Source organism: Schistocerca nitens, chromosome 3 (assembly GCF_023898315.1).
Source record: "Schistocerca nitens isolate TAMUIC-IGC-003100 chromosome 3, iqSchNite1.1, whole genome shotgun sequence".
NCBI classification, from domain to species: domain Eukaryota; kingdom Metazoa; phylum Arthropoda; class Insecta; order Orthoptera; family Acrididae; genus Schistocerca; species Schistocerca nitens.
The window spans coordinates 583,653,606-583,725,694 of NC_064616.1; the positions used below are offsets into that span (position 1 = coordinate 583,653,606).

Sequence of the window (72,089 nt, forward strand, 5' to 3'; positions counted from 1 at the left end):
TATTCGTAATATTTGTTTTATACGCATTATGCTGTGGTTCAAAACATAATTCTCCATCTAATGTTTCATCATGCAGTTCTGGAGACATCATCATGGGCTTTAACGACTCAGAAATATGGATAAATTAGCTGTAGCAGATCATGTGCTGTGACCAAGGAACCACCAAATTTGTTTCCCTGTTACTGTGGTTTTATCAAGATCTAATCATTGCAGTGCTAGGAATTACAGAGACACCATAGAAATTCAAAAGCACAAAGACAGCCTTAAGGAAAAAAAAGGAGGATTGAAATCAGACAAGTCATGGGCCTTGGTGCTAAAAAAAACAGCACCAACCCTTCCACAGTATAAGCTCCATAACATACATTGGTACAACCCTGTGAACTTAGACAGCAGTCTGATGACATTTCCAACACCGTTGAGTGGATATGTTTAAACAGTTTGGCTTGCTGAGCATGTTTCAGAATTTAATTTGTTACAGCTTTGAGTCATTAAAGCCATTGATGATGTCTCCACCATTAGAAGACGAAAAATTACACAGAAAATTGTGCTTTGGACCACAGTCTAAAGCCCATAAAACAAGTACTGACCATGAAAGCTTTTATTCTATAATCACAAAGCTATTTTATTCAAGCTATTACTCTACTTTTCAGGCTTCTATATTCTCGTTACTGGAGTATAATCAACAAAAATGAGCCCAGTGTCTGCACATAAAACATGAATCTTAAGCTTTTACAATGACTGTTTAACATACTGGTGATGACTTCAACAGGTATAATGGTGCACATTTTGTGAGTCCACATTCCTGATAAGACTGAAACAGGATTCCTTTGATGATATGAAAAACTGGGGATCCAGCTGTCCTAATACCAAGTCATTCAAAGTCATTGACAGAATTTAAAATTCAGAGGTTGGTCAGGTTTTTAATTGTGCATAACAGAAAATTTGTAAGGGTGAATATGCAGGTCATGTTCTGACATGACTGAATTTCATTTTAACTTTCACTGCCCATAGCTAACCAGTGTTGCAATTTTTTCAGACTTTCCTGTGTGCAATTGTCAATTGAGAAATATTTTCTGGTGTTTGTTCTCATTTCTAATGACCTGTTTCCTGTTTACATCACACTGCCACAAACACATTTGTGCCATTTTATTCTGTCTGATCTATAATAAGGTTCTAATATCAGACTGTTGCTAAAATGCCAGTTCACATAAAGTTCTGCTAAATTAATTATGTTTGTTGTAAATTATACATCTATATCTACATCTACATGTCTACTGTGCAATTCACATTTAAGTGCTTGGCAGAGGGTTCATCGAACCACAATCATACTATCTCTCTACCATCCCACTCCCGAACAGCGCGCGGGAAAAACGAACACCTAAACCTTCTGTTCGAGCTCTGATTTCTCTTATTTTATTTTGATGATGATTCCTACCTATGTAGGTTGGGCTCAACAAAATATTTTCGCATTCGGAAGAGAAAGTTGGTGACTGAAATTTCGTAAATAGATCTCGCCGCGACGAAAAACGTCTTTGCTTTAATGACTCCCATCCCAACTCGCGTATCATATCTGACACTCTCTCCCATATTACGTGATAATACAAAACGAGCTGCCCGTTTTTGCACCCTTTCGATGTCCTCCGTCAGTCCCACCTGGTAAGGATCCCACATCGCGCAGCAATATTCTAACAGAGGACGAACGAGTGTAGTGTAAGCTGTCTCTTTAGTGGACTTGTTGGATCTTCTAAGTGTCCTGCCAATGAAACGCAACCTTTGGCTCGCCTTCCCCACAATATTATCTATGTGGTCTTTCCAACTGAATTTGTTCGTAATTTTAACACCCAGGTACTTAGTTGAATTGACAGCCTTGAGAATTGTACTATTTATCGAGTAATCGAATTCCAACGGATTTCTTTTGGAACTCATGTGGATCACCTCACACTTTTCGTTATTTAGCGTCAACTGCTACCTGCCACACCATACAGCAATCTTTTCTAAATCGCTTTGCAACTGATACTGGTCTTCGGATGACCTTACTAGACGGTAAATTACAGCATCATCTGCGAACAACCTACGAGAACTGCTCAGATTGTCACCCAGGTCATTTATATAGATCAGGAACAGCAGAGGTCCCAGGACGCTTCCCTGGGGAACACCTGATATCACTTCAGTTTTACTCGATGATTTGCCGTCTATTACTACGAACTGCGACCTTCCTGACAGGAAATCACGAATCCAGTCGCACAACTGAGACGATACCCCATAGGCCCGCAGCTTGATTAGAAGTCGCTTGTGAGGAACGGTGTCAAAAGCTTTCCGGAAATCTAGAAATACGGAATCAACTTGAGATCCCCTGTCGATAGCGGCCATTACTTCGTGCGAATAAAGAGCTAGCTGTGTTGCACAAGAACGATGTTTTCTGAAACCATGTTGATTACGTATCAATAGATCGTTCCCTTTGAGGTGATTCATAATGTTTGAATACAGTATATGCTCCAAAACCCTACTGCAAAACCGACGTCAATGATATAGGTCTGTAGTTCGATGGATTACTACTACTACCCTTCTTAAACACTGGTGCGACCTGCGCAATTTTCCATTCTGTAGGTACAGATCTATCGGTGAGCGAGCGGTTGTATATGATTGCTAAGTAGGGAGCTATTGTATCAGCGTAATCTGAAAGGAACCTAATCGGTATACAATCTGGACCTGAAGACTTGCCCGTATCAAGCGATTTGAGTTGCTTCGCAACCCCTAAGGTATCTACTCCTAAGAAACTCATGCTAGCAACTGTTCGTGTTTCAAATTCTGGAATATTCCATTCGTCTTCCCTGGTGAAGGAATTTCGGAAAACTGCGTTCAATAACTCCGCTTTAGCGGCACAGTCGTCGGTAACAGTACCATCGGCACTGCGCAGCGAAGGTATTGACTGCGTCTTGCCGCTTGTGTACTTTACATATGACCAGAATTTCTTCGGATTTTCTACCAAATTTCGAGACAATGTTTCGTTGTGGAACCTATTAAAGGCATCTCGCATTGAGGTCCGTGCCAAATTTCGCGCGTCTGTAAATTTTAGCAAATCTTCGGGATTTCGCGTTCTTCTGAACTTCGCATGCTTTTTCCGTTGTCTCTGCAACAGCGTTCGGACCTGTTTTGTGTACCACGGGGGATCAGTTCCATCTCTTACCAATTTATGAGGTATGAATCTTTCAATTGCTGTTGCTACTATATCTTTGAATTTGAGCCACATCTCGTCTACATTTGCATAGTCAGTTCTGAAGGAATGGAGATTGTCTCTTAGGAAGGCTTCTAGTGACACTTTATCCGCTTTTTTAAATAAAATTATTTTGCGTTTGTCTCTGGTGGATTTTGAAGAAACGGTATTGAGCCTAGCTACAACGACCTTGTGATCACTAATCCCTGTATCAGTCATGATGCTCTCTATCAGCTCTGGATTGTTTGTGGCTAAGAGGTCAAGTGTGTTTTCGCAACCATTTACAATTCGCGTGGGTTCGTGGACTAACTGCTCAAAATAATTTTCGGAGAAAGCATTTTGGACAATCTCGGAAGATGTTTTTGTGGTGTCACCGCCAGACACCACACTTGCTAGGTGGTAGCCTTTAAATCGACCGCGGTCCGTTAGTATACGTCGGACCCGTGTGTCGCCACTGTCAGTGATTGCAGACCGAGCGCCACCACACGGCAGGTCTAGAGAGACTTCCTAGCACTCGCCCCAGTTGTACTGCCGACTTTGCTAGCGATGCTACACTGACAAATACGCTCTCATTTGCCGAGACGATAGTTAGCATAGCCTTCAGCTACGTCATTTGCTACGACCTAGCAAGGCGCCATTACCAATTTATATTGAGCTTCTTATTACTGTACCGTCAGACCGATGTTCTACAATTATGGATTAAAGTTAAGTATTACATCAACTACGTACTTTATTTGCTACTAAAAATTCCCTTAACTGTTCCAGACCTCACGCCAGTCTGCGTGTAATTAAACGCGTGCATTTCGGCCTCCTCTAGCAACACGGTGTTGGCTCTTCTGCCAACACAGCAGTTTTCTGCCTACCACCGGTTTTGAACAAGTATTTTTGCCAACATATCGAGGGAAGGTTGACGTCCCCACCAACTACAATCGTATGAGTTGGGTATTTATTTGTTACGGGACTCAAATTTTCTCTGAACTGTTCAGCAACTATATCATCGGAGTCTGGGGATCGGTAGAAGGAGCCAGTTATTAACTTAGTTCGGCTGTTAAGTATAACCTCCACCCATACCAATTCGCACGGAGTATCTACTTCGACTTCACTACAAGATAAACCACTACTGACAGACACAAACACTCCACACCAATTCTGCCTAATCTATCTTTCCTGAACACCGTCTGAGACTTCGTAAGAATTTCTGCAGAACTTATTTCAGGCTTTAACCAGCTTTCTGTACCTATAACAATTTCAGCTTCTGTGCTTTCTATTAGCGCTTGAAGCTCAGGGAATTTCCCAGCACAACGACAACAATTTACAACTACAATTCCGACTGTTCCTTGATCCAAGCACGTCCTGTATTTGCCATGCACCCTTTGAGATTGCAGCCCACCCCGTACTTTCCCGAGGCCTTCTAACCTAATCATTTCAACTTTGTTATTGCCTTTCTTTACATTATGAATTTATTTCCAATGACCATTAAATAGATTTAGTATCTCCATTAGGGAAACAAGTGATATAAGAAATTCTTGTCGCCCATTTCACTCATGTTTCATGTAAAATCAATATCAAAGTCCTTGCACAATATAGGAGGCATGCAATCAGGCACTGAAGACCACACAATAATTGACCAACTGCCATATCATTCTCAGTCATTCATCAGTGGATGTGCTATGTAAGGAGATGAGGTCAGCACACTACACTCTTGGTCTTTGTTGACGTTCCGACCTTGGAGCCACTACCTCTCAATCAGATAGCTCCTCAATTGGCCTCATGAGGCTGATTGCACCCCAGACCAGTCATCCCACCAAGGAAAAATCCCTGGCAACATCGAGAATTGAAGTCGGGTCCCCTGCATGATCTGTGATGCATATATGCAGATTGAAGTGATGAATGAAAATCTATATCAAGGGCAGGATTATAACCCGGGTCTTCTGCTCAGTAAGCAGATGTGCTAACCAATATGCCACCCTGGCACAATGGCTTCACACATCTGCATGAACTATCATAGCATGCCTCCGTCTTCAGCCGAAATCCTCATTCATGCCTCAGCCCACTTGGTATTACCCCTAAACTTGCACAGCATTTTCATTTGATTAAAGCACCTATGCCCGGCTTTTAGGCAGGATCCCCCAGGTAGTTTGATGCTGAGGTGTTATTCCAATATAGTTGGAGAGCCTCTACAATGCTGTGTGAGTTTAGGGGGAATACCAAATGGGCTGGGGGGAATAGGAATTTAGATTGACATGGGAGGCATGCTAGGGTAGTCAGTGCAGATGCGCAAAGCTACCTTGCTAGGGTAGCGTAGGGACTAGTGCATCTGCCTCGAGAGCAGGAGACCCAAGTTTGCATCCCAGCCTTGGTACAAATTTTCATTCATCGCTTCAGTCTGAAACAAAATAGATGTTGGAGACTTGAAAAGGTCTCTGGACCCATATAGTTTCATTTGATAGCTGCCTTTATTAAATTTCATTGGAACTAATTACTGCCACTGTACATGTTTTATTTACTTATGTTTACATTTCCTGTTAGTACCCTAGAGACATCAGTTTACAGAAACGGGATTTATTAATCCACTTGTGCAGCACTAATTATTTCATTTTAGATTTGTAGTAGTAAGACTGCATGTTCTGTCTGCTCAGAATAATCTTAGCTGAGATAAAAAACTAAACTCTGCCTGAACAGACCATGAAGGAGCATTGTACTGACTGGCCGCCATGTCACCCTCAGCCCACAAGCATCACTGGCTGCTGATATGGAGGGGCTTGTGGTCACTCTTTTGGCCGTATGGCAGTTTGAGACTTCAGTCAAGTAGCTCCTCATTTTGTCTCAAGGTCTGAGTGCACCCTACCCTGCTCGGCAGACCGAATGGCCAAGTTCTAGCCCAGCCCAACAGTGCTGAACTTTGGTAATCTGCGGGGAACCAGTGTTACCACTGTGGCAAGGCAGTTGGGCAACAATAGCCGAGATCCAAAATCTTATTCCTTGTATAGCAATAACTTTGTATTGCTTCTTACTTTTATTGGTCTTCAGTCTTGTGATTATTTCATTATAAGTCAGATGCACAAGTGATCCTCGAGACTGATGATACCTGCATCTTTTATACTCGCTACATAACATGGCAAATATAGGCATACATAATGTGAGTGAATGAGGAGAATGTCTCAAACAAAATTTGTTCAAATGTGTTACCTAAACTCTTTGGTCGAACACTTACCAGCAAGCTTTACTCACAAACTTTCAGAAACAACATTGTTCTTCACATACAAAACTTTCTCTCACCAACAATCAAAATACGCTTATCAGCCAGAACAACACGAACACCTATCTAATAGCCAGTACATCCACCTTCGGCATTGATAATAGTCACTTAATCCCCACAAATTCTAGGCAGGGGGAGTGATGAGCTCCGACACCATGCTTGATCACGTCTCTGATGTGTTCAATCGGGTTCATATCTGGCAAGATGTGTTGGCGGGGAAGGGTGTGGGGGGGGGGGGGTGAGCACTCAATTTAAACTTGGCACTGTGTTCAATGAACCATTCCATCACACTCTTGTCCTTGTGACATGGCCCATTATCGTGTTGAAAAATGACGCTGCCATTGGGAAACAATCATTAAGGGGTGTATGGAGTCTGCAACCAGTGCATGATACTTTTTGGCCATCATGGTGCTTTGCACAAGCTCCACTGGACCCATGGGTGTTCCCCAGAGCATAATGCAGCCACTGCCAGATTTTCTCCGTCCCACAGTACAGGTGTCAAGCTATTCCCCTGGCCTACCCAGTGACATGGTGAACAAGGTATCTGGATCCATCAGACCAAGCAACACCCTGCCGATGGTCATGTGCCCATTTCACCCTGCTATGGTTTCACCAGGTGTTGAAACACTCTCCACAACACCCGTCCAGTCATCGAGTTTCCAAAGTGCTTGTGCGAAACCTCTGCGTCATCACAATTTGTCCTTGGTCACACTTGTATAGATTGCACACCTTCCCCATTCTACACATGGACAGCACACTCACCGATACATTCACTGTGTCTCGCAAGCAGTCATATACCATAGTCGATGCTCAGTCATTCCTCAGCTGGTGACACTTCTATTGCCTGGACGGGTTTGTACCGATAGTCCATCTGGCATAAATGTTCTGGCTGATCAGTATATTGCCTCAGACCTACAGGAGCAGCTCTAATTTAAATTGACTTTTCCCACAAAGCCGACAGTACAGGTTACTTTGTAGCACATTGCAAATAAAGAATACTGTTGAGGCCTTGTTCGTATTTATAGGTCTTAAGTACCCTAGATCATTAACACAAGGCTCACAAAGTGCTAAAAACTTTTTGTACCTGTCTGAAGATTCACATGATTACTGCAACCATACATCAGCAGATTACGTCTCCAGATCAATCAGAATAAATAAAATTCTTCACACATTATTACATTGGTTCTGTACTCTCCACATTAAGAATATGCAATAGCTGTTCAGATTTTTTGGAAAGTGGGGAACGGGAAACCACTATAAACACACCAATTGCTGCCAAAATGACCAATAACAAAAATCATTTGTTTTATACTGATGTAGTTAAAAGCTGGAAAATGAATTTTCTGTAATTGTCAGGAACCACATGTGTCACCAAGATACTATTAGCTACAGAAGGTAGTAACTGCAGTATTTACACGTGCATTCTAGAATAGTATTCCAGAAAATGTCCTTATGGGTTCTGCTGATCACTACTGTGAAGACCCACACTATATTGGGTACCTACAAAGGTAAATGTAACTGTCCAACTATGTGCGCACACACAAAATTCTGTGTAAAAGGTTAGTGTCTAAGATGAGGCAAACCTATACATACCACTGATGTACTCCCTACATTGGAGAGGAAGATTGGTGTTAATGTTACATTAATTCAATTTGGGTGCTCATTTCCACTGTATCAGTTTGTAGTGGCTAGGTATGTCAATTTTCCTTCCCACCTCAGAAGTTTTGTTGATAAGTTATATTATTCTACAAGGCGTACCTGAAAGTTCAGTGACAGGGTACACATTTAAATGTCTTAAATTTGTGTATGCATGTAGATACACATTGAAAATACCACTTACCACCATATGTTTTAAGGTGAAAATTTGTCTCCTGGTGTCAGGTTTATGTAGTATCAGCACATGTGAGTGCAATGGATTAATGTGTAAAGTTTAAATTAAATTTGTGGAAATGAAGTTTCCAGAAGTTCTTATCCATGTGATCTTGTCTCAGCTTTGTTTTTTTAAATTAAATCAGTTTCTTTCCTCAACCAACTCTTGGTGAAAGGTGGCATTAATGCTCTTTGTGAATCTAATTCCTATGGTACCATTCTGAGACATGCCACAATGCATCTCACACACAGCTTGGTATGTTTGTCAAGCTAGATGAGGAAAAGTTTCCATTCTGGCTCGTGTTTTACATATTTTCTTCTCCCTTTTTATGTTCCATACTCACATTTCATACATGAAGCATTTACAAGTGTATGTAGATATTTCAATTGATCAGATACCCAGAGCCTGTCCAAAATCCTGGTAAAATGGTGTTTTTAAATGCTTAGATTCTCTCAATACCATGAGGTAGGTGCCATTGTATTGAAGCCATTACTAAATATCTCAAATTTCATAGCCCCTACACACTGTTCATTACACATGTGCACATTCATGTGATATCAGACATCTGAAGTTCCCTTGCTCAACAATCATTAGCAAAACTGTCAAACTTATGATACAAAGCATCCATAGAATTTGTTGCAGTGCTGCATTCTAGTACAAAGGCCAATCACAATGTATTTATTTTAATTCAGTTGAAGTGTGCAATTCACATTGCATCAAAACATTAAGTAGAGTTACACTGTTATTAACAATCCGAACAAATTCAAAAGTAATAGTGTACATGGCTACAACACTAGAAGAAATAATCTTCACTACTCAAGGTTAAATCTAACTTGGCTCATAAGTGGGTAAATTATGCTGCCACAAGTCTTCTTTAGTCACTTACCTAATAGCATGACAAGTGACAGCCATATATCATTTCAAAGGAAATTAAAAGAATTTCTTAATGGCAACTCCTACTCATTAGGTGAATTTTTGGATGTAGTAAGTGGGCAATTTCCCCACCCCCACCCAAAAAAGAAATTAATATTAAGTGTCATGTAATATTTTGTGTAATATCTTGTATAGACACCTTTTATTAACCTGGCACATTCCACATTACGAAGTGTGTTATTAATGATCTATGGAACAAGTACTAATCTAATCTGATCATGGCACTTGCAAAACATGTACTTTTGATCTCTACAAACCACAAAAATCTTTCTTTACATCTCATCTGTTTTTGAAGACTGGTGTTTGACTAAACTGCATTCTATTGAACATCCTACATTTTACACCATTAATGTTTATTAGTGCTAAAACTTCACAACTACGTAGGGGAACAATATTTTAATACATCGAGTGCTGCACACTGATGTTTCACTGCCAGGCAGAGTACATGGCATCTGGTGAGTATTTTGCTGTAACTGACCATAGGACAGTTAACATTTGAGTTTTCCATGATATGAAGAATGCATTTAAATTTGTTACAACATTGCAGTTTATTTCCTCAAAGGTACTTTGAAAGCTCAACTTTTTCCTCATCATTCCTGACAGCAGATAATCCTTTGCCCTAATGACATTATATGACCACCACCTCAGACTTTCCTGTTTCAAAAACTGAAGGGTAACAAGAACTTTTGCAACAGTGACCATTTATGCTCACTTGTCTGACAATGAGCTAATGAGACTTCATACTAACATCAACTGCATAATAGCCATTTATTCTTCAAGGGTTATTTACCATTTACTTAGCACACTGCTTGCATACTGTCAAATGGATTTTAGTCAAAACCTTTAACAGCTTGTGGATGTGCTGGACAAAGTTTGTTACACAGAACAGGCTTCAGCTCAAGGCATACTTTCAGCAAACATTTCTCCAACTTGGAAACATTGACTTATTTCCAGGTTTTCATCATCATTGTCCCACTAGCTCAACAATTAAGTCTGCTCTGCCCATCTAATTTTTATTCAAGATCACTGAAAGCAAATCACTGTTCCACTAAAAAGTTTCATAGTTTGTGAGATTAAGCAGTGCTGAAACCCACTAGTAAAAAAGTCTTTACCCATGTATGCTATGTACCACTTTAGTCCACCCAAATTGGCATTCTACATTTAGCTTAGCTAATGATCAACAAAAATTCTTCCAAAAACACTTATACAAACTTTCAGTAACTTGCTTCTATCCAGAGTTTCTTCCAAATTTAATTTCACTAGCTACATCATGTACACAGTAGTTGTCAGGACAATGCAATCATAGAATTTCTTACATTACCTTCAACATATTCTTCACAATTTATTATATGTAGCCTTAAATATTTCAGAGACAAACATAACTACTAATCTCTGTTTTACTGCCTGATGCACAACTTTGTAGTTCAGTTATGCTGCATATATAAAACCATTTTCATTTCAATAAAGCACTGATGTACTAGAGAGGACATCCCTTTTTACATTCTGTCAGTTTTTCCAGAAGTTTCAAAACTGCCCATTTCTGGCATTTTTTTGAACAAGAATGTGTCAACTACAGCAACACCATATCAAGTTGTCAAACTCTCTTCAATTGTGTTTATGTGCTGCCTATTACAGGAAGCCATCAGTTTCAATCAGCCCACACTTCAGAAGTTACTTAGGGACAGCATGTGTAGGAATGACTTTAGTCTCCTTTTACCTCTGTTAGAATCAAGCCCTACACAATAATGTCATACTTTGTGTTTAAAGTGAGTTCACTTCATACCAGTTGATTGGGAGGCCACCTGAACATATTCAATCTAACTTTTCAAATGCCAGGTTTATGTAATATACTACATACACTAAAAGGTCGCCACTTTGTGCAGATTTGAAGCTAGTAACTGATATGGATTAAAATTCTCCTAATGAATGAAAATTGCAGGACAGGCTTCGTACCAGCAGATTTATCATATTAGAGCAACTTTATGTACTTCAGCATCTTATTTAATAAGAATTCAGATTTTTAGTGAGTGAGTTACCATTTAATTTTAAACCTTCCACATTTATAATAAGCATCTTAGACACTTTCCACCCATCCCTAGCTGCACATGGTTTACATCGCATGTGAGATTCTCTTTCCTACTTGCTCTTGTAATGTGAGTGTTAGAAAGCATCTAAGAGAAGCAGATTTTCCATATGTAACAAAGAGGACTTACAAGTTATGAAGCATATTGATTCAAGATTTTGTAAAAGTTGACATTCCAGACTGCTACTTACATTTGAATGTTACATTCTTCCTACTAAAATAGTTTACTGTCCCGAAACTGTTTACAAAATCATCTGTAGGATTATCCACAGCAATGAGAAACAGATGTAAATTGGAAACAAGACAAATCTGGTGCACAATTATTTACTTGTTCTAAAAAATTTTCTATTTTTTACATAAATTTAAGATTTACAATGAACAATTAACTGCCAACTTATTTTTGTCCAATAAACAATTCATGCTGAACTGCATGAAGGATACTGTGCAGATGCTGTAACAGACATGTAATGCTGAAGTAGTTTATTAATTTATAATCTTTAACAACATTTCTTTAATAAAGAGCAAGGGCAAGTGAATATTGCACAGGCTTGGTACTAAGTAAAAATTAACCGTCAGGATCAAGTTTACAGGTACTGTACCTGTTTAAACAGCATATGCAGTTTAAGGAACCAGTGTGTGCTGATCTGGAGCAGTATACAAACTTAACATAAAATTACCGAAACAGTTTCAATGTTTGTGGATGGGATGTTGATTTCAGTTTCTTAACATGCAAACTTTATGTACCATTCACAGCAATCTATTTGTAAAGCAGTTTGACATCTTACACCATAGAGTGCATAACTTTCCAATACAATGGTCTTTTACAATAACCACTGAAATTTATCAGACTCAATACTTGAAAGACATGACAAGGCAGAAAGATTGTAAACTTTTTATTGTATTTAATTGAATAAGATAAATTACATTTATTTGTTAAGAAATTTAAGGGCTAATATTCTACATATTGTAATAAAATATTCCATCTACACAGAAATATTAGTTAATTAACAGACTGTTAAAAATAGACATTTTAACTGTTTTAAGTTACAGAACACATGCTGTAATAAGACAGTAACAGAACAAGCCATTTAACTATTCTAAATAGTTTTCCAAGTAGGAGGAATGTGCTTCAGTTTATAATTGATTGTGGAAATGAATCTTATCCCTCCCCCATTTATGGAAGCAATTCAATTTATGTGCAGTTTAGACTGCTTCTAAAATTCACTTAGTCTCTTGCAAAGAATTTGGCTCTGCAAACTGCTTCCACTTTTACAGTCTCTAAAATTAGGCAGCAATAGTAGCCACCATTCAGGACAGTTGAGGAAGATCTGTCGAAGGCACCACCATGGGCACAGTTTCACAACCTACATGTGTCTAGTGTTGCCAAAGTTGATCCCATGTTGGTTCGCACCCTTGTTGCTGCCATATTGCAGGCTTATCACACTGTGACTAGCACGCAGCTGCTCCTCCGTGAAGTTCCGTACATTCTTCTCAGCTTCTTTTGGACCAATGCCTGGTTTACCAAATTTCTCTGCCTACAAAGTAAAGGAGTAACTTCAGCACTAAAATTTCACAGCACACACTGCATCAAATAGTCTAAAATACAAACTTATCAAGACGTTTAATTAAGAATTTTTTATATTACAATATATTTATTGCTTTCACTATGTATGACATTTAGGTACCTTTCTTCCCAATGACTGTATGCAAATGACTACAGAATTAAGGTTCTGTCGCTCCCACAAGTCTACTGTCTGGAATGTTTCCTGGGCAGGCACACCCATTTGGCGAGCAACTTCAAGGAACTGGTTTATATTCTCCATGCATTTGAATGCCATTGTGCTTTGATTTATCTTTTTCACAGATCCTGGCTGAATATGGTTAACAAGCCTGCAAATTTTGAACAATTAGTTCAGACGAAATTTGACACACATATGGTATGTCTTACTGTTACAGTTGTGGCACATTCACAGTAACATACCTGCACAGTACAGTTCCATCCTTCAATGTGTCATAGAAGTTGTCCATATCACCTGCCACATTTATGTCCTCTCCAGTGATGACCCTGATCCATTCTAGGCATTCTTGCGCAAGCTCTTCGCTGTACTTGCTGTTGATCTGGAAGAAAATACAGCGAGATTAGTCTCACTAATTACAGTAAAGTACTACAGTTTATATTTCATGTGAAGGCATCTATCCGTTTCCTTTTGAAGTGCATTGACTATCTCAAACATGTACACTGGGTATCAACAGCTGTTTAACTTTTATCCAGCATCTGAAAATTTATTCTGCACTGAGTTACTGTGCACAAGAAAAACCAAGTGCAAGAAATCTGACAGTTTCAGTTCCACTTGTCCTATGAATGTTAAATAGCTTGTTTTGCAGTATGATAGTCTAGATACAGCAGAACACACCAGCCATGTTTTAAGTAGAGCACACACACGAGCATGAAACTATTAGTTACCTCTGGCCACAGTAGTTTGGGTACTGTATGGTCTGACAACACACGCAATTATTTCATGAACAGCTTAATGTACTGGCACAAGATGTTCAGTATATGATCGTCTGCAAATTGAGGGGGGGGGGGCAAATCTGGTGATGGCGCTACTGTAAGCAACTGAACACCTTTAATAGAGTGTGGCATGAGAAACTTTTACTGTAAGAATGGCAAAAACAGTTCAGGAACTATGAAGCCCATATACCGCTCAGTTATCCGAAGAACAATAAGAAGACCCGTTGGCGACTCATTAGAAACTAAGCACAAGCTCAGGATGTGAAATTTTATCTGCCGTGCACTTTGCAAAGAACCATCCTGCCATCAATCTTTAACGGTGTAACGAAATTATGGAAATTTGGTTGGCCGGACAGTGAATCTCCGTACTCCCGAATTAAAGTCTAGTGTTCGTCACATCGCACGCTAAGTAACCCTCGATTACGTCGCTTCGCTGACGAAAGCATACTTTCCTAGTTAGAGCGCTTCCGACCGAGAGCATTCGTAAGTCTATAGTTGCCGTTCTTCCCTATTCGAAAGCGATCTATCTCAATGAAATCTGCCTCACTGCTTTAGTATTTAGACAGGAAAGAAAGGAAGAGAAAGTACTACTTCCGTACAATGCACAATCAGTAGGCCTACCGTTATGCTACTGTAACAGGTTTCCAAATGCTAGTGCGATATACGACATTATGTTGACTGTCTTTACAACTTACCACGTTTCCAGTCTGAAAACTATGTTCCTGAGGCTTAATTTCCGTTTCGTGTACTTTGATCCATTGTTTTAGAAATATTACTTCTTTTGGAGAAAAATACTCCGCAGTAGCGGAATTTGGGTATTGTTAAAAGAACTACGTTCCAATTTAGAACGAAACTGGGGGAAGGTGTCCCGCGTTTTATGTATCTTTAATGTCAGTAGAACAATGAATTGAGCTTACAACCCATTAGCGCGTATGAACAAAAAATAGTTCAAAGTTCGTGGAAAAACCGGTGTGGCGTGAGCAGCTGCAGACGTTGCGACGCTGCCAAAGGTGGCGACAGCGAAAGTGCGCGCCAGCGTGTGAAAGTATGCAACGCCGCCGCTGGCTTCGCACCTGAAGATTCCTGCAGTCCCCACCGAAATGGCTCGAGCGGCAAACGTTGGGAAACCGTTGTGAAGTCATTGCCATTAAGAAAATGCTGTATCTTACGACCCTGTTAGTACCTTAGAGCCTTGTCGCAAGAGCTTGAAGTGCTTGGCGCGGTGACTACCACGTTTTACGATTCAGATGGTATGCGTTTATCTAAGCTATGGTAAGAAGCAATTTGTTGTGGCGGTTAAACTGCATCACTAGTACCAGCAGCGATTTAGCAACAGAAAAACGACTATCGCCTCTGTAACGCATGAGCTATAATTCACCCGCATTAACCTCAGTCACCAACTTTAACGTGTTGCATGGGCAGCACTACACTAACGGTATATTTTATTTATAAATTAAAACATGGGTATGGTTTATTATAGGCGACACGAAATGTGTAATGTGTAATCTGTAATTCAGCTGCACAATTAACTCCTTATCCAAACGAATAATTTTGAACCTTGCATCCATTACCCACCAAATTACATAGCCAATCCGTGTAGTATGCCAAATAATGGCAAGACCGCTTATCAGTCATGCAGCAGTATTATAGAAAGATACTATGGGTAAACTTATTCGGTGGCTGCTCTTGAACTACACAATACATTCGTGACTGATCTGTAGCCCAAACGCCTCAGTTCATTTCAAAGTGAAAATCACTAAGTCAAAATACAAAACCATTGACAAAACGTGGCAACCCTATTACCGAGCCGGAATGGCGTTTCCCTACAGAGGGTGCGCTGCAACGAAATTTCCTGTCTTAACTACATTTAGGACAAGGGCTTATCACGACATTCTTTTCAGGGGCACTGATTTCTTTAAAGCTAAGACTGTCTTCGAAATATCCGATCTCCCACGGATGTTACTTCAGAATGCCGTCTGTAAGAGATCAAAGTTTTGTCTGGGTTAAGATGGCTACGTATACCTGAAGTTCATTTTCATTACCTTCCTGTGAATCATTTACATGATATAGGAATTTTCGTAAGTGTAATCAACACGCAAAATCCGTGTAATACAAACAAACCTACTCAAATGCATTGAAAACAGTTATTTGATATTTTGTCATCAACATGTACATAAATGTTAAGACAATTTTACACACATTCGAAGTATTCATCTATGCCAAAGAAACTTTTGGTTAAACAGTAATTTTTAAGCTCAGTCAAATTTTACTTCGTCTGTTATTTCCTTTATGTACACTGTCAGCAGTATTTCAGCTGTGACGAGCATTTCGATTAAGTGGACATTCAAATCCATACACACATTAAGTGTAACGAAAATAGTTTTAACTACTTTGAACCGTTAACTGATCAACAGCGACATCACTCGGCCACGCCCAACAAGGAATGAATAAAGTCTCGTCCACGACGTTATCAAAGACTTAGCACAAACTTTGATGAAGTAAGGACCAGGTGGAGGGGGACGCAAGGAACCATGTCAACAGTTACCTTAATCCATAAAAACAAACTTCGGGACACTTAGATCAGGATGTACAGACAAGAATCAGCTTCAGTTATCCTTAATGGGTGTCCCAGTATTCCACACTGAAGCAAGTCGCCCGTTTCCATTCAAGAAGCAGAATACTAGGGAACTACTACAACCACCTCCTCATCCTAACTTATGCACTTTAATCCATTTATGGGGTGAAATCTCCAAACACTGAAGTGCTGTAGCAATCGAGGTCTAAATTTGATGCGTGAGTTACGGCATCGTTTCTATCATACTTCAGCCTGCCACCATTGCCAGCAACCATTTTTATGTACCAATTGTGAACTTCCAGGTAACGTTTCCGTATCCCAGCAATATAGTTACAGTGTGAGGAGTAGACACATGGGCAATTAATTTTCATATGGAACTGCCCTGAAATTTTGTTGCTGTGAAGGCTCAATTACAGTAACAATATGCCACGTACTGGGCTCCACTGAAGTCCAGATGTGTAACCTCTGCACCACAAATCAGCAAGAACATTTTAAGATCGTTTGAAGGTACTGGCAAAGGAGATTGGAATATCCTTACTTCGGCGACATATCAGCGAATCACCACTCAACATGCCTGTAGTTAAATCTATCAAATGAGGCAACTGCAGCTTTGTTTAGTACAAATAAATGAATACGGATATGTCATGTTTAAACATAACTCTCTCCAGCTTTTCAGAATATTGAGAAACTTTTGATCCTCATTTACGAGGCTGTTGGGGGTGAGGTGGTATAGTTGGTAGGCTTGAGGCCGGCCAGCATACCGATGCCACGAATGAGTCAGCGAGTGCGTCATACACCATATACAGCCCAGCAGCATTGTGGGGACCGCGACCGTCTAGTTCCGCGTATGGCTCTTATCAAGAGACGTCACACGCTAGAGTCATGTCCATATTTAGGCGTGTGGCAAGACTGCTCCACGTGCCTCCGTCTGGGAAGCGGTACTGTTAGGCCTTTCGTCCGCGGGCCGTTTGCTAACAAGGGAGCAAAACACACAGCTGTCAATGATATACATCCTTTGCTCGATTATAGGACGTACCTCATTGCAGTGTTGCTTTTATGAGGGAACGCTTACCCCTAAACTTTACAGTCTGCAAAGTAACTTCTTTATGTTATTTGAGAACTTACAAGATTGCCAGCGACTTCACGGAAGTATTTGATTTCATTGTTTCATGTTTATAGTATCACTATGAACGATGTCAGTGCAGTCTGTGGAGCGAGGAACTAGTTTAACTGTTTCGAACGATTCGAAGCACTAGGCAGCCATTCTCGACAGCTGAATTACTGGCAACCAGTGAGTGATCTGCTCTGCGAGTGAGGACGCACTGGACGCGGCACACTTTGTTATTCACTTACTGTTCCTTGTTCGTTGTATGCGTTATTGTACCGCGTGCAGGCCTTTCGTTGCAAGTTAGCTTTGAGGTTCAGGTAAGATGAGCCTGGAAACTAATTTACTTGTTCTCAAACAGCAGAAACTTTCTCACCTGACACCTTCAGAAGAAGATATAAGCACGAAGCCAAGTTTGTCAATTTACAGATGCATGTAAGACGGTTTACTGAAGTGCGTCACTAAAGTTTAGTTATTTAAAAGAGTTTCATTCCTGTCCCGCCACTACAGCTGATTCAACCTAGGGACTGCGTACGCTCCTTTTGTATTATTTCCATTATAGCTGACATTCGTAGACAAATGTAGCTTTATAAAAAATTTAAGAATTTCTATAGCTTTTAAATTTCAGTTGCATATTTTTACTGGGCGACTAGTTTTGGTCTACCTGGTCGTACCTTTATCTCTACTACCCATCATAATACATAGCCGTCACTCTGAAGACCAGTGTTACCTGTCTGGCCTTGGGAGTGACGCTTTACGCTATCTCCATTGGAACAGTAATTCTATTTCGGTTATTACAAGAACAATCGAAGTCAAACGCATGGGACCTGTTGCAGTCAGAAAGTAGCTGTAATAATGAAAATAATACAAATAATTTAGAGACAAAGCGTTAATCGCAAGACCAGTGACGGAAACTCCATCTTCTGATGTCTAGTCCTCAGACACGATGGGTTGCTGACTACTACAAGGATCTGAAGATCATCCAGGGAGATTTAAACTAGTTACACTATCATAGCTAAAACTGGAAAATTAACGATATACAAAATTTTTGAAATTTAAATGAATACTCATTCACATATCGCTGTGACGTGTCACCGGACTATACCGGCTTTGTATATGCACTTTTTGCGAAACGTGCACCAATATCAATATTCATATCCCGCGATTCCTTATTACACGTTACTACGAATACAGCACAATGATTATTCTTTTACTTTCCTTAGAAAACACAACTCGTAGAGTAACAAGTGTGTGGTCGAAAAATGGATGGAAATAATTGACGGCACGACTAATGCAGAACATGTAGACTCATCTGGTGCTTTAGCCATTTGTACATATTTAAGGGGCATTTACCCTCTTTTTCGTAAATGCGTTAGACAACCGTCTTACTACGCAGTATTTGTTACTTCGTAAGTACGTGCTACAATGGTAAGGAACATTAGCAGAATCAGTTACCTGTTGGGCCTATGCTTTTTTAGGATGAAGTGACTGGTAACCAATGACTAGGAAAGTTTACGAGTTTGAAACAGTGCAGAGTACTGGAAATCTACCAGATTCCAATTCAGACGATCAAATGCTCACAAAACTGCCACGAATTTAAGAATGTATAAATCTTCGCAGTCAGAAGCACTTTTAGAGCATTTAGCACCATTTCATATGAAATTTACTGAAATTCAGTAGTTACAAACATTTTCTTTTACTGACTCAGCCAGTGGAAGTCACGCATTGAAATTAACCTTCAGCCGAAACGACACGATTGCAACAGCCACACGCAGCTAAAGGGTTGTGTTAAGACGTTTTTGCAGTACTTGAAAACCGTGACTTATCTTTGAAAGTCTTTCGAAGTCTAACAATGAATTCATATAGAGGGACTTAATTAAACTTTCACTGTTTCAACCACTGTAGATGGTCAATTTATGGTATCGGTATCCAACTTTGTAGGCATGGTGTTCATACTGCGATGCAGGATTTGCAGCGTTTGTAATGTCCTGCCGTTAGCTATGCGCCGGTACTGGTACTGCGACGAAGGATTGAAACAAGCGTTAATGTGCGTGTTATTCAAGATTCGTCTTGACAAGGCGAGCCGGGCTTTACTCTTACAGCTGTTTCATCCGAACAGCAGTCGTGCTGGTGCTCTGAGTATCGCACTGGAGGAATACCGAGAGGTCCTCCTTCCACAGCGAGGTTGAACATGATTCTGAAGCTCGAATTATATGTGTATTTCGCAGTTTCTTCTTCTGGTATGCCTTGGGTCAACTGCGCCACAAATTGTCGAGGTTACTGTTATCACGGCTGATAATGCTGGATGCAATGGACGCTATCTTTAAGCAATGCAAGCTCTGTCACGACAGCTGAACGTTCCATGGCCTAGCGTTCGAAAACTGCTACCAACAATGATTTGTTTGATGGTATTTAGTGCAATTCAGGCTATTTTTGATGCAGACGGGCGTCACATTGAGCAACGTAAACATGGTACGCAATTAACATGTTACCCTCACGTGGAAATTTAAATAGTTTGTTCATTTCTCTTCCGCCTATCCTTACCAATGTCTCCACGAAGTTTCATTGTTCTATGAGCTCTTGTTTTTCGGTGCCCTTAGAATTATAACCACCCTGTGCCGGCCGTGGTGGCCGAGCGGTTCTAGGCGCTAGTCTGGAACCGCTACGGTCGCAGGTTCGAATCCTGCCCCAGGCATTGATGTGTGTGTGTGATGTCCTTAGGTTAGTTAGGTTTGAGTAGTTCTAAGTTCTAGTGGACTGATGACCTTCGCAGTTAAGTCCCATAGTGCTCAGAGCCATTTTGAACCACCCTGCACTTTCGATTACACCTTTCATACCGCAAATCTTCAGACATACGTCAATGTAGATCTAGCTCAGAAATAACATTCTGCCGGTGGTTAGAAAGTACTGTTAAAATGCTTTCAGTATTGTTATTAAGTCGCGTTTTCATATAAGATTGACAAATTACTGTGATGCAAGTTTTCATCAGCCTTTGTATTTGCTCCGCCACATACGATTTCAGATGCTGGACGTTTTAGATTTAAATTATGAGTTAAATACTTAGTGAATTTTGTACGCATCTTACAAAAACTGGTCGTGGCTTACACGTGAATTCATTTGGAGCGGAGTGCGGTAGACATCACGGGAACTCCAGGTATGCAAGATACAAGAGACCCTACTCAGACGATGCGTTCATGTCTTCCCGGTATTGTAGCGGTGGAACCAGCGGAAGAAATGCATTCCGAGGCCCCGTCGGGTCCGCATTCCACAACAGCTCAGCCGCCTCCGTACACTGGAAACCAGGTGGGGCACCTTTTTCTGCTTCGTTTCCAGAGTTCGAATCTTAATTACTGGTGTATTCTGACATTTAGCGATCTTGCAAGACTGTACTCTGAAGAGGTTTGCAATCCGGAACAAGAACACGTTACCCTGCTTTATATGTATTGACTGCAGAATATAAACGGGTTAGTAGACTTGCGTTTGGAAAATTTTACGTAATGAATTTTAAACTGCTCATGCAATGTCACATTCAAACGCCCACCGCAAGTTTTTCTGAGTCCTGCCTCCCAGTCACCACGTGAACGATATGTGGTTTCAGGTATAAATTCGTTCATTCGCTTCCATTTCTCTACATTCACTTGAAGACTTGGCGCAATTTTTTGGGCCGTGGATTTGTCCCAAATTATTTCATTTCGTAATTTACATGGGGTGAGGCGTTTTGAACAATATTAATGAGTTATAGTACTATGTAAGTTGAAGGGATAAAGCATCAGAGTAAATTTATGTCATGGGAGGAACACTGATGACTAACAAAACTGCAAACTTCTACGTCAGCATCTGTCTTCTATACGTTATACAACGTGACTTCAGTTACTATCTTTATGTCTTCCCAAAATACGAACGGCGAATTTTTAGCAAAGACGGTGCATGTTCCTCGTTTCCTGCAGACATTTCTGCGGCGGTACACGTTACACCTACATTAAATCCGCGCGCGAACTGAACGCCAAGTTTCAAGTACGCTTGACAGTATGGCTATTGTGGGCACAACTAGATTGGAATGATTCACGGTAAAATACTGGCGGTAGATGGACGAAGCAGTATCACGTGCAGCCGCAATGAACTGATCCCAGCAGTTTGACCAAAGTAGCAGAGACGAGGCTGATAATCGGGAAGCAATTCTGTCTATATGGACCACAGACGACAAAGCCCGTGCCACGAGGAAATTATTCACAGCAATCTATTATCCGATGAGGACGTTCACATAACTGTTCTCGAATGAGTCCGTGACCATGAAGCGGATTCTATAGTTAAGCATTTTTACGAATGGCAGAACGTTCTGGCGGTTTACAGAGTGACTGTCGACAAAATGGTATCACCTATATGTCACTTTGAAGTGAACTGCAGTATTCAAGAAAGTTACTTTGCATGCCAAAAGACTCGTACATACATCAAATCTAACATTGTTAAGTGTCAAAACGCACTTTGTGTGTTAAGTATTGCAGACTTCACAATATCAAATTGTTTGCTCATTGACAAATTTACAAGGAATTTGCTACACAATGTTTTCGCTTTGTGACCGAAGCAAATTAACGTTTAACCTTTCAAAAGAAATGCATGATACATTCCTTGCTCGAGTATTCGCAAAAATTAGTCACCGATTCCCACGAGTATCTTATTTTTAAGATTCCTTTTGCCAGAGCGTCTAAGCTCTGAAAATCAGTGGCACTACACTGATTGAATTATTTCAGTCTACGCGATGTTGGAAACTGCCAGCGAGACTTCGGTCCGTGGCGTGTGGAAGTAGTAGTTTGCATCCAAGCCGCGCTACGTGTGTGCAAGACGAAGACTGGAAAGAAGTGGGCGGAAGGCCGTAGCGCGCTGGTCAGCCCTGCAGCAAAGAGGCAGCTCGCAGCCGCCCCGCCGGCGCCAGTGACGTGGCCATGGGTGCGGCCCGCCACGCAAGGAATGCTTTAAGGGCAGCCCGCCCCATTCATCCAGTTTAAAATAAATGTCTAAGAACGGACGCGAGGGGCTCGTCACCAGGAAGTAAGGCAAACTAGGAATGCGGCTCGGGACTACGCCCCATTTCCCTCTTCTGCCGGTGATTGACTTTGTAGACATTTTCGGAAACTTTCCATGTTCGGCAACACTGACGTCTTCACTCTGCGTTTAAAGGATATCCAGATTTCACAAACTAACCCAACGTTCTGAAAAGGAATGCCTCCCAGTTTTTTTTATTCTGTTTTCAATGTCGTGCCACCAACTGAAATCCACAGACGAAGCTGCGTGCGGTGGTGATTTCATCTAAAGCAGCAGTGTGCAACGTTGGGTGGTACGTGCACACACACACACACACACACACACACACACACACACACACAGTTTACACCCTCGCGCGCGCGCGAGAGAGAGAGAGAGAGAGAGAGAGAGAGAGAGAGAGAGAGAGAGAGAGAGAGAGAGGACGACAGCGTAGGACATCCGACGAATCATTTGCAAAGGGTTGAACTCATCAGAAAAATCGTCGGATGACAAAGACACGGCTCTCAAGTGTGGCATATCACGAGAGCGTGTACAGATCATTGCAGAACTGCGGCACGGTGGGTGCTACGAACGTTCACTCTTGACAGGAGATTGGACATCTGTCAAAAGTTTATCATGCGTTTTGAGCGTGAGTAATGGATTCGTTAACAAGATTGTCACAGGCGATAAACTTTTCACCACTCTGACCTCTGAAACGAAGATAAAATCAGTGCAGTTCCGCCAAAGACTGGCAATACCGGCCGATGAAGTTAAATGCCATGCGATCAGCATGCAAAGTCTCAGTCTTCTGGGAAGTTCAAAATTTAGCGCATTTTCAATTCATGCCTATAAAGGCACCACAATCTCGGCAATGTACTACGAGACCTTTAGAATATTGACAGTACTAATTCGAAGAGTTCTTCCACATACGGAGCACCCTCTCCTTCAACCATAACAATGCCAGACTCTACACACGAACGCTGCGATACCTGAACAATCCGACGCCTCGGATTGACCCATCCACCATCCTCTATACTCTCCTGACTTGGACTCATCAGATTTTCATGTTTCTAAAACAAAGAACACCTCCGAGGACTTGGATAGTGATGAAGCGGTGCAAGCACAGGTGATGTGGCTCTGTCAACCAAAGCCAACGTTCTACAGTGACGGTATCAAATCAGTCGTTGGGAGGAAATGTGTTCGTCGCCAGAGTGACGATGTTGAGAAATATGTAGACATGAATAAATACGTTGAATGTTAGTGTTTTTAAGAAGTTTAGTGTTTTCACAAATTCTGAGGCATTACTTTTCAGCACGCCCTGTTACATGTCCGCTCTCTGCACTTCGTTTAAGAAGCATTTTCGTTGCCTCTTAATTCCTGTTTGTTTGGCCACGTGCTGTTTACAACATATTTGTTGTATTGAGTCCAGAGGAACGCCGCCACCTGGAAGCATGTGAAGTCATGCAGTGCCTCTCAAGCTGGACAGTGGCAGGCTGCTTTATGACGGGTCAAGGCTGCGCTCGACGTGAACGTAAGCCATGGCGCTGGCGCTCACCACTAAATATACCGCGCCGTACGCTTATCAACGCTGCCCTTATCAGCGCCTCCGGTACATTCCATAGCTGGCGTTGTCCAAGTCTACTCCCATTTCACCACACGGGAGTACAGTTACGCAGTGGTACTACGACTTTAGGACCTATCCTGAACTGCAACTGAGGAAAATATCCGCAAGAAAACAAAGGAAATTATGAATCTTCGCTCTTTTGCTTTGTTCACACTATCCAGGGGATTCAACTGTTTCTCAAAGTTTATGTTTAGATCGTGATCAAGATATGACAGCTGCAACGTATCCTTTTTCAGCTTTGGCAGTTATAGACTTAGTAACTACGTCAAATATTTGCTCTAGCAAAACTAATTTGTTTACATTAACCGTAGGAATACTTGACGCTTAAGCCTTGACCCACTCCCCTCCGGCTTCTAGGGCTCGTTTTCATTGCACTGTCAATACTTCAATTCTTATTTTGAAGGGTTGTAATAAAATGACAACCCCGTTACACGTCAATTGAATGCAGTATCTTTCACGGGAGTTGACTCCTTCGTCCACTGTGGCGAAAAACCTTTCTGTAAGTGAAAATTTAATTATTAATCACTTAGGTCATTTTAAAGCTTAGAGTTAAATTGTAGACAGTATTAAATCTCAGTACACACTGAAATTAGCAATTCATTGTACGACCACGTATTGCAGCAGAGTAAAACACCAGCGTCTTTTAGTGTTCAGTGTATTTCTTGACGTTCCTATTTAGTGTAATTTTTCGTGAAGTATCAACAATGTGAAGTCTGGCGGAAGCTTTCAGTAGGTCCTATGTTTTCATAAGTAACCACAAAACTTATCAGGTGTAACAGTATGGTGGAACAGCTTTCTAGTGTTCAAACGATGTTATGGTACACAAAAAAGTGGTTGCTGACGAAAACGCAAGAAAGTATCATCCTAAACACATTCGTAACTCACGCAATCCTATAGGCATTCTCTCCCTACGAACCGCGGCCCTTGGTTCGGTGGGCTGGAGTGGCTTAATAATTATGAAAATTTAATTATTAGATTGGAAACCTAATGGTACTTAATTGTGAGGAAAACTTGACTAACAAACGATCGGTTGATACGGTATTGAGTTATCACCTGGCATCGTTAATGTGGCAATGGAAGTAAGGGCGTTGGGGAATAAAAATTGCAAACGGGTCTAAAAGTATCACAATAAGCAGGTTTAAATGAATGTTATGCAGAGGAGCTCGTAGAAGGAAAGCTAAAGAAGCTGAATCAAACTGATCATGCTGAAAACTAACATGTGCATGGCGACTTACGTGCCTAAAATTGGGCAAATGGAATGTAATATGTTTATGAAAATACTCTTGCAGGAAGCAAAAGAAATTACCTAACTTCTGGCAGCAAACTCAGAGATTCTCGATAAATTTATTTTAAACGTTTTCATTGTACCTTTCAAACCGATATACATGGCGGATGCTAATTGATACAAAACCAGTCGTGCAGGAAACAAAGGTACGAAGCAGGCCGCTACGGTATGCAGTTTTCTGAAATGGGGCGACAATACTATTTTTATGATTCATAATTTAAGAACTGCAACTTTGGAATGTTGTATGACAACTAGATACAAACCAGTCCTCAGTAAAAGCAATCAAATTTCAATGCCTTTAAATCACCCAATCCATTACGAATTTCAGTATATGTTGAGGCAGAGCTTGTCACTTTTTTAGTAACACCGCGCAACAGCGTTCACACACCGCGATTAGTCACTACAGTAATGTAGTACCTGAGGACGCTACTGAGTATGAAACGCGTTGTGAAAAAACTAAATTTAACTTTTAATTTTACAAATATTTGTTTCCTACATCCGACTACGTATCACTGTACCTTAAATTGCTAACTTCTTTGTCTTTTGATACCCAGCTAGGAAGCTCTTAACGGCTGAGGGATGTTCTGAACACGAAATGAGCGATCTTCGTTTACACAGACATCAAGTACAGGCTCATGTGCTACGCGAGGCACGGTATGCGGTTACGTGGTGCGATGCATCGCAGTCGGATTCGCAGCTTTTGTTGCGGCAAGGTGCACGGTAAGGAAGCTTGTGGTCTGGCCGTGCAGGCGTGGCCTACGTTGCCGCGTCTCCCCAGAAGGCAGGGCCCGATATCTTCTGTTTACAGGGCACCTAAAGCACGCGCTATCTCGCACCGACCGCCAGTTGGGACCAGACCGCTCGCAGCTATTACCGCTAAATATAGCTGTATGAGCCATATACAGCTCTGCCTTACTGTCAAGACCTCACAGGTGCTGTCGGCTTCCATCATGAGTTGACCGCCGCCAAATCTTATTGCACACAGATTGAGCACACCTGACAGTTTTCCGCTTATCCTGTACTCATTTTTCTAACGATTTTATCCATTTGGGTACTGCTGTTTAGTTTCCTGCACCAGATGCAATCTTTATGAACGTCCAAGGAAACGCTTCTTAAGCCTTAAGAGCTCATTCTTTGATCACCACCTCTCCAACACTATCAACCGAATATTTCTCAGAAATTATGCTATGTCTTTATTCCCAAAAGCAAGACGTCTATGACTGCAGTCTAGCAGACTCCATGCATTTCGTCAACGCTACCAATAAGATCGATGGTATTAAATCGTCCCGTGCACAATCACGCTGCGTTTTAGGTTAATCCTTTTGTGCCACGTCGATGGTGCTAGCAATTTTTCGAAGCCTGTCTATGTTTTATTGCTAGGTTGCTTGCTTGATAGCGAGTCAACTTATTTTTTCTACTTTTCCCTGACACCGGGAAAGTTTTAGGATCCTGATTGTAACCCAGTACATTGGCAACGAGATCACGAAACCTGCAATTTTTCCATGTCCACTGCGTCTTTCAGGCTTTTGTATTACCGCAGCCATCCTTATTAAATGAGAACTAAAAACCCACTGCCTGTTTTGCTCTACGTGATCTTCGTTTTACGCCACTTGAAACGGCTGATCACTGTACGCCGTCCTTTATAGCACAGCTGTAATAGCAGCCGTATCTTTACACTTAAATTTGGTACCTAATAAGGTAATCTAGCCGAAAAATTTTTCCCGAAGCTTTTACGTTACGCTACGCTACTGCAATAGGACGCGCATAGTTTTCTATCGGTTCATACGAAATCCACATTTACCTGCTGAACACCTGAACTCCGCAACTTACCAAAACTGCCGGTCTTAGTACACATCTGCAACTAGCAGCGGTCTGTTTTCTCTTGGCCAGTCCCCAGAACATGTCAGCAAGTCATTCTAGGAGTCTAGTAAGGTTAAGCTGAAGAGTATTACATTTTATTACAAAATGTAAAGTAATTTAGTAAATATTTTAACTGAAAGAATGACGAGAAAGTTTTGCTTTAAACTATATAAGAAGTGTCGATTGCAAGTACTTTTATTCAGAAGACAGAAGCTAACTAAAATTTAAACTTTCAGAAAGAAAAGTGGTCAGTTTTAGGCACAGAACCAGAGTCAATGCTATTTGATCGAATGTAAGCGTTCGAATTCTAGTCAAATTTTAGGGTGGGCCGATTCAAACGAAGCTGAAAGACAATTCTCATTTGTCTACCGGAAAAGCAAGTTGGGAAATTCGTGTATGATTAGTGGCCCCTTGCAAGACCTTCCCTGAATTGCGAGGTTCACGTCCTCCAGTTATTAACCACTAGGAATTAGTGTTACCACAGTAAGCTTAAATTGGCCTTTCAGTTATCTTCACTATAAGATCTACAGCACAACAGTTTAAGTATGTATGAACACTTTCATATTGTTTTTATTGCACACCTTTTGTTAAGATCCGAACTTCACACTGGAGACATTTGCACTAAGTGATAAGATAACTTCCGCTAATCACTACGCCGTTCCTTCCAAAGTGCCGTGTCGGACACTAGGAACTTTATCAGTAAAAGCAATTCCCGAACAAAACACGCTATACCTACTTACTGCGATGTCAAGCTTTCTGATCCAGGTGCCAACTGATGACAAATTTTACGCCAGCCCTCCCGGATAATCTTCGTGTGAGCAGTAACTACCAGTCAATTCGGCCCAGTGCTCTGCGAGGTATCCCACTATTCACTTACGGCTACAATTGAGTGATCCACGAAGTGTAGACCCTTCTAGAAGCTTTACAACTTGCATAAGGCTGATTTGGGGGAGGGGATCAAACAGCGATATCATCGGATTAGGGAAAGACGGGAAGGAAGTTGTCCGTGCCCTTTCAAAGGAAGCACCCCAGCATTTGCTGGAAGCTATTTGGAGACATCACAGAAAACCTAATCAGGATGGCCGGACGCTGGTTTGAACAGTCGTCCTCCCAAATGCGAGTCCAGTGTGATAACTGCGCCTCTCTAAATACGAAAAAGATTGAGAACTTCGAGAGTTTGTAATTTGCTGTCTGTTCCTGGGTATAACCTTTTTATAAGAGTATGGACACCACGAAAATATTTGGTTTCGACACGCAGTACGGGGCGAATTAAGCCTTAAAAACACGCGAAATGTCAGTTTCCGAGCCGCGCCCAGACTACTGTTCATCAAGATCAATACCTCTGCAGCGTACCCAATACTTGGCACAACGCTCCGCGCTGCCATAGGAAAGGGACAATGTTCTCACCTATTTTGGGACGCTCACCCCCACCACTGGATAAATGAGATTGGATCATGTTTACTCTATCAGTTTTGCGATGACAATGGCTAATCTACCGAAAATTTACACCGGCTACCGTATGTTTCAGTCACCCACGTTCACTGTATAATATTACTGGATGAGCATCTAGAGTGAATGTTAATATATACGAAGCGCTCTTTCTAAGCCGGTGCTAGAACTTCAGTCTTGCTTTTATTTGTTTGCTGTTAACGAGACGCTAAAACATTGTTTCTGCCCACTCGTCCGGAACTAATCAGCCTAAGGTAGGCTGACGGAAACTGCTTCCCGAGTCAAGTTCTGTGTCAGATAAAGTAATGGAAGACCTAGGTAAATTTTAGACTGGACCAGCAAGGTATCTTTAGAGCACCACGGAGGTTCAAACGACCCACGAATGCTGCTACATTAACCGATAGGATATCTAACAGCTGCAGTAAAACGCTGGGCGTTGGGCTCTTAACGGTAGGCACTCCTGAGGCGTGCTGGCATTCAGGTCTGTGCACTCCAAGCAAAGACACTCCACACCACGACCTTGGACAGAGCAGCTGGCTGCAACGTGGCTGTATCGCAGTAGATTGGCTGTTGCTGCTGCAGCAGTAGTATGCCGTTCTGGCTATTGCAGCAGCAGAAGCAACTGTCCCAGCTACGCACGAAGATGCTTTCGCAGAATCAAGTCAGAGCGAACGGTTCCTCTTAACATTCCGGCGACCTTATAGAAAATTTGCATGTGCCACCAAGGAGAGGTTCCCATTACTTTGTTTATGAAGTTGCCATCCCCGTAGATTTTTGTATTATAGTTTTTATTGCTTTATTATACAGTAAGACCATAGGTTTCAAGAATAGTTAACTGCAAGGCAGCTTTTCTGGGCGGCTATAGGGAAATCCTAGGAATGAAACTGATTCGGTAGAAAGGTTCTGATTTCTGTACGAAATAATTTAACTATTACGTTACTATGGGTACCTATGCCGCATCAATGAAAGCTAATACCAGATAAACTAACGTTTCCGTGATTTTTAGTGTAAGAATTTACACAGTAGACAATTTTACTAAACTTTAAATTTCAAGGCATATTTCTCTTTGTTAGAAACCACACGTTACTGGCATATATGATTCACATTTTTTTGTGCTTTTTGAAACTAGTTCTACTGAAATTTAGGGACTAACATAAGAGATACGCGTGATGTGTTGGAAGCTATCCGGAGATATGCGACTTAGTGACTGAGTAATTATATTGAGGAAATTACAGGCAATCTGCGGGAAACAATTTGAAACCACTAAATTTCTTTGCTGCCTGGTTTTGAAAAGCAGTTGTTTCCAGGAGTTTCCTTTCGTAATCGCCCCACGTCTGGGTGCTATCTAAAATATTCAGGACCATAAATCTTCAGTTGTCAAAGGGCCAACTGATTCAGAGCGTCAAAGATCTTGTACGGTATGCAACGCTGTTTCAACGAGGGCATACGTTATCGAGGAGATAATCTTTACGTAGCAGGTTAGCGGCCACGTGTGAAAGCTCTCCTAGAAGGTTCTGCTGCCGCTGCAGCCACAGGATGTAGAAGCCCAAGGCGTGCGCAGGCAGCAACGCCCACATGCCCCCCTCGCACCTCCACCGGACACTGGGAGAAGCGTGCCTCGCACGAACAATTATTCATCGAATTGTGCAGTGAAAATTAATCAGTTGAGGGTACGTTACTCACTACAACTAGTTCAGTTTTAAACGGTCCTGATGTTTATAAAACTTCACTTAACTCTTGTCCAAATATTAGCGACTTTCCCGTACTCTATACAATCCGAAAAAAAACCATGTGCAAGTCTTCATTAATAAGAATTGTGACTTATGCAACCATATTTGCCTAAGATCCACTACATTATTACAGGTCAAATGTGTTTGACACCTGGCAGCTGCACGTATTTATGGAACGTACTGAAACAGTAAATGCTAGCCGGTTTCCATGAAGTTCTCATGCGGCTCAAATCCATTTCACTTATCAGTTTCAGTGTATACATAAACTCTTGCCAGTTCTGTGGAAGAAAGATACAATATCAATAGTAACTGAACATGGCGCCTTGCTAGGTCGTAGCAAATGACGTAGCTGAAGGCTATGCTAACTATCGTCACGGCAAATGAGAGCGTATTTTGTCAGTGAACCATCGCTACAAAAGTCGGTTGTACAACTGGGGCGAGTGCTAGGACGACTCGACCTGCCGTGTGGCGGCGCTCTGTCTGCAATCACAGTGGCGACACGCGAGTCCGACGTATACTAACGGACCGCGGCCGATTTAAAGGCTACCACCTAGCAAGTGTGGTGTCTGGCGGTGACACCACTAAAGAACTGTAAACCACGTTTTCTTTTGAAAGCCGTTTGAGTTTTGTAGAAAGCTAACTTCTCTGGAGAAAAGTTACGTCGGCGAGCGGCGACCAAATGCTTTCTCCAGAAAACCCGTTTTCTGTGATTCCTGCAAGTAAGACAGTTTACGCCTAATCCAACAGAAGGTTTTCTTTCCACGAAATGCCTCTGTATGGAACGAGATATTTCACGAACAGTACGCAAAACTACGTACGTTGTACTTTGATATGCTGTTCCGAGCAGACATTTACTGTAGTAAATAATCTGCCCGAGGAAACTACCATTCTTACCAAACTTTTATGCTGTGCTTTAGAAACAGCAAAGAGAAACATTGATCACAGCTATAGGCGTCCTGAGAAACTTATGTGGCAGGCGGCGCAAGAATAAAATCGAATTGCCTTTTCATATGAGTGTCAGTTTCGAGCCAGGTAATACCACCATTTTTAACTAAACAAAAAATGGAATACGAAACCACTGAACTCACTTCTAGAAGTTTGTGAGAATTCTGCAATGAATAAAAACTACATATTCCTGGGGGGGGAGGGAGAGAGGGAGAGAGAGAGAGAGAGAGAGAGAGAGAGAGAGAGAGAGAGAGAGGGGGGGGGGGGGGGGGGCGCAAGCGGCTCTTGCCGCCGTCACCCACCCCCTGCCCCTTGCGGATGTACGTTTGTAGCTGGCTTCAGCTGCCGCGTCTATGTACCTAGCCGCGGTGAAGCGAGCAAACATGCACTAAGCAAATCTCAAATGGCTACTTCTTGCCGTATAAGTGTTACTATTTGACAGGCATCAACGACCTATGGTCAATGAGGATTCACTTTTTAGGTAGTGCATAAAGTGCCTATTTAGGAATGTTCCCATTATGTAACCTGGGGAAATTATTACACTTATGACTAAAGTGTGTAAAGTACTAGGTACACTTGCATACCGTTATTGCAGGTAGACTGGACCGAACGCATTACAAGTACATTAATCCGATATCTTCCCAGAGCAAGCGCTGGAAATGCTCTACGCCATCTTCCCCATGCTATCTGAAATAACGGTGACACGCTAAGCGCACTATGACTTACAATTCCAAATATTTAATTTTGTTATGTGAACTGAAATTTTAAAAATTGCGTGAACTTTTCGTTAGGAAGGTGCCATTAATATTACCTCGTTTCTTAGGCATAATGCATTTCGAAGCATTTTGCATCATTAGAATGCTGACTGTTAGAACAATCTACGAATGAACAAGTTTGGTCACGGAACACTTAAAGGGTAGAGTTATTTAGTCTCTTGAGAAATGAAGTATTGGAAATTTTAGTCCAGCAATCGTAAAACAGTAGGCCAGACAATGAACAGTCAAGTTTATGCATACAGTAATGTCGAAGTAGTCATATTCAGCATCAAACTTTAGTAAACGTTAATAATGGTCAACAAAATTCGGGTTTTTCTTGATACTACCCAGGATTGGTTGCACCATTCGTAAGTTAGAGTTCCTTATGGAACCGACCAACACTGCACGTGTTCATTTCCCTCACCCAAAACAATTTGCGTACCGTATCATTTGTTATTTAAGGCTTCCGACTGATCAGTCTCAGTTGATATTGAGGAAGCAAAATCTACTGCTTCGTCATCAGCAGTTTCCCAAAACTAACCATCGCACAAATACATAAATTAACCGCAAACGGTCCAGCGTGCTGAACGTCAAGCTACTCACTAATTGTTCAGTTACCTTTATGCTGTTACCATATTTTGGTTCGGAGTATTAAGGGTGTAGCGAAGTGCTAAGCACCTATGTTCTTGTAAGCGGCTGCACGTGGCTTGGGAATCGGCCGACACGCAGCATACTCCCAATAAGTAAAAGTGGGGCAGCACACAACCGTGACTCATGGACCGCGAGCCTAATACGGGCAAAATGCGAAGCGACGCACAAGGTTGCATTCCCTTTCACGATGCCAGATTCATTTTCGGCTGTCGCCGCACTGGTCTTTGCTCTTTCGACTTTCTCCCATGTGTGGCAGCCGTACTTTGTCAAAGTGTCAAGGTCCTGAACTGGAAGCTGGCCAAAACATGTGACGTTAGCACCACAAGTGTCGCTAACGTCGCTCGACAGCTAATTATTCATATTGCTCTCTACATGGGAAAAAAATAGACCCTTTTGAAACCCAGCGTGTCTCATCACACCTTCTGGGGGTTTGACTATCCATCGAGCAGTCTGAGCGCGCTTCTGAACCGTTCGGAATGAAGCCCTTCAATTAGTTGCTCTTTAATAACTTGGAACTAAAGAAAGCTGTACCTTATGAAACTTATTCGTTAACTTTTTCACGGAAAACTATTTCCCTGTTACACAACCGACGAAATTTAATTACAATGCACCATTAGAATATAGCTTGCCAAAGTTCATATTTTGCCATGTTCATGTAATGTGTTGGGCCGAGAACTTTAGACGGGCTCTCGCGCATATGCAATCGGAGAAGCAAAGGAAACCGTGAGAAATGCAACTTGAGGTTTCGTTATGGTGGCATTTCAGAAGTACGGGCTGTAAGTTGAAACATTGAACTCACGAGCTGCACTATTATAGCTCTTCTTGAAAGTGAAATGTGATCAGCTAGGCAATGTCGACATTTATTGCCGACTGCAGCATCATGTGAAGTATTTCACTGTCTTATTGCAATATGGAGGTAAACTCATTGTGTGCATATAGTTCTCTTGTTTTTCCCTGCACGTGTTATTCCGAGCATTCAACATCGCACGACCCCTAATCCCGCTGCCATGAACAGTGACTGACCAATTATCTTAGATGTTGGTATCTAAAGCAGCTGGAGGCACTAATTTCCTGTAAGTTCCACAGTTGATGGTTTATACCTGAAGCTTAGCCCAGTACCTCTAATTTGCCTTGGCACACTTACAGAATCCAACAAAATGTCCGACGATTTAGATCTAACCAGAACTATGATCCACCGAACTGCTTCGCCAATACACTTATCTCTGAACTATTATGCTTTCACACATTTTTTGTTACTGAATTAAATTTCGCTTGATGAGCTGATACACGTCTTGACATTAGAACAGCTGGGCGAGGATGAAGTAGGGCGACTGTCATTTGATCATGGTTTCAAGGGATATGACCAACGTCGGCCCTTATTGTACGGGAGGTTTCAAAGTTTTAGAGTGCAGAAGCGTGTAATAGGACTCCGTTGCCATGTACAGTCGAGATCAGCATGCCCAAACTTATTCAAAGGAGTAGATATAGTAACTACTGCTTCAGTACATTTATTCCTCAATGAATGTCAGTCCTGCGTCTCCTTTCACATTCCCTGAGCGAAGTAGTCTTTCTGGAAAAGCACGAACAGAAAGAGGACCATGTCCACAGTTTTATATATTATACGGAAACTTTTCGAGATTTTTGATCAGGGAATCAGCTATCGATGGTACATTGCAGGATTAATATTTATAACAGCGATCACTGATGAAATACACGGAACAGGTGTCAAAGGAGCCACGAGGATTAAAATTGCCATAATACGGGAGATCCCGGAAAGTACACGAGAGTTGGCCATCCTAGGATTAAGGCAAGAAGTCATCGCGATTCATAGAACGTCACTGATTTACGGAAAATCAATGATGGTCCGAAGCTAGTAACGAACTGGCTTTTAATTTAAACTTATTTTTACAGTATAGGTGACAGTTCTGGCTTGACACTGCCATTGGAAAGTGCTCGGTTTAGAACAAACATGAGTGAACTGAACCTATGAATTTGTTGCAATCTGAACAATTACTATTGTTACTGCCTTTCCGAGCACTGCGGAGTATATTCCTTTTGCGATGTTGCTGCACAGTGTTCGTAACTGTTAACAACCCCTTCGAGAACATATTCCACTTACACTAGTAAGGTAGCAGAATGTAAGAAATGGTGCTATTAAAAACACCACAAATCTTAATGTGAGCTTTGTGTAGTGGAACTTAGGTTAAGTAATCAGCCCCTGACATCAATTAACTCAAGTTTCAGCTGAATCAGGTTTTAAATGCTGTTTTTTAGTTCTCAATGTTGGTTTAGCTAAGACCACAAACAATACGCCAAAGTCAAGTACATGTATTTTGCACGAAGCAAGCCCTACCTAACCACATTGCAAGGAAGTCCAGTTTATTTATCCCCAAAAAATTTAGCTAAAGTTAATGTCGTGATGGAGCTAATGTTGCACGGTTGGAGTAACAAGGAATAATTTCTCAGAGCTGACTTGCTGCTTTGACGCCTGCGATGCTATCTATGGACTCGTTGCCTCAAAGAGGACAAGGACGCGCTGGCCTCGCGCCGTGCGGACAATCCAACCGGTTACCGCCGCCGCGTCGACAGCCACCATTCATAATACCAAGCGCACCCAAATTGCTCACGCGTCATGTTTCACCTACGTACCCTAACAGCGCTACTTGCTTTTAGAGTATGGAGAGAAGTTCCATCTGATTGCGTAATACAATGGGAACCAAGCACGGATGCACGAGGTATCTTCGCAAGATGTTAGATGGAAAGGAAACACTGATTTGGTTTTGTTTCTGATCTCTGGGTAGAGAGATTAGGGTTTAACGTACTGTCTACGCGGTCACGGGACGAAGCGAAATCTGAGGAAGGTTTGGAAAGGAGTTGGGCCGTGCCCTTTCCAAAGGGGAAAATCCTGGCATTTGCCTTAAGCGTTTTGTGAAGATCACGAATTGAGCCTCTGTCCTCCCAAATAAGAGCCCAGTGCACTTCTCGCTTACACCTGTCTTAAGGCAGTCGCCAACTGGTTTCCAACTCTTTCTTACAATATGAACAAATGCAACATTGCATTTACGTGTCCGAAACCAAGCAGCAATTTTATTCCTGCTCTGTCTTGCTGATTTAACAACAAATTCGTATTTTTAAGTTCTGCTTTCTGCGTGGAGTATGGCCAACCTTCGCTCCGACTTAACATGTTTCGGCGAAGGAACGGCGCAGATAACTATAGAATTGACAACAGGTTTTTAGCTTTAGAGCCCCGAGACAGGCCCAGTAAATTGCTACAGCTCTGACGTTGAAAATTGTGTTCTGTTCTAGGATACAGCTTAAGACTACCTACAAAATTTCGGCATTATCGACAGTGTCTTGAGCAAAGTTAACGTGGCACGTTTTAAACAGTTTGAGGATTTATGGGAATATTCATTACTATTACTGATCTGGCTTACAAAAATAGCAAATAAAAACGGTATCTCTTGTGCCTTCAAGCTTCCAAGTAACCAAATTTATAGATTGTGTGCTGAGTAGTGTTAACAATAATACAAAGAAGCCAGCGCCAAAACATTTATCCTTCCAAGAGTAAAACCGATGACTAGCACAAGGGGCAATTTTATTAGGTGGAGGGGGGGGGGGGGTGAGTGGGAAGGCAGGAAAGTTAATGCGTGGTTTGATAATTGAAAAATGCTGTTCAAGTAGACCCACACTTGGCTACACAACAGTACAAAACCGCGAAATATTCAGTCACTGCAATACATTGCATAGCAACAATATCTGAACAGTGATGTTTAATTCGAAGTTATCTGCACCCTCAAGAGTGAATTGGAATATCAGTTTCAGTTGCATTAGGCTAACTTTATTTAATCCGTTAGAAGTTGGTGGTGAAATATTTGGAAAAGAGGGGGCACAAAGTATTTTTACTATAGCACCTGGAATGTCCATTACTTTCCACACTCCACAACTTTCCTGAATATTAGTCAATGTCGTGGTCGCTCCTTTAAACAGATCACATCTTATTTTCTTAGACCGTGCTTCCCGTTAGATGAATTCAGACTACTTTTATTCGGCCCTGAATGAACATTTTAGTCTCAAGTTCAGATACACATACCATCAATCTTTTCCGAACATTCGTATAATCTATGACTATAGACAACCGTCTGAAAGGAACTACTGTAACCTCTTAATATCCAGCCTGGTACAACCAGTATTTACTTATTAATCAGTAGTTTTCGACAAACACACAATACTTACAAAGAAATATACAATAATCTGACATAGCTGACCTGCGCAAACTAAAAAAACTCTGACGTGCAAGAGTAGCACAAATGCGCAACTCTTGTGCATGCAAGCCGCGCTAACGAAGGGGGGGGGGGGGGGGGAAGTTACGAGCGTGCTAACTTTGGTCAACCCTACCATCTGCGCATCCGCTTCCTCGCCTAGTTTACAGACTGAGGGGCAAGTTCCGAGACTCGCCAGCTGCAGCGGAAACATGTCAGCAGCATATAATGCTGTCTGGGCAAATGAAATCTTGGGCGTCGAACACGCAGTCCAAAAAGACTGATGAGCTACAGTTCTAGGGAAAGAAATGTATTACCTTTACTAGTTCAATAAGCGCAGTATTAACACAAACTGAAAGACGCCAAACCACACCAGTTTAATGAAACGATGTTTATGCAGGGAAGAGGCGCCCTGAGATGGAAAAAGCATGTGACTAGGAGGAATGCCACAATTTCTTTTACACCTCCATGTTCCGTCTTCTCCATCTCGCCTCGAGTTCCCCACAATACAGATGCATAACACTGGCTCCATACTGTGGTAAAAATTTCTCACCCGCAGAAAGTTTTACTATATCCACCAGCTTCACTTGATTAACAGGTGTTACAAAGAGAACTTTGAGTACATCGACCATTTATCTACAGTCCACAATTCCGTAGTACCATCTCTTAACATGTCGCTAAAAATTGCCTTTGCGTCTTTTAAGTTGCTGCAAATGCTAACCCGACCTCCATGATTTTCATAATTAACAGCATATTTTAGTAAGTCAAAATTTCATAACTTCACGATTATGCTATAACTCCTTATAAGCACTTATGTTACGATAATGTCAAACGTTTCATCACACGAACTAATGCCTTTGTTTCCGAACCTGGTAACTGTGCTTCTGCTTCATACACTGAGTTGCATTTTGAACCGACTTTGTACGACTGGACTATCACTCAACTTATTAAACCTAGTTCCGATGCAGAAAAGCGCAACAACCTCCCTGCCGTAATTTTGTTGTATCAAAACAGACGCAGCTTTCAGCGCTGGCATAAACCACACTTCCATCACTCACCAATACTGCCACGTTACGAAGTAACAACAACCCAATCATAACGTTGAAATGGTATTCGTTACTTTAGCGCTAAAGCGCATTCACTCTCAACACAAAAGCGGTTAAGATAATCTTTAAGCAAATCGGCATTTTTACGCCGTTCATTATTCCACGGCGTCAACAAGCTGGGATAAGCCAACGACACTACACCACATTGAATACACCAGCTTTTACCAGATAGATGCACCGTAAGCGCGGCAGAACACCACCTCGCGAAACTTAAGACGTTATTCACAAACACTTGCTGGAGAGAGATGACATTGCAATTGAAGCGCTTCCGGAAAAAAGGACTATATTGTTAATTACAGCAATGTTAGTTAAAAACGACTTACCTTCCTCTGGGCTTCAGCGGCAAAGCCGGACTTAGTTGCTCTGTTGTTTGCCATCGTATGTGCTTGCTCCTGTTCTCTATAGCAACACGGCTCACGCTGGAATGACAGTTACGCGCCCGGCGCTTCGAGTTATCGAACCCTCGTCCACTGTGACGTTCGCGCACACCATTGGTCCGAGGGCGGCGCGAGGGTGGGGGAAAAGCTTGTTTGAGCTCACTGGTTCCAGCAACAGCTACATCCTGACTGACGTCATCCTCTAACGTCTTCCCGCCAACTTTCAAACCGCTGAAGAAAGCGAGCGCGCAAAATTTATTACTGCCTTCGTATCGCAACACATCTGTTTTTTTGACTTTTATTTCCTATCTTAATTTTTGTATTTATTGAACTCTCATTAAATTTGATGATTTCTTACGCTGCAGAACATTCGATATTCTGCAACAGCTGCGCAGCAAGTTGCCGATTCATATCGCTTGCGTCAGGTCGTTTCCTTCCGTGCTAAGGAAAGAACTGTAAACTACGTTTTTACGAACTGCTGCAAGAACTGTTTATCAGCCCATATTATAGTCGTGAAAAATATCTATACCTAAAAGTTAGTGGTTCTCAAGTTATGACACTGTTAAAAAAATAGCACTTTCTGTGTATGGTGTATCGTGAGATTATGATAAGTTACTAATTACCTTTCAACCTGAATCATGCTTGAGGCGGAGCATTGATGAGCTTATAGTATTCATTAATTTTTCCGTCGGTATTCTGAAGAACATGCTAATATTCACAATGGAAAAACAAGATATTATTCCTGATGCATTACAACAGTTTACGTAATCATGAACTGGTTTCCGGATTTTTTGGTGAAACTGACAGTCATACCCATAGGCGACATGAGTGCAGACCGGAGATATACAACATAAATTATATACTTAGAAAAATAAATTCGATTCTGGTAACCATGGCATTTTGTGACAAAATATTGTTTAACTGGAAAATAAAATGCACAAATAATGTCACTAATGGTAAATCATAGTTAATATGAGTACTAACTAATTCACTATCCGTATCAATACGGTTAAAACAAAAATACAGGGCTTAACAAGTCATTAAAATTTACATTTTTGATCAAGAGGTATTTTAGAAGACTAAACTGCAACTTCAGCTGACTTAAGTTCGTCAGCACCTATCCCCTGAAGACAACGGCGTCAAATGTTATACAGTTGGGTCCCTTTTGTCCCGGTGAACTCAGCTTTAAAACTTTAAATTTTTTCGTCTTACAGTGAGATAGGCAAAACAAGTGTTAAGAAGGGATATTGAGTCACTGATTAGAAAGTATCTGTTCGATCACAGCATGAGTTTTCACGAAATATCACGAGAATATCAGAACGGTGTCGTACGAGAGTAATTTTAGCTAGAGACGGTCGTCACCTGTAACAGCTCGTGAGTACAAGCGGATGAGCTGAACGAACAGCAAAAATATGTGTAGCATCAGACCAAACTGTCCACTTTTGTCTTTATGAAGCTGACTTCTACACACGTGAGCCCTCGGTATTTTACAGAAGCAACACGACACCGTGGTGCACGAAGACATAGAGTGAAAATACATCGCTGAGCAGTTGCAACGAATGGATCCGTTGGTCAGACGGATCATGAAGTAGTGCCGAGCCTGACTACCGCATAACCTGACTAAGCATAAAAATCCCATATTTCTGCGCGAAGCATCCCAGCGAAGTACCGTGGTCTCACAAAGGCTTTGCGCACAAAAATCTGCACTTGCGGACATACGGACTTCAGTAGCATCCGAAACGGTTCACAGGTAGACGGAGGAGACGCTTGCATCTTTTGTTGGTGACGTTGTTTATTCACTTCCTTTTATGACAGTGTCCTGGTAGAGGTGGACAGCTCCGGATCTACGATATCCCCCACACCCCCCACTCCCCCGCGAGCGTTTCAGATAGTGTGTCAAAAATTTAAAACACTCGATTTTTGAAAAATATGTTCACTTTATAGCGCACGTCTTTCTGAAGAGCTTTATATATAAACCATTTATGTTCGAGATGTGACACATGTTATCTGGACTTGAGTGTGCTAAAGTGCAGTGCCACGCCTCTCTACACAGCATTCCTCCATCGTACGTCGCTATATTTCTCTCTGTTGAATTCAAACGTGTATATTTCGTAATGGAAACCAACAGCCTGTATTCAGGAAAGTGGAAATTAAAATGTCCTGTGGTGCCTCTCCTGCTCCCAGTCGACCGGTTTGAGATCCTACCCCTCTTTACAAAAAACCTCACAGTTAATAGTGAGAGGGATCATTCGTGAGCGGGAGAACAAGAACTCTTCAGAAAATCTGCACTGTTTATTGATTATTTGCTTATAACTTCCTGTTTTGTGTGGCATTAAATGAAATATAGGAAACATAAAACAAGTACAGGCAAGAGACAAGCAAGACAGTTTATATTTCTTCAGCCCTTAGGTCCCGGCATTTTTTTTTTGTCTCCAATCTTGCTACAGCTTTACACGGCGTGCTTCCGTATCTATCACCTCCTTAAAGTTCGTCGAACGTTTTGCCATATGAAAAATCAATATGTCGTTGTCTAATACTGAAAAAGCTATTGATGCGAAGAGTACCGAAGACTGCTGTGGTTTCTCGATTTGATTACGTCTATTTTGTCACTGACTGCTAGATAAAACGAAACAGGCCTTTCTACTATTGCAGCAATTGTAACACACGCCAAATAAGCAGGACTGTTTAGGCACAAATGGTCATCTTTATTTACCTCATTTACATAAATAACCCGACAGAATATAATTCACGAAGTACCAATATCTAATTCCTATTACGCCCATTACCAGCAAGAAGTTTTATGTTAGGAAATATTTTCACATATTATTCATATGCTCCAGTTTCTCAAGCATGAGATCTAAAAGTACTCGTAGTAAAATTTTTATAAAAATTTGGAATCGTCATATACTTTCGTTCTAACAAAGAATCTTGTTATTATTTATTTATTTATTTATTTATTTATTTGTGTCAGAAACACACACTATAGCTTACAAGTTATATAAAATGTTCCAAAACATGATACTAAAAGCATTACAATTACAATTAAATGCGGCATAACCAGTATGCAGTAACTTCGTATGTTTCCTTGGTGGCATCGATGACATTCTGTGGCGTGCATGACGTTGGGCATAGGCGCAGACAAGAAGATGACTCATTGTCTGTTCTTCACCACATTCACATGCTGTGGAGTCGCACGCAAATCCCCACTTTTTCAAGTTGGTCTTCATTCTTCCAACTCCTGAACGCAGCCTGTTTAGGGTCTTCCATATTGACCAGCTTTCTTCGTGACCTGTGACTATTCCTGCCATTGACAAATCTTATTCTCCGATGAACTTCACTAACCCTGCCAGATTCACCGGTTTAGTTATCCCTAAAACGCGTTTTTCGCGCTACTCCGAGAATAGATCTTAAGCGGCTGCTAACCGGAGACTGTATAGTTGGCCCGTAGTAGTGTAACGCTCGGACAAAAGTTCTCTGTCAACATACCATTTTCTTGGATACACCGAGAAGACAATATATAATCTTCCTTACCTGTTATTCCTGTTAGTCGTTTATTTGCACTCTGGTAGTCTGGATGTATGGATTTCGCTAATAATTGTAATAACGCTTATCATTAGCACACGGAATCAACCACACAAAGAGCGACTGGTTTAAGCCTTTCGGATTTTTCGGCTCAGCTCGTACAGCCCCGTCCCCTTTTATCTGCGGGAAAGTTTCTTTTTTATTTCTAGATGCGACGGGGATTCCCCTGGCAGAGACATCACGGACGCTAAGCATGCATTCAACACTCGCTTATGTTTCGTTCAGAAATCAACTTAAAATGCGTTCAAAAATGATCAAAAACCAGCAGGGATGCGTCTCAAAATAATATGAATAATCGGTAGACCAGCGTTCTCTGAATGCTAGGTACTTTGTGAAACTAGATTTTTTTCTTAGAGAGTATGAATTTAGTGACCCCTGAAATTGCCGTCCGGTACAGGTACCCCGTTTTCCCCTCCCCCTCCCCCCTCCACGGGGCCCGGAGCTACGGTGGCGGACGATGCGCTATATGGAGAGTACATCGTGCCACTACCGCGACTACCGTGTCCGAAGCGCTTGATTCATGTACATGTACATTTACATCTACGTGGATGCTCTGCAAATCACACTTAAGTGCCTGGTAGTGAGTTCATCGAACCGCTTTCACAATAGTTCCCTATTAATCCAATCTCGAACAGCGCGCGGAAAAAATCAAACACATATATATTCCCGTTCAAAATGGTTCAAATGGCTCTGAGCACTATGGGACTTAACATCTGAGGTCATCAGTCCCCTAGAACTTAGAAAAAAAATGGTTCAAATGGCTCTGAGCACTATGGGACTCAACTGCTGAGGTCATTAGTCCCCTAGAACTTAGAGCTACTTAAACCTAACTAACCTAAGGACATCACACACATCCATGCCCGAGGCAGGATTCGAACCTGTGACCGTAGCGGTCACGCGGTTCCAGACTGAAGCGCCTAGAACCGCACGGCCACTCCGGCCGGATATATATTCCCGTGCGAGTTCTGATTTCCCTTATTTTATTAAGATGATCGCTTCTCCCTGTGTATGTCGGCGCCAACAAAATATTTCCGCATTCGGAGGAGAAAGTTGGTGATTGAAATTTTGTGAGAAGATTCCGCCGCAGCGAAAGACGCCTTTGTTTTAATGATGTCCACCCCAAATGCTGTATCATGTCAGTGACACTCTCTCCCCAATCTCGCGATAATACAAGACGTGCTTCTCTTCTTCGAACTTTCTCAATGTACTCCATTAATCCTGCTTGGTGAGGATCCGAGACCGCGCAGCAGTACTACAAAAGAGGACGGACGAGCGTAGTGTAGGCAGTCTCTTTAGTAGATCTGTTACATTTTCTAAGTTTTCTGTCAATAAAACGCCGTCTTTGGTTTGCCTTTCCCACAACATTTCCTATGTGTTCTTTCCAATTTAATTTGTTCAAAATTGTAATTCCTAGGTATTTACTTGAATTAACGGCCTTTAGATTTGATTGATTTATCGTGTAGCCGAAGTTTACCGGATTCCTTTTAGCGCTCATGTGGATCACTTCACACTTTTCATTATTAAGGGCCGACTGTCAATTTTCGCATCATAGGGACTCTTTTTCTAAATCGTTTTGCAATTTGTTTTGATCTTCTGATGACTTTACTAGACGATAAACTACAGCGTCATCTCCAAACAACCTAAGACGGCTGGTCAGATTGTCTTCCAAATCGTTTATATAGATAAGGAACAGCAAAGGGCCTATAACACTACCTTGGGGAACGCCAGAAATCACTTCTGTTTTACTCGATGACTTTTCGTCAGTTACTACGAACTGTGACCTCTCTGACAGGATATCAAGAATCCGGTCACAAAACTGAGACGATATTTCATAAGCACACAATTTCACTACAAGCCACTTGTGTGATACAGTGTCAAAAGCCTTCTGGAAATCTAGAAATACGGAATCAACTTGAAATCCCATCTCAATAGCGCTCAACACTTGGTATGAGTAAAGAGCTAGTTGTGTCCCACAAGAACGATGTTTTCTATATCCGTGTTGACTGTGTATCAATAGACCGTTTTCTTCGAGCTAATTCGTAATGTTCGAACACAATATATGTTTTCAGTGAACTTGTTGGGACTTACTTGGAACAGATTTCACAGTTAGCTCAACGACTCCATAGACTGTTCCAGAGCTAGAGATTGATATTGTCGAGAAGCTATAAAATGTTTCTCAGAAGCTAGTCAATTATCTCCTCGCACGTGCCAAAGAGTGGTATCTGTTCGTCGGTCATGACGCAATACAGGTGGAAAAGTTGTGGTCTCAAGCGTTGTCACATGATAAAGAATTGTATAGCTACCTGCATCAATTGCTCTCAGTATAGTATATGCTTTTTAATATTGATCATTGACGTCAGTGTTGCAGCCATGACTGTATCACTTTAGTTAAAAAATTTGAAAAGGGCGTTGAGCCACAAACTATTATTTTTGTTTCAATATATGAAGCATTTGAGGCCAGGGGGCTGATCTTCAGGTTCTTAATCAGTGCACATCGTTATCTGATGACAGGTTGGCTAAGGTCCTGTTAAGAGTGTATAGATACATAACATAGTGGCGTACTGTGTCTACATTTTTTTGGAAAACTAGGACAAAAATGAAAAATTATTTGCTGTTTCTAGCAGTGGTTACACAATTTTTGGGTACGGATTCTGTACGCATATTTAGACACATAGAAACACTTCGTCACACAGAACATTTGCAAACAAGATTTAGGTAAATCAGAGAAAATTCAAATGTAGTCTAAAGACGTTACATTTCCACATATGCACAAATACTGCTGTTTCTTAGATGATATAAAGATGTTACATTATTATTCATACATAGATGTCATTTGCAAAACAAATTATTTCTGCAGATATCAGATACAACCTTGTGTCGTAAAATGGTTGTAAACTACTAAATTACTATTTTTATGAAACAATAAACTTTTCAATTGCTGAACAAGCTGCGGCTGTTAAACTCAGTTTGTTCGTTTAAGATGTTTTCAGAAGTTTTTTGTCTGCATAATAAGCTTTTTACCATTATTTTCTGTATTGGGTACAGTTAGTTGTGGATGGCATTCAGTATGTGTCTGTTCAGGTACATATGGTTACAAGTGAAGATTGGTCAAATTAATTGAGTTCGAAAGCTCTTCGTAGCGCGTATACAAAGTTATTTCTGTTTTGCCTCTGTAGAACGCAGGGCAACTCTTAAACTATAATTTATGTATTCCACTACGTTCTGTTACGGAGTGTGGTTGTGTTTACTGTATGAGGCATGTGATGGCCAAATTTGTTGTTCGTGAAGAACGATGTTTTTATGCTGGTGTTTCTAAATAAATTAACAATTTTTTGTGAGCCTGTGCCAAAGTACCGAATGTTTGTGAAGATTTCTATGTATTCTGTGTCAACTGTTTCTCCTGCAGTTAGTGTTTCCGTTATTGATCTTCATTTCCACTAGGTTCTCTCTACAACCCCTACAAATCTGTAAAAGGAGTTGTGAAATACACTGTATAGCAGGAAGCAATATGCTGGTTGACTCTTCTAGGAACACACACTCTCAGAATTTTTGATAGTAAACCACACGGTGACACGCTACGTCTCTCTTGTAGCGTCTGTCGCATGGGTTCCTCTATCAATCCTACCTGGTTAGGATCCCAGATTGAGGAGCAATACTAAAATACCTGTCGGACCACTGAGTATCGGTCGAACGAGGGATTTGTAAACTGTCTTCTTCGGGGATGAACTAAATTTCATGAGAATCCCTCCAACAAATTTTAGTCCGACATTTACCTTTCGTGAGATAAGAAAACAGGGAGGCGACAACCTAAGGGAAAGTGTGTAGAGAACACTAGTAAACATGGAGAAGCAAATGTGCATCAGCGGATTTTGGGTTGGTTGGGGGAAGAGACCAGACAGCGAGGTCATCAGTCTCATCGGATTAGGGATGGAAGTCGGCCGTGCCTTTCAAAGGGACCATCCCGGCATTTACCTGGAGCGATGTAGGGAAATCATGGAAACCTAAATCAGGTTGGCCGGACGCGGGATTGAACCGTCGTCCTCTCGAATGCGAGTCCAGTGTGCTAGCCACTGCGCCACCTCGCTCGGTACATCAGTGGAGAAGTCTGGAGGAGACCTTTAACAGAAAAAGCATGTTAGATGCCTGATGATATCTGTGATGGTGACGATGATGTTGATAATAAATGAATATGAAACCAACGCATCGAGGATACAAAGGAAGGGCGCACATTATACACTGTCCAGTCATAGTGATGCGACCACCTGTCAAAGCCTGAGCAGCCACCTTTTGCACTGTGGACTGCTAGTCTTGCAGGACGAGAGTCAGCGGGGTTCTGGAAGGTATCAACAGCGATGTGGAACCATGTAGACCCCAGTGCGGTGGCCAGCTGCGCTAGATTTCTCGGGAACATCCCTATCGAGGTGGTCCCACAGATTTACGGCGGGGCTAAAGTCCGGGGAGTATGGTGATCAGGGGCTTACGATAAACTCATCTTGGTGCTCTTTGAACAACGCAAGTACACTGCGAGCTGCGTGACTGGTGCATTGTCGTGCTGGTAGATGTTATTGTGCCGAGGAAAAACAAACTGCATGTAGGGTTGGGCATGGTTCCGAAGGCTGGATGCGTTCGTGCTCATGAATTGTGCTTTCCAGATTGATCAGATCACCTAGGGAATGCCCTACGGCTTGGAACATCCCACGATTGCCGCAGAGTGTTTGCTTTCAGGCATTTCACGTCGTACATGCCAACGGCCCTCTGTGCGATGGAGCATAAAACATGATTAATCTGAAAAGGTCACTTTTTGCCACTCATTGGACGTTCAGTTGCGGTGCTGGCATACAGATTCCAGTCTTCATCCCTGATGAGCAACAGTCACGGGTGCATGTACCAGGCGCCTGCTGTGGAGGCCATACACAGCAACGTTCTCTGAACGGTTGTTGAGGAGACCCTGTTGGTAATCCCATGGTTCATCTGGGCCGTCAGTTGCTTAACAGTTGTGCATGTATTCGCCTGTGCTCATCTCCACAGTCGTTGTTCACCCCTGTCATCTATGGCCTGCGGTGCACCACTGTTGCCTCAGCGCCCGCTTTGGGTAGCGCCATTTTGCCATGCATGGTGTACTTTAACCACGGTGGCACCCAGATAGTTTACAGACTTAGTCGTTTCAGAAATGCTTCCCCCCTTGGCCCAGACGACAATGATCATGCCATTTTGAAAGTCAGATAATTCGCTCCATTTCCACATTACGATAACGACCTATTTTTCACAACCCCTCAACATGCTTTATACGAGGGATGTCCAGAAATTAAGTTCTGATTGGTCGCGAGTTGGACACCACAGTGAAAACCCGATGAAGCTTTGCACAGATGTGTTGGATAGTGTCTCTAGTATGTCCGTCGATCGCATCAAGTCGCTCCTTTCAGTTGTGAGCGCAGTCTGAGTGTGTAAAGGTGCCTAGAACAACGATGTCTCCCGCCAAACAGGAGGACCCGCTGAGAGGCTTCGCCTTAATGAATGCAGCCCACCTAACACAACTGCCACGCACTTCCTTCTTCATGGAAATTCTCAGCCACACTCTGCAGGGGCAGTGAAGACGCTCCTGCAGCCTTTTCGATGGGAAGTGTTCGATCACCCACACACAGCCCTAATTGGCTTGTCCTGAGTATTATCTCTGTTCACATGAAACGCTGGATACGAAGACAACACTTGGGCACAGGCTACGTGCTATAGACCAGCGTAGAGAATTATCGGAAAGCACAGGCGGCTGCCTTCTATGATGATGGTGTTGGAAAATTAGTATAACACCCTGACAAATGGCTAAGTCGGAGCAGCGACTGTGTAGAGAAGTATCTGGAAAGTGTAGCTAACTCTTGCAAATAAAATGTTTCTGATTTTCACTGTGGTTTCCATTTAGCGATCGATCGGAACTTACTTTCTGGACAACCCTCGTATATCCTCCACCGCTAGTGCCGCCACCCGCCATCTGTGAGTGATTATGAGTGATTATTGCACGTTGACATCGAAGATAGGCGGTGGTCACATTAATGTGATTGATGTGTATATAAATGTGATTACGAGGGAGATCTTTTTCAGATATTTCGGAGTACCTCTGCATATGAGAGGATGTTGTGATGGGAATGTTGTAGCTATAGATACAGGGAATGTATTCAGCTGCTGAGACTGACGCAATGACTTTATTATAAACACACATACAGAAAATAAGCCAGAGCAGCAGCGAAGGTATACCAACCAGCCACAGAGAACGGTTTGAACCAGATGGGAAATCTGTAAGAAAATTACCTAACGGTTACGATAAGATGAAGCAGGATCTGAGTATCGTCATTTCATTTGCTGAAATCAGTCACAAAATAGCATAAGGTCCACAGGCAAACCGGTATTTCATTGCTCCAAGACACACTACAAAGAAAGACAAATTCGACATTGACAGAAAAGACAAAAGTAGTTGTTGAGCGCTTGTTCGTCTGAAGTGTCGGGTAGCTAAGACAAGCCACCCAAGAAGCGAAAACGAGGCAGATGGAAAAAAGTAAGTAAACTGTTTATTATTTCAAAAATAATGGCCGTGACTGTTTATACATTTATTGCACTGTGACACAAGACAGTTAATGCTGTCATGGAAAAATGTTTGTGGTTCCCTACGGAATCATGATTGTACCCAGGCCTGATCCTTTTCGTTCGAAGCAGATCAACAGTATGTATTTCTTTGGGGCTCCAAAAATATGGAAATCGCATGGCGAGAGATCGGGATTGCATGGAGGATGTGCTAAGGCTTCCCAACGGAACATCTGCAGCGTAGTCGAAACAACAGGCACGCCAGCGCCGGGAAGATCATGATGACCTGTTTCTTTGATTGCAAGGTCCCTCTGCTCATTGACTTTATGGAACATGACGCCACAATAAACGCACAGAGTACGCAGACACTTTGCGAGAACTGAGGCGCGCCAAGAAATGCAAACGCCCAATAATGCTGACGAACAACATCATTCTGATGCAGGATAATGCCTGCCCACCTATTGTCAAGATTGTTTCGAGTAAGTTGCAGAAGTTTCGGTGGGAAGCGATTACATATTCACCATACAGTTCCGATCTCTCCACACGCGATTTACATATTTTTGGAGGCCCGAAGAAAGACATTCGTGGCCGTCGATTTGTTTCGGACGAAAAGGTGTGCGCCTGGGTACAATAATGGTTCCGTAGGCAGCGGCAAACATTTTTCCATGAAGACATTAACCGTCTAGTCTCTAAGTGAGATAAATGTTATTAACAGTTAAGGTGATATCTTTTGAAACAATAAACAGTTTACTCAATTTTTTGCAACTGTCTCGTTTTCATTTGACTACCTCTTCCTTGTATATGGAGTGATAGGTATAAGTGCAGGTATTTTTATACCTGATACCTTAATATGTACACAAATCAGTGTGTTGATTGTTTTTTTCTCTATGTCGAACGCTCTTTCCACGAACATGTGACAAACTTCACAACCTGATGTTTTCTGCACTGCTGTAGCTGCTCCACGAAGTGGACTACGCCTGTCAGTATAGACTAACCGTTTGGCCTCCATGTGTCCATACTTCATCACCTGACCGGCTGCCCAGGCAAAAATAAACATTAATGACTTGCTCGTGCCACATGTACTTGGAGGTACTAACCAGTATAAAAACATATGACTTCTAATAGCTATAATTATTAGTGTGCAGATGGCGTACATACTGATGTAATGTTTTTCTGTCCTCAGGTACCAATAGAAATATCTGCACATTTACCCGTTACACCCTGTATATATAGAACAAGTAAATATATCGCGATGCGGTTTCCGCTAGCTATAGCCGACAACGTGGCAAATTTTCTAATGTATGCAAATCATTTTCAGGGAATATTACTGATGGATTGTGACACATATATCTTTTGAAATGGAACTATATACTTTTTTCAGTGGCATTTGCAACAAGAAGGCTTTGAAGAGGGCTTCAGTGACATAACATGCATGGAATTTGTTCGAATGGTAACAATGTTTCAGTATCACAAGTCATTGTCTCTCAGGCAAGAGATGAGGTCCCAAAAGCGTCTGTCCTTCTTTACCAATGTAAGCAATCAGACAGCTCAGGTAATCTTCATATGTGTATTGTTACTTTCTCAAAGAGTTTCCTGTCTTTGTGACTTGTCGGTGTTTCCCCGTGGACTTATAGTTTTAATTTTCCCCATAGATAAAAGTCGAAAGGCATCAAGTCAGATGAGCGTGCAGACCATTTTGTGTTTCCCGCACGACCAATCCAGGATCTCCGAATGTTCTGTTAATAATGTCCAGAACTGTGATCCTCGAATTGTGTGCCGACGTGTGTGTAATAAGTGTGTTTTACACCTTAATATGAGAATGACAAACTTGGTCACGGCAGTAGCCTTGTATTTGGGTGAATGGAGCCTCAAATTCCTGTCCCTCATCACCAACTTTTATTTCTTTGCTTCCTCCAGGTGCCTTTAAGAGTATGTCGAGAGGATGCCTTCAAGGTCACAGCCAACTTCGTCCTCTACTCTTCTCCTGCTGAGCTAGTGTATTGCCAGCAGACGACGAGACGCTCGACTCCAGCCTTCTTTGGTATGTATTTTTCAGTCGTGGACTATGTTTTTTAAATAAATGATGAAATACCAGTTGATGTATCCTTTTTTTTTTACTTTATTGCCGGATATGGTGATCTAGCAGTAAAGCACGTGCCTGGAAACGGAGAGGTTGCGAGGTCCAATTCCGGCCGGACCACGGAAAATTTTGAGTGTGTCTTTAATATGGCTGTCACCTCTCAACAATGTGAAAAGTTGCCAGGAAGGACAAGTGGGTCGGACTCCACAGTCACCTTTCCCCAGTTGGATAATAGGGTTACATTAGGGACACTAGGGGTACACAAGTCGCAGAAGTGGTATTCAGTTGAAAGACTACACATGTCCATTGAGCCACACGAGATTGTGATTGTTATCACTACTTCACCAAAAACTGCTGTAGAATTTAATAGCTGTTTCAGTGACATAATGGTTCAAATGGCTCTGAGCACTATGGGACTTAACTTCTGTGGTCATCAGTCCCCTAGAACTTAGAACTACGTAAACCTAACGACATCACACACATCCATGCCCGAGGCAGGATTCGAACCTGCGACAGTAGCGGTCGCGCGGTTCCAGACTGAAGCGCCTAGAACCGCTCGGGCACCAGCGGTTGACAGTGACATAATGACGAAGTTTAGCAACTGTTACTGGATTCAGAATTATGTCCATCTTTAGATGACAACATGCCTTTCCTTAAACTAGGTTCATGAAATCATTGCAGCTATAAAACAGGAGAATGAAGGAGATGTATTTCTAATTGGGCTGTATACTTGTTAATGCTTCTTCTGGATTATACAACTAGTTTCGACTTAAAAAAGCCATTTTCGAGGGTTTACTCAGGGAAAAGGAGTCGTAAGTTTGGGGGCTATGGGCATTTCAGGCCAATTTTCATCCTATCTACATCTCTATCATAAGGATTCATGATATTTTCAGACGTCCTTCACCTACCCTCCCCCTTCTCTTTCTAAGCCAATTGCCTTGCATATAAATGGTGGGCTGTTATCATATTAGTTGGTTGCCACATAAGAGTGTTTATTTAGGTCCATCATCGCTGTAATTTGTTATCTGATTGGGGTGGGCTATTATCTGTTGATTGGGAAGGCTGTTTATGTAGGATTCTTGCTGCTACAGTTTATTACCCAACTAGGACACCTTTTACGCTACCGCACTGCTGATCTTGATTGTGTAGACGCTTTGACTTCCAGATGTCTGGAGATTATAGTGCCTAGACGTCTGGTATATATACTGTAGGCGCAGCCTGCAAGGCGGATGTGCAAATTTCCTCCCTCCCCCCTCCCCCATCACTCTAGGACACTTGTCTTATTGGTGGGAACTTCATTGGCTGTTATCCTTTTGCTTAGATGCATGTGAAGTGGCCCTTCCCACAAGGCAGATGGTTGCGTATTCTCCCCCCTCCACTCTAGGAATGCTGGATATTATGTAAATATGTTGGAATGGGCTGACACCAAAGTGAATGACATAGCCAATTACAATCTGCTGTTGATGATAAGATGAACTCCACATAGACTGACGTACTCCAATTAGAGCCTGTTGATGAGAGGTGAAGTCCATGTGCACCGTATGCTGATGCGACTGAAATCCAACATAAGTTCCAGTTCATGTAAAAATAATTATTTAAGCTTGCATATATTCATATTTTTTGTGTTTTTTCTCTTGTGGAATCATCGCACACAAAATACTTATCGACTATCTGCTTGTTTTTTCCACAGGAATATTGGAATCATCAGGATATGGTCTAGCAACACCACCTCAGCTGAGGCCATCGAAGTCACACTCTCCTCGGCCTGTACAGTCCACATCACGATCACCTCATCCTGGACTGACAGCATCTGGTGGTAATTATAATCCACAGGTTAGCAGCAGTTTCTTTGGCCCATCCTATTAGGGTCAATGAGCATCAGGTATGCTGTGCCACAACTTTAATATACTCAGCGATTTGAGGTGCATTTAGGGAGATGTTATCATAGGCCCACATCGATAATTCTACAATCAGGTACTGAGTCCCCATCTATTTCCTAAATGCATATCTGCTCGTTTTGGAAAGGGAGCTTCCTAAAATCATTATTGATCCATCGTGTCCTACCATCAAGCTCAGTGCATTGCTGTGTTGTAAACTCACCATCCCCGCTGGCCACTGTGACTGAGCCATTCTAGGCGCTTCAGTCTGGAACCGCACTACTGCTGCAGTTGCAGGTTCGAATCCTGCCTTGGGCATGGATGTGTGTGATGTCCTTAAGTTAGCTAGGTTTAAGTAGTTGTAAGTGTAGGGGACTGATGACCTCAGATGTTAAGTCCCATAGTGCTTAGAGCCATTTGAACCATTTCTCATCATCCCCAAAAACATGATGGCGATGTTGAGAAACAAACCATTGTGTATATGTGGAAGGAAAAAGACATGATGTCTTGAGATACCCCAATTGCCAAGTGATATGAGGATTTCACCTTCAGTGTCACGTGGGCCCAATTCTTTGAAATACAAGAAAGGGGGTCTGGGAAAGCTCTAAGTAGAGTCATGTATTTGGACATTCACTTACTTGTCTTTGATGCATTACATGGGGGATCCTCCTATATCCCTCTTCCAGAAGATACAGCTGGGGAACAGGGCAATATTAATGTTCAAAATGAAAACAACTTTTGCTTTATATGGTAACTTCTGGGTTGCAAAAGAAGAATATGCACAGTTTAGAAGTCATTATAACATGTATAATATTTGTGGGTGTTATAAATTTGCTAGTGTTGATTGTCCTGTGAAGCTTCAGGACATGCCTAAATTTGAGAGGCAGAACTTCCGTATATCTGTTCACGTTTATGGCCTGGGGGAAAGCAAGTCAGGGAAGTATAAGGTGTCAGACCCATTCTCTTTTCCAGTTTCGCTGGTCAGCACCAGAAAGATGTAGATTTGCTGTTATTCTTTCAGGGGGATAAACAACTCTGCTGCTGTATCAAGAACATGTCCCACCTATTTTCCCCCACTTGTCAAAACATCATGGTGCACGTCATATTTGCCATAGGTGCACGAACTCATGTCATACGAGCAACAAGTAACACAGCATGTATTGGATTACCTGTATGTTTAGGTATGCCCACCAAATAAGTTCTTAAAACTTTAGAATTTTCACGATCAGGAGTTTGTAACCTTTGTTGTACACACTGACTTTGAGTGCCTTCTCGCTCCTGTTGCATGCTGTGAAGATAACCCTGCTGCCTCACATATCACCCCCACAGGACGACACTTACTATGTATGGCGGTATATCAGGTTTTATGTGTGTAAAACATAAGCCTTAATCATTTTGAATCACATGTCAGGCAAAATCCTGCGAGATGGCGTCTGTCTGAGCTTGAACAACTTGCAAAGAAAACTGATGTGATTGATCACACCCACATTTCTAAGACCAAATCTCAGGAATTGTACAAGAATGCAGTTAACTGCTATATTTGTGGGATAGCATTCATTAATGAAGTCCACCTCCACAGTTGGGGGTCACTGCAGCTGACTACCATGTGGAGAATCCAGGGTCAGTTCCCAGTACAGCCAGGGACTTTTCATTTATGGAAAGACTGGAATGGGGTGCACTTGTGAGGCCAATACTGAGGAGGTACTTGACAGGGTAGTAGCGGATTCAAGTCACAAAAACTGACAACAGCCAGGAGTGTGGTGTGCTGATCTCATGCTCCTCCACTATGCATCTAATGACATAGTAAGCAGAGGATGACATGGCAGTTTGTCGATACTGGTGGGTTCGCCAAGGCCTCTGGACAGAGTTTTCGTTTCACTAGCTAATAAAGCCGAAATACTGCATCTTGCACTGTCCAGACAGGTGCTGTGGTTGCTCGTCCTAGGCTCCCAAATGTTTGTTTCATGTGGGTGTGATCCCCAATGACTGACTGGCCCAATTGACACTAACTTATGTTCTCATAATTATTTGGTGGCACCTGAAGGACAAGCTTTAAGCTTCAAAACCAGTCATGGAATAAATTAAGAAAATTAATGGCTACTGAAGTGGCTTTTTATTCTATAAATATGTTCCTCAGTTGCGGGTAGTCACTTGATTAAATTTTTATACCTTATAGGGATCATTCTCGTCTAACTGGTAAGTTCCATGCTGTGGCACACATTGTTTTCAACCTGAATTATAAACTGCCAAAGCTCATACCTGTTTTTTTCCCCACAATTTGAGTGGCCATGATGATCATTTCCTTATTGAGCACTTGGCTGATTTTGATCTGTGCAATGAGCCGGCCAGTGTCCTATCTAAGAGCACAGAAAAATATATATTTCATTTTCCAAGTGAATTACTAACTGCCGCGCGGGATTAGCCGAGCGGTTTGAGGCGCTGCAGTCATGGACTGTGTGGATGGTCCTGGGTGAGGTTCGAGTCCTTCCTCGGGCATGGGTGTGTGTGTTTGTCCTTAGAATAATTTAGGTTAAGTAGTGTGTAAGCTTAGTGACTGATGAGCTTAGCAATTAAATCCCATAAGATGTCACACACTTTTTTTTTAAATCACTAACTCATTACGATTTACGCACACATCACTTCAGAAACTTGCTGAAACCATGTATCAGGAGGAACTACACTGCACTTGAGCTGCACATTCCGATTATGCTAAGTTACAGCTCAATGAATCGATGAAGAAACTGGAAGAAACTACACTGCCTCACATGACCGCATTTTCCAGTAATCTTATAAGCAGTGCCATAATGGATGTGGAATATCTACATGTAGTGCGTTTTGCAGGATTCAAACATATTTGATTTATGGGGTTATGCAAACCTTACTGTGGATGAGGATGTTCAATTATGTGCCGATATTTTCGAGAAATTCAGGATTGTATGCATGGAACCATATACGTCAGACGCTGCTTTCCACTACACCAAGCCAGGGTTTTTGTGAGAGCCCATGCTTGAAAGCACAGAAGTTAATATTGAAATCTTAACCTATGCCGACATGCTGCTGCTTTTTAGCATTGGGTTTGTGTGAGACTTTGCCTATGTAGCCATGGACATACCAAGTAAAATAACCTGTGAATGGCTAAACACTTCAATGAAGACTCAAGTGGTTCAAGTTGCAGCCTATATTTGGATGTAAATAATTTATATGTACATGCAATGGAACGATTTCTGCCTACTGGAGGGATGTTGTTTCGGGCTCCCCTCTCTGTAGGTTTGTAGCACTGTTGGATGGAAATGATAAAGCATGCTGCTGTTGAATAGCCCTAAGAATCCTCATCTGGTCGTTATTATTAAGCACTGCAGAAGCAAAAGGTTTGTGGGAGAAATATTTATGATGTGTAATTAACTAGCATATTGAACTGGGCAGTTATATCAATGTGATGACATTTTGTGATTTCAAGTCTACCGATTTAAGGATTCTGTAATTCTCTCATGTTATCATCTTGTGTTTCTGCTGTGAAATGGTGTACTGATGGCTGTGAGCATCGGTTTTATACCTTAAACTCATGCTCCTGCTGTTTTACGTGTAAATATATTAAAATTTCTTTAATATGAAAATTGCATAGATGCCTGTTCTGCCCTACAATAATGAGCTCAAGATTGTCTGATGCCTGGATTGTCATTGGAAAGCATTTGGTATTGGTGGGCACCTCAACAATTTTACATGCCTGGCCCACTGTGGGTAAGAATCCATAGATTGTGTGAATCAAGTTGCCATTGAAATGTGCATTCGTTGTTGTACTAATCTTGGCACAATTTATGCTAACTGGTAGTACAGGTACACCTACTGGTTGAGCAAACTCATGACATTTATCAGAAGTCTTCTCCAAAATTTGACTTCTTGAAAAATCTAATAATTTTTCTATTGAACCTTTATATCAAAAGTCTGTTGCATATTCTGGCATTTTATTTTCATTTTAAATACATAAATGTTTATGCATAACCCAAACCCTTCTATAGAGTTCTTTATACATGCATTTATATCGTCACTACCATATGAACCAGGGGGTATTTCCGAACCTTTACCATTTCCAAGATTTAGTTCATTGTTTGTTTCAGTGATAATAGGTACACTGTTGTGTGTTTCCAGTGCAATCATTGCACTATTCCATTTCCTCTTGCTAAAATCAGTCAGTGGATGCAGTTCACACAATAAAATGATGGTTATTCCTTTAAAGTCAGAGTGTACAATGTCAGAGCTAAACTTCAGGTAATGCAGTGACATATATGTTGCTCATTGTTTTGCAGTCTTCAAGAAGTATATGAGGCACATGTTTCAGCATGTAAGACTCCAAATGGATCAAAGTAGTAAACGTTATTCTAGTTTTTTAAATATGCAACGGAGTGAGTTCCAGGTCCTCCTACAACATCTAAATTTACAATCCTACATTCTTTATATTTCCAGATAACCTTAGGCTTCATAATCTATGTCTATACTCTGAAAACAATTGTTAAATGCATGGTAGAGGGTACTTCCCATTATATCAGTTATTAGGGCTTCTTCTCATTCCACTCACGTATTGAGTGCAAGAAGAAGGATTGTTTAAATACCTCTTTGTGTGCTGTAACTAACCTAATCCTGTCCTCACAATCCATGTGTAAGTTACAAGTAGGGGATTGTAGTATATACCCAGAATCATAATTTAAAATAGTTCTTGAAACTTTGTAAGTAGGCTTTCTCAGAAGAGTTTACATCAGTATTGGGGCAACCTATGTACCACCCCACTCTCCATCGTTGCCAGATGTATCGCAGGTGGTGGCGATGACGTCATCCAAAATGGCGGTGTGTAGACTTGGCAACAGTTCATGACATCATCCAAGATGGCGGCGATAACGTCATCCAAAAAGGGCGTAATTTGGCGGGAAGTTTGAATTTTGGTGAGAAGATAGGTCATTTGGGATATCTCCAATAACCTAGCCCCCCCTCCCCTCCCCTCCCCCAAAATAATGGTGGGAAGTTCAAATTCCAACAGGATAATGCATCACACCACAGTTATCTCTACTAACCTAAGGAAATGGCGGGAAGATAGGTCACTTGGGCTACCTCCAGTAACCTAAGCCACCCGACCACGACATCTTCCTAGGGATTGAAGGCAAATTTGAATTTTAGCGGTACAGAAAGATCACTTGGGCTGTCTCTACTAACCTAAGAAAACGATGGGGAAGAAAGGGCAGTTGGGCCACCTCCACTATCCTAAGTCAACCATCCACTACCTCCTCCTAGGGATTCGCAGTAAAAGGACTCGACCAATGCTGGACATAAGTCTTTATTTAAGCAATTTAATGCAGTACAGCCATCCACTGTGTTCACCACAAGGTCTGGACTCCAACTAACCTGGTCCACAGTACTGCCACCAGACGGCACTCTCATCGATGACGTATTCCAAGATAACCACTGTGAGGTCAGCTGATGACGCGAGTACCATTACCCAACATGGCGGGAAACAGTGTCTTCACCATGAGGTCTGGACCTAGTACACAGTACCTCCACCAGAGAGTACTGTCGTCCATTCCGTGATATAATCCAAGATGTCGGTCTGGGGTGGGGGAAAATGGTGAGAAAAGGACTCTGCCTGTGTTGGACATAAGTCTTTATTTTGCAGACAGTGTCTCCACCATGAGATCTTGAGGCCAACTGACGTAGTACACACTACTGCACCCAGAGCGCATTCTCATCCATGACATAACCTGGGATGACCTTCTGGAGGTGAAAATGACTCAGCCTGCACTGGGCTGCTGGAGAGAGTAAGGAAGGAGTGTACTTTATTTCTTTTGGAACAATTTATTTAGGGATGGATTCTGAGAGATGGTATATTTATCACACTGACACAAAACACTCGCCCAGTAAACTGTCGTAAATAATACATTCCACAGTCTACACACATGCAAACCACTACACCGAAATAATTTCAGTACACAGAGCACAGACATGCAAACTGCCCCTAAGTAATGCAGCGCACTGATGTGTAGACACGCTCAATACTCGTAAACTGTCCAAATAACACATAGCACAGCCTACAGAGCTGTAAACTACTCCTAAATAACGCTCTACAGACACGCAAGCAACTTCTAATTAACCAAAATAATTTCAGTACAAATCTTATAATTGCTTGTCTCGTCTGCGAAGACCTTTACATGAGAACTCGAAACAAATAGAGGAAACTGATATTTCCACTTGTTAATACCGATGTCCGTTATGTGACAGATTCCAAATCATCCCTATAATTTACAAAGTCAACTAATGTATTTCTCATTTCAAGAGAACCGGCAAATGTGTTTTTCACCTGCCAGATGCACACACCACAATCCATGTTCCTTCAACTAAATAAAGTCTCGAAATGTACAGAAGCAGTCAACTGAACAATCTACATGGGAGGGAATAACATCCAGCGCAAACACTCCTCCATTTTAAATCCTCTCAAATTTCCACACGATCACGAGAGCTGCCCAACACATACTAAGTATTAGATTGCTATTCTGCCGTCTAGAGGACGTCACAGTACCAGAGATACAATCGAGTTGACTACTGTATTAGATGCTTTTCTGGAAGACAGAGATCCATCCGCCTCTAAACTTACTTGTATCTGCATTTAAGGATAACAGCGAATGGACGGGGTGATCGATTGTGATGGAGCTGAATCGAGGTACGATTTAATGGCAGACTGATGATGCATTCTAAAGAGTGAGGGAGATGTTGGCGCAGGTCATTTTTTCAGCTGATGTGCGAGGATGCATCAGTTGCATGACATAGCCAACGTTCGACTCGTATACAAGCACGTGTTCTGTATTTGATTTAGAGCACTGTGTACTTGCCATCGTTAACAGCAAACCTCTCCCTCATCAGAGGACTTCCATCTCATGTGTGATGAAACACGACCATCCTGTTTCGACACATTCCTCTAAACAAACGATCATTTATCCTATCTACTCCATTCCCTTGTCGCATCTTAAGTGTGAAATCGAGCCTTCAGTTTCATAACTAAATAGCCATAGTTGTTTGTGAGACACTGCAATCAACGTGTATACATCTGCTTGACTGAAGTGCAGTTTACAGAGTTATTGGTGGCATGACTTGTAATTCCACATGCCGGACGTCGCTGCTATGTGTTTATCTGTTTCCTTGTAATAGGTATTCTCCGTTACTAAAGATCGTGTTATAAAGGACTGATGTGGTGATAGCATAATTTCTGAACCGTGATCGGATGTGAACAGTGTACAGTACACATCTCTGGAAAGTTATATTGTGCATGTATCACACAGAGCCAATTTTTTAAGAAAGTAGTTTTTTTGTTTTAGGGATCGATACAGTAGTTGATCATAGAGAAAGCTGCAAAAAGGATGTATATCATGCGCTGGGAATGTACACTCCTGGAAATGGAAAAAAGAACACATTGACACCGGTGTGTCAGACCCACCATACTTGCTCCGGACACTGCGAGAGGGCTGTACAAGCAATGATCACACGCACGGCACAGCGGACACACCAGGAACCGCGGTGTTGGCCGTCGAATGGCGCTAGCTGCGCAGCATTTGTGCACCGCCGCCGTCAGTGTCAGCCAGTTTGCCGTGGCATACGGAGCTCCATCGCAGTCTTTAACACTGGTAGCATGCCGCGACAGCGTGGACGTGAACCGTATGTGCAGTTGACGGACTTTGAGCGAGGGCGTATAGTGGGCATGCGGGAGGCCGGGTGGACGTACCGCCGAATTGCTCAACACGTGGGGCGTGAGGTCTCCACAGTACATCGATGTTGTCGCCAGTGGTCGGCGGAAGGTGCACGTGCCCGTCGACCTGGGACCGGACCGCAGCGACGCACGGATGCACGCCAAGACCGTAGGATCCTATGCAGTGCCGTAGGGGACCGCACCGCCACTTCCCAGCAAATTAGGGACACTGTTGCTCCTGGGGTATCGGCGAGGACCATTCGCAACCGTCTCCATGAAGCTGGGCTACGGTCCCGCACACCGTTAGGCCGTCTTCCGCTCACGCCCCAACATCGTGCAGCCCGCCTCCAGTGGTGTCGCGACAGGCGTGAATGGAGGGACGAATGAAGACGTGTCGTCTTCAGCGATGAGAGTCGCTTCTGCCTTGGTGCCAATGATGGTCGTATGCGTGTTTGGCGCCGTGCAGGTGAGCGCCACAATCAGGACTGCATACGACCGAGGCACACAGGGCCAACACCCGGCATCATGGTGTGGGGAGCGATCTCCTACACTGGCCGTACACCACTGGTGATCGTCGAGGGGACACTGAATAGTGCACGGTACATCCAAACCGTCATCGAACCCATCGTTCTACCATTCCTAGACCGGCAAGGGAACTTGCTGTTCCAACAGGACAATGCACGTCCGCATGTATCCCGTGCCACCCAACGTGCTCTAGAAGGTGTAAGTCAAGTACCCTGGCCAGCAAGATCTCCGGATCTGTCCCCCATTGAGCATGTTTGGGACTGGATGAAGCGTCGTCTCACGCGGTCTGCACGTCCAGCACGAACGCTGGTCCAACTGAGGCGCCAGGTGGAAATGGCATGGCAAGCCGTTCCACAGGACTACATCCAGCATCTCTACGATCGTCTCCATGGGAGAATAGCAGCCTGCATTGCTGCGAAAGGTGGATATACACTGTACTAGTGCCGACATTGTGCATGCTCTGTTGCCTGTATCTATGTGTCTGTGGTTCTGTCAGTGTGATCATGTGATGTATCTGACCCCAGGAATGTGTCAATAAAGTTTCCCCTTCCTGGGACAATGAATTCACGGTGTTCTTATTTCAATTTCCAGGAGTGTATTTCTTACGTTGTAATATTAACAGCGCTGCAGTCTACATGACTGATAGGTCAGAAACTCAAGCGATCTAACATTATAGCCTGTTTTAAGTGAGGAACATTGTAGCCTTAGGAGTGCGTGTGTTTATGTTCTTTCTTACCAATACCTCCCAGGTACAGATCCTAGACTTTAGAACAATACTTTAAATTTGATAGTGTAGTTGATTCACCTAAAATGCTTCGAACTCCATCCGTCTGGAGCTCCATCATGCATAAAAATCTCCCGTTTCTTGTTGTTCTTAACTGTCTGCTATTACGTGTGAGCAGGATATTCAGATCTGCTACTATACACTGATAAGGGGTGCTGACCTCCTCGACATGGGTGCATCTGGAGAAATCTTGTGTACCCGGACGGGTGAGGACTCGGAAAGCTCCATTCATTCACGAGACGTGGAATGTAGCAGTGTATTTCTGGTCGGCTGCAGATTAAATAGGTAACGGTGCTGCAGGGCAGGCTGGTCAATGAAAGTGTGATGGGGGGTCTCTCACTCTCTAATTTTACCCTAAGACAACGAGAATGATCTGTGACTCCTGTATGCAAAGAGATAGATCGTAAATTAAGCACTATGCTCAAAGTATTAGGAATTTGTAGAGCTCTGTCTGATATACTTTGATGATTTTTGTGTTCGATAATTAACAATGAATGGACGTACTGTACAGTCATCTATCCACCTTCGCAATGATGCTTGCAAAGTGGGAAAGAAGTGGTTTAGCTATGATATCCAAATTGGGAAACTTGGTCTCGCATCATTGCCCAGTGTTGAAATTACTGTAAAATTGCTAAAATTGTTCACGCTATCAACTGTGATGATTATTATTAGAGTACATCTATGGTGTCTTATCCATCCTATCCGTCCACTGGTACACTGTTGGGTACCACATAATGATTGACTGACACCGCTTGTTTGAGTTGGAGAGAGAGTTTTGGTGGGTGGCCTATACCTTCTGGGGTGGATAGCATCGAAACAGTGAGCGCATACATGAGTGCAGTTGAGGAACCACTCAAAACAGAACGTAGACTCATCAGCTGTTCTGTCACTATGACATATGAGTTTAAATATAGAGCTCGTGAATACCATTCAGACTGTAGTTTGTAAACTCTACACAACGCGACCAAACTCTTCCAGTTTCTTTATATTGTAACTGTGTTTATTTAAAATCGTCCAGTGTGTGGCATGTTATGGCAGCCGCCATAATAACATGATTTACACCATGCAACGTCTAGTTTCTTGTGAGAGACCGTGGATCAGAACGTCTTAATGTCAGTTTAGAACCTGACACAGACCTCGAAGTCGTGGCAGAAAAACGAAATGTTTGGCAGTGTACAAAAGCGTGTTAGAGTAGAAAAAAAACAGTGTTTCAAACAACGAAACAGGGCCACAGGGAGAGTCTCTTGTGATTTAAAGTACAGTCCGTGGAAGGCCTCTGCAGTGGATCAATACGTGTATATTTAATAGGATCGTCCCGCACCAGCATCAGCAGGAGTAGTTTGAGGTGTAAATTCAGTTAGGGGCGAGGTGTTCTGTTAGGAATGATAGGAGGGATGCAATTCTGGGAAGCATCGCAACTGCTCTCTCTCTGCGCCGGATCCCCATCGCAGTTATGCGCCATCATGCGAGCAACGGTGCCTAGGTGAGTTCTATATCAGATGAAGTTAGTGGAGCTTTTATAGTTCGCAATTTTTCTTTGTTGGATGGTACAGAATAACGATGATAGCATATGAATGAACGCAGATCTGTAGTACTTCTATGTAGTTTGGAGATGCATCACATTGTGCGCATTACCACCGAATGGTCAAACCATGGTCCTGTTGCACTAACTCAGGTCGTTCTGTTTCTACGTGGGTTGCAGAAGGTGGTGGATATGGCTTTCTCTGACTTCTGCTCAGTTCTGACTTGAATTGGAAAGATCACATGCGCAAAGCTGCAGAAATGGGGGCAGTTGCAAGATGCGTAAGGACTGACTAAAACCACGTTGGATTTTTACTGTAGCAGATAGGTTCGAGAAGGTGACTCGTTTCGAGATATGAGAGTGGCAGAAATATGAATCACTTGTGGCTGTGATCCAACGCAGGTATGTGGCTGAATGGGAGGACTTGATTCTAGCAGGTAGCATAACACTAGACATCTGAAAAGCTAGTGTACATTTCTTACGACCGCAATCAGCGCAGCATCTACTACTGTTTATGATCTTCTCAATCAGTCATTGCCTATAACTCATTGGATATATCCCAGACCCTCTGACATGGTACTGAGTCAGAGTACATTGCACATACTGGAGATATATCTTGTGACATGAGGGAGTTGCAAGTACAGGTTACATACCACACTCCTTAGCTGAATCACTTTCAAAATTCAGCGGTTTTATAATGAGGTTGCTTCACTGGCTACGTGTAATTGGTCTGATGCTCTGATAATACAGGTATACACTCCAGTGATCACCGTCTCAGTATTTGTCTGGACAAAAAACCACCTCATTCAGAGGTAATGTCATACCGCAATTTATAAAGCAAGTATAGCTTTGAACATGGGTACTTGTGTACACCTGTAGAACCAAGACCGCTTGTGACAGTAACATACAGTAGTTGTTGCGATCGGTTTTAATAACATATGAGAAGATTATGTCTCTCTTTCTAAGACACAGTGGTATCACTCACAAGAAAAACTTATGAGACATGTCCACCTGTAGCTGATTTTCTCTCAGTATTGTTTTGTATCGTAGGCAATCACTTATTGACGAAGTATTATACTTATTAGTAGCAGGGGATGCGTGATAGGTTCACCTTGAGCATCAGGCTTATAAACTATGTGTTTGTGTTCTGACATGTGCAAAGGAGATGACTATGGAATACTGTGAAACATAGGGAAGAGTATGTCATGTCATAAGAATGGTAGAGATCTTTCTCTTTCCAGAGCTACGGCTGTCAGCAGGATGTATTTCCGATACTTTACTCATTGTCAAATGTCATTCAACTGAAACTGCAATTGTAACATTTAATTGTAAGTACAATGACAAAATGTATGTGTGACCGATTTTCTAGGATGATTCTGTCTACGTGTGGTGGGAGTGATTCCTGTTTCCAGCTAACAGCAGGAGCTGTCCGAATGCAAAGGTCTGCTGGACTGCAGGAATATAGCTGAGTTAATGTGACGTCCTCTAGATGGCAGAATAGCGAACTAATACTTAGTATCTGTTGGGCAGCTTTCGTGATCATGTGAAAATTTGAGAAGATTGAAAATGGAAGTGTGTTTGCACTGGACGTTATTCCCTCCCATGTAGATTGTTCTATTAACTGCTTCTGTGCATTTCGCGCCTTTATTTAGTTGAGGGAACATGGATTGTGGTGTGTGCATCTAGCAGGAGACAAACACGTTTGCCAGTTCTCTAGACATGAGAAACACATTAGTTAACTTTGTAAATTATAGGGATGATTTGGAATCTGCTACTTCATGGACAGTTTCCCCTATTTGCTCCGAGTTCTCATGTAAAGGACTTTGCAGACGGGTCAAGTTTCTAGTTACTCAGTGGTCTAGAGCATGCTCCACCTCGCTAAAGTTTCGGATTTGTAGAGAAATAATTTCCAGTCTATATCTTGGGAATTATGTTGCATGAGGTATCGGTAGAATGCAGCCATGTGCTTGATATCGGTAAGTACCGTGAAAATGGTATAATATTTGGGCAAATCATGCAAAATACATGTGTTCTTGTAATCCCAAGTCTGGAGATAGGTGCAGAAAAGTGAGCAAGCAGGCAGGTCCTGACCAGAAACAGCAACGCGTTTGTGCCGAGGGGAAACGAGTCCGAATTTGTAGAACAGTTCTGAGAGTGATTTTGATCCGCTGAGGGTGCTCTGGTCACCCGTCAGAGGTGGATGACCGCCGACCTCGCAGGGAAATACCTACTTCTGTGAGGGGTATATACAATGCTGTCTGTCTTCACAGTATATGTACGAATGATCTGAAAGGGATGATTTTGTATGGCGCAGGATAGGAATTGTATGTTTACTACATCGATATGGTACACAGTGATATGATATTGCTGGGTTGGAGATTGGTTTCATGCTCTAGTATTCAAGTTCCTGTCCTCAGTGGGAGAGCAGTGTAATTGAGTAACAGTCTTTCCATATTTGACGATATTTACGGGCACTTTGCATGGTTTAATCATCGGTGCAATATGGCGATCTGTGAAAAATAGTTTTTTTTCCCCGCTAAAAGTCTTGTTTGCAGAAAGAAAGATAAGGCGGATGGTGCTTCCACACTGGCGGCATCAAAAATTTGGAGGGTAAATTCGATAAGAGCCCATCATAATGATCGATTCATTCACATGACATCCTTCGTTGCTGGGATAAAGGAGTCTCTACATAGCAGTGAGAACGTTTGCATATGTTGAAAGCAGGAAGGGTAACGTGATGGATGGGGTGCTATTGATAAGGCCCCGAGGAAGAATGCATTTGAGGTTATTCTGCGCTATTTTCGTAAACAGGTTCTGTTAGGGCATGAATTTCCGTGCACCCAAGCTGAGACATGACGAAAGCGAGCGTTAACTATTTCTGGGACACTATACAATATCCTAGAGTTCGACTTGGTTATTATTTTAGATAGCCATGTGGCTTCAGTATAACATTGAGAACGTTGCTAGATGCGCTTGTGATGGTATGTAGCTATGTGTCAGCCACACGTCATGCATGGTCTGTTAGAATCATTAGGGAGAAAGCAGCTTGTGCTATTCTGGAACGGATATCTGCAGTGTTGCTCAGCAATTAGCTCTTCGCCAGACCGCACATAGAGGAATGGTTCACACCAGCAGTGATGAACACACATGCACGTGGCCCACCTTGGAGCATCTGCACTCTGCAAATAGGTCTTCGCCACAGTCTGGTCGCACCATCAATGCCGCCTAGGTGAACATGTATTTCGAGAGCAATTCCTCAGGTGTAAAGTATGAAGGGGATGCCACCACCTAATGCTTGAGGGACCCAAACGGGCACCTGTGCATGGCTTGGCAGTTGAAGGCTGTGTCACTTCTAGGGGGTTGCTGCTAGCCTCCTGTGTGGTCCAGTGGACAGGGATGATGGGCAGTGCCTGCGTACATTGTTTGTGTGTCTTTTGCATTTTCTTGGGTGCAGATCTGTAGGCTGTGCTATGCACTGTTTGGACAGTTTATGAGATGATTTCATGTCTGCACATCAGTGTACTGCATTATTTAGGAGCAGTTTACAGGTCTGTACTGAAATTATTTCGGTAATTTAGGAGTTGTTTGCGTGTCTGCAGAGCATTATTTAGGAGTAGTTTACAGGTCTGTAGGCTGTGTTATGCATTATTTGGACAGTTTACGAGTACTGAGCGTGTCTACACATCAGTGTGCTGCATTATTTAAGTGCAGTATGCATGTCTGTGTGCTGTGTACTGAATTTATTTCGATGTCGTAGTTTGCATGTGTGTAGGCTGTAGAATGCATTATTTTGACAGTTTGCAATTAGCAAGAGTGTCTCTTACACTATTTACGAGTAGTTTGCAGGTGTGCAGACTGTCTATTGTGACCCCAAGCACATCAGGGTGCGTGTTTTGTGCCAGTGTGATAAGTAAACCATCTCTCAGAGTCCATCCCTAAATAAACTGTTCCAAAATAAATAAAGTACACTCCTTCCTTACTCTCTCCAGCAGCCCAGTGCAGGCTGAGTCATTTTCCCCTCCAGACAGTCATCTTGGGCTATGTCATAGATGAGAGCACTCTCTGGTGGTAGTAGTGTACACTAGGTCAATTGGACTCAAGATCTCATGGTGGAGACACTGTCTGCAAAATAAAGACTTATGTCCAGCACAGGCAGTCCTTTTCCCGCCATTTTCCCCCACCACAGACCGACATCTTGGATTACATCACAGAGCAGATGACAGCACACTCTGGTGGAGGTACTGTGTACTAGGTCTAGACCTCATGGTGAAGACACTGTTTCCTGCCATCTTGGATAATGGTAGTCGCATCATCAGCTGACCTCACAGTGGCCATCTTAGAATACGTGATGGATGAGAGTGCTGTCTGGTGGCAGTACTGTGTACTAGGTTAGTTGGAGTCCGGACCTTGTGGTGAACATAGTGGATGGCTGTATTGCATTAAATTGTTTAAATAAGCACTGGTTGAGTGCTTTTACCACGAATCCCTAGGAGGAGGTAGGGGTCAGTTGACTTAGGTTAGTGGAGGTGGCCCAACTGCCCTTTCTTTCTCACCATTTTCTTAGGTTAGTAGAGATAGCCCAAGTGATCTTTCTTTACCGCCAAAATTCAAATTTCCCGCCAATCCCTTGGAAGAGGTGGCTGTCGGGTGACTCAGGTTAGTGAGGTAGCCCAAGTGACCTCTCTTCCTGCAATTTTCTTCAGTTAGTAGAGATAATTGTGGTGTGATGCATTATCTTGTTAGAATTTGCACTTCCCGCCATTTTTCTGAGGGAGGCGAGGTGGGTTAGGTTAGTGGAAGTAGCCCAAATGACCTACCTTCCTGTCAGAATCTGTCATCTTGGATGACATCAAAGATACCATCTTGGATGACTTCATGTGCTGTTGCCAAGTCTACATGCCGCCATCGTGGATGACGTCATCGCCGCCATTTTGGATACATCTGGCAACAATGGAAAGTGGTGTGGAATTGATTTTGCCCCAATACTAACACCTATGTTAATATTCATATCTCTGCATATTATTATGTGATTTTTGGGAGACCCTTTCCAGGACTTCCGTTAAGTGTCCACATTACCACAAAGAATAATTAACTTCTTGTAGATGTCTTGCTTTGTTAGTTCATTGGTTGCCAATTCAAAATATTTATCTATTCTAATTGTGACCAAGTCGTCTCTAGCTGTGAAGTATGTTCCATCTCTGGTATAAATACATGATTCCGACATGATCTCCGACCCTTTAAGGTGTTCCTGCAGTAGCAATTTGCAGTCATATAACGACAACATTGTATACTGCAGTTTATTATCTCTACACCAATGCGTTGAGTGCGCTGTAATCCGTACCATAGCACTGTTCAAAGACTGTAATTCAACTTCTAGCTTTATTTAAATGGACTGCACATTTTTATGAACAAGCCGTGGTATCTGTGCACGCTGGTTTAGCACATTCTACCCTCTTTGCGCACGAAGAAGTAACCTCTAAACTGGTTGAGATACTTTTAAGGGAGGATAGTCTGTTGTCATGGTTGACAATGTGTGGCCCCACACCCCCTTCTAGGCTTTCACTAATTAACTTTACCAATCTCCGTTTCCTAGTCCTGTTGAGGTGCAGACAATGTCACAGGTCATTAGGAAGTTCAGGTATTCATGACTGTACGTAGAAACTGTAAGTACAGCGATATTTGTTTGTTGTCGCGCAACGGAGCTGAAGAATATTATACGACTTTCTAACTGGCTGACTTACTTCTTACGACGTCGTCTCTCTCATCATCGTGGGTCATAGAATATTTGGCTTGCACATCGAAATTAAAAGTTTAGGATGGCGCCAATGGTAAGTTGAAGATTCATGTGGTAGCTAGTAGAGGTCTCTCTGGGGCAGCTAGCTGGATCGCTCGTTTATTACTCAATGTGCATAGTACATTTAGTCGAGATGGCAATAACACAGCAACTAATGGCCGTTAGCGTTCTCATTTGCAACAGGCGTAATTCGGTTATAATTCCGAGACGTGAAGTTCTTCGACATTACTACACTGCACCTCCTACAGCTCAAAGCATTCGACGGTAGCATCAGCAGTTTCAAGAGATTGGTTGGCTATGTAAGGGGAAATACATAGGTTGTTCCCGTATGTTCGTCTATGACGTACAGCGCGTTCAACAATTATCACATAGTCCAAAACAGTATAATCGTTGTGTCAGTCGAGTGTTAGCCGTTCGCTTCCCGCGCCCGGGTTCCCGGGTTCGATTCCCGGAGGGGTCAGGGATTTTCTCTGCCTCGTGATGACTGGGTGTTGTGTGATGTACTTAGGTTAGTTAGGTTTAAGTAGTTCAAAGTTCTAGGGGACTGATGACCATAGATGTTAAGTCCCATAGTGCTCAGAGCCATTTGAACCATTTGTTAGCCGTTCATCACATGTTTGTCTTGGGTGTTTTGTGGCAACGTTTGCTTGTTTGACGTGTGCACGGTAGAGGATGCACTGAACATTTATGAACAGTAAATTAAAATTTCGGTCCTAAATGTAATTGCAAAAAGTACCACAACGTTGTATGTGCCCTGGACAATTGGATGTTTCTTTTGAAAATAGAAACTTTATAGTTCTATGTGTAAGTTAAAATTCACCCCAAATTTTTATATTCATTCCTGTAAAATATATAACCCTGTGAAATCGGATGCATATTTTTGGAACACCCTGTGTCTACTCTTCGTATTCTCTCTTTTTCCGCCGGCCGCGGTGGCCGTGCGGTTCTAGGCGCTTCAGTCCGGAACCGCGGGACTGCTACGGTCGCAGGTTCGAATCCTGCCTCGGGCATGGATGTGTGTGATGTCCTTAGGTTAGTTAGGTTTAAGTAGTTCTAAGTACTAGGGGACTTATGACCTCAGATGTTGAGTCCCATAGTGCTCAGAGCCATTTCTCTCTTTTTCTCTCCTTTACTGATACAGAATTGCTATAGTAAATTGCAAGTTACATCATTAGATACTGTTAAACGAATTGTAAAAAAGTAACTGCAGAAGATCGAAACATAAACGAAGCTGTAAAACACGTGATTACACTCCTGGAAATGGAAAAAAGAACACATTGACACCGGTGTGTCAGACCCACCATACTTGCTCCGGACACTGCGAGAGGGCTGTACAAGCAATGATCACACGCACGGCACAGCGGACACACCAGGAACCGCGGTGTTGGCCGTCGAATGGCGCTAGCTGCGCAGCATTTGTGCACCGCCGTCGTCAGTGTCAGCCAGTTTGCCGTGGCATACGGAGCTCCATCGCAGTCTTTAACACTGGTAGCATGCCGCGACAGCGTGGACGTGAACCGTATGTGCAGTTGACGGACTTTGAGCGAGGGCGTATAGTGGGCATGCGGGAGCCGGGTGGACGTACCGCCGAATTGCTCAACACGTGGGGCGTGAGGTCTCCACAGTACATCGATGTTGTCGCCAGTGGTCGGCGGAAGGTGCACGTGCCCGTCGACCTGGGACCGGACCGCAGCGACGCACGGATGCACACCAAGACCGTACGATCCTACGCAGTGCCGTAGGGGACCGCACCGCCACTTCCCAGCAAATTAGGGACACTGTTGCTCCTGGGGTATCGGCGAGGACCATTCGCAACCGTCTCCATGAAGCTGGGCTACGGTCCCGCACACCGTTAGGCCGTCTTCCGCTCACGCCCCAACATCGTGCAGCCCGCCTCCAGTGGTGTCGCGACAGGCGTGAATGGAGGGACGAATGGAGACGTGTCGTCTTCAGCGATGAGAGTCGCTTCTGCCTTGGTGCCAATGATGGTCGTATGCGTGTTTGGCGCCGTGCAGGTGAGCGCCACAATCAGGACTGCATACGACCGAGGCACACAGGGCCAACACCCGGCATCATGGTGTGGGGAGCGATCTCCTACACTGGCCGTACACCACTGGTGATCGTCGAGGGGACACTGAATAGTGCACGGTACATCCAAACCGTCATCGAACCCATCGTTCTACCATTCCTAGACCGGCAAGGGAACTTGCTGTTCCAACAGGACAATGCACGTCCGCATGTATCCCGTGCCACCCAACGTGCTCTAGAAGGTGTAAGTCAAGTACCCTGGCCAGCAAGATCTCCGGATCTGTCCCCCATTGAGCATGTTTGGGACTGGATGAAGCGTCGTCTCACGCGGTCTGCACGTCCAGCACGAACGCTGGTCCAACTGAGGCGCCAGGTGGAAATGGCATGGCAAGCCGTTCCACAGGACTACATCCAGCATCTCTACGATCGTCTCCATGGGAGAATAGCAGCCTGCATTGCTGCGAAAGGTGGATATACACTGTACTAGTGCCGACATTGTGCATGCTCTGTTGCCTGTGTCTATGTGTCTGTGGTTCTGTCAGTGTGATCATGTGATGTATCTGACCCCAGGAATGTGTCAATAAAGTTTCCCCTTCCTGGGACAATGAATTCACGGTGTTCTTATTTCAATTTCCAGGAGTGTATTTTCCTAGTGGCCTATTCAGAGAGCATGATGTGATAAGAACTTGCCCCCAAGATACCAGCCCGACGCAGATCGACTCCGGACCCTTGATGCCCTGCGGTCTCGCATATTGAGCTGTGGGTTGCATGAATGTCTACAAGCTTTAAATTTGTGCCTCAGGTGCACAGCGCAAGCTAGTCCCCTGTTTCTGATAACCTATTAATATTTGAATCTGATGGGAGTCGGGTTCGATGCCCCATTCAGCAAACGTGATTTAGATTTTCCGTGAGAGCCATAAACCGTTTTAGGTCAATGCTGGTGTGTTCCTTGATGAAAAGAGTACGTCGCTTTTAAATACCACGATGTCGAAAAGT

At 42.6% G+C, this 72,089-nt stretch overlaps 1 protein-coding gene across 1 annotated transcript; it reads right to left on the minus strand.

The window, feature by feature from the left end:
• Positions 1 to 12,237: 12,237 nt before the first annotated feature.
• LOC126248499 (myophilin) lies at positions 12,238 to 38,714 on the minus strand. The gene is made up of 4 exons (XM_049949536.1): positions 38,558 to 38,714; positions 13,341 to 13,477; positions 13,045 to 13,249; positions 12,238 to 12,894 (listed from the first exon to the last, which is right to left on the minus strand). The coding sequence occupies exons 1-4, from the start codon at positions 38,609 to 38,611 to the stop codon at positions 12,724 to 12,726; spliced, it is 567 nt and encodes a 188-aa protein (XP_049805493.1). The 5' UTR covers positions 38,612 to 38,714; the 3' UTR covers positions 12,238 to 12,723.
• Between the last annotated feature and the right edge of the window lie 33,375 nt (positions 38,715 to 72,089).

Coding starts and splice junctions, on each gene's coding strand:
- LOC126248499 (XM_049949536.1), bottom strand. CDS start 38,611: ATGGCAAACAACAGAGCAACTAAGTCCGGCTTTGCCGCTGAAGCCCAG. Junction 13,478..38,557: donor CCGCTGAAGCCCAGAGGAAG/GTAAGTCGTTTT, acceptor ATTTTCTTCCAG/ATCAACAGCAAGTACAGCGA. Junction 12,895..13,044: donor TACAGTCATTGGGAAGAAAG/GTACCTAAATGT, acceptor TTTACTTTGTAG/GCAGAGAAATTTGGTAAACC.